This window comes from Helianthus annuus, chromosome 6 (assembly GCF_002127325.2).
Source record: "Helianthus annuus cultivar XRQ/B chromosome 6, HanXRQr2.0-SUNRISE, whole genome shotgun sequence".
In the NCBI taxonomy this organism is placed as follows: domain Eukaryota; kingdom Viridiplantae; phylum Streptophyta; class Magnoliopsida; order Asterales; family Asteraceae; genus Helianthus; species Helianthus annuus.
In genome coordinates, this window is record NC_035438.2 from 16,332,465 (window position 1) to 16,404,553 (window position 72,089).

Genomic DNA, 72,089 nt, shown 5'->3' on the forward strand with positions numbered 1-72,089 from the left:
AGTGATGGGACCCAATTTTTTTTTCTTATCGTTATGTTTTGGGTCGGACCGGGTTGGCTATTCGATTCAAGTCGGGTCAAATAATAATATTTCCAAATAAAACAAAGTGTATATTTACCAAGCTACCCATCATTTATATACAAAGTTTATAAAATTTAGGATATACAATTTAGGAAAAATAATCGGGGGGGGGGGGGGGGACCTATATAATTTTAAAATTTTCGGACGAAAAATCGAAACTTATACACTTCTAACCGAAACATTGGGGTGGGTGGGTGCACCCCCGGGCACCCACAATACTTCGCCACTGCTAAAAACAATAAGAAAGATGCATACAAACACGCCGCTTACACATATCGATAGTTATAACCCGTGACAAGGGTAAAATGCATACATGATTTTAAAGAACTCTTATGTAAAATATTAAACCGGATCGATTTGGGTGTAAAAAAAAAAAAAAAAAAAAAAAAAAAAAAAAAAAAGAAACTGTAATAGAACATGCAATCATATATAAAATCATATCATACTCACGGCTAAAAGAAATAAAAAAAATGTATAAACCCACCCAGACGCTTTGAGTAACGTACAATGTTAGGGACAACCAAAAATTCCTTCAAGAAAACTATCGTAAATTTTTCGGCTTTCATCATGACACAAAAGATGTCATAAACTGATCATATTATATCATGAATGATGTCAAAGCATCCGCGTACCTAAAATTAATCCAAATCCTCAAGAAATTTAATCTCAAATGATTTTCAATAAAATTCGACACCAACCCCTGTTAAATTTTGATATCTACTCTCAAGAAAAATATTAGAGAGGCACAAACCGAAAACCAAGTTTTTTTTAAAAACATGTTTTTAGCCTTTGGAACCGGTAATATAGCTGTTTTTTTACTAGTTTGAACCGTTTTTTTTATTTTATTATTTTTTGGTTTAACCATTTTAGCCCTCCCAATCAGGTATAATTAGGTGGTGTTAAGGTCTATTTTTTATAAAGAAAACATAACATCAATAAAACAAATAAAATTCATTATTCATTAATTGTTAATAGTTCACAAACAAATAAAAATGTTTTAACCAATACAACTTTATTTTCCACGAGCCAATGCATCGTCGACAAGTTCTTCGTCAGATACGCCTAAAGATAATCCATACTCCACCACTTCATCGTGAACTTTTTATTCAAGTGATTTGTCTTGTCTTGTATACAATCCACTGCGTCCAAATGATCTTTTAGGCAAATGCACATCTCCATTGACTCGGGAGTGAGTATTGTTCTTTGTACCGACAATACCCTCCCCCTAAGAGAAAAAGTAGACCCTAAAGCTACCGTAAAAGCTTGGCTGATTAGTAAATCACGGTCCATGACGGATAAAACCGAATTTTCAACTTCTTTCCTTTCCACCAAGCCAAAATATTTAAAGTTGTGATAATCTTCGGTAAACATAGTCCCTACATAATTCGATGCACTATACCTACCAAGTTCACTTGTTGGCGTGTCACCCGTTTGACGTCTATTTGTCTTATCCCGAACAACATTTAACATCGTCATAATTGGTCCTGTATTGAGCTACAACTAGCACTTGAGCTCGATTCTGAGACACTTTAAGGTGTGTGGTTGGCCCATATTTTTTAAAATAATGATAAAAAATTTTATTCAAAAATTTGTTGAATTTTTCTTTAGTTTTGGCTTTTAAAGTTGGGTTTGTCACACCCCGACCGCGTATAACATGCAACCGCGGCGGAAACGTCGGGGAGTGTTGGGACAGAATTATTTGTTTCACAACTATGGCATACAAAGTTATATTTTATTTATTAAACACGAGTGTTACATTGTCTTCAAACAGGAAATAAAGAGTTTTTAACATAATTAAACTAAGTCTATCTTCGTTTTATGTCTCTAAGGCACAGGTCTGCCCTAGTATCACAATCATCATCCTAAGCGATAGCTCCTGAAAACACATGTGAAAGTAGGTACGTCAGCATAAAAATGCCCGTGAGATACATAGGTTTTGTGAAAATGGGATTCATGACTTAAGTTTAAAGAAAACGTTTAATAACAGTCAGTCATGAACCTTGTAAATTGTTTTGTTTTGTAAATCATGTGAAAAACGATAAGATCAGATGATATGTATAAATAAAATGTAAGGTTAAATGAGTAACCCAGTAAAATGAGTTTGTATAAGATAAGTTGTTTGTAAAAATAATGTCTTGTGAAGAATATGTTATTTGTGTAAAACGTAATATGTCTAAACTGAAATGATTTAAATAATGCTACGATAGGTAATATTATACAAACATTTATATATAGGAAGTACCAGCGGCGTATCCACCATGTTTGTATCATATTACATACGCCACGTTACTCAAACCATTTACCCAAACCAACCACCATGTAAATTGTTCGTGTATAACTCAATTGTCAAGTGTTATTGTGTAAACCATATCAAAATTTTTCATGTCTAATGTAAACCACCAAGTGTGTATATAATTGTCAAATTGTTTATGTTTACTGTAAATCATATAATGTGTATCCAAAATATTATGTATGGCATATGAAATATATCAACTAGGCCATAGGTAAAAAAAATGCACAAAAACAGGGTATTGAATTAAACATAGTTCAAGTCAAAGTTATGTTTTATGGAACAAATGCATGCTATACTGATACAAACATTTATGCGGTATTGTGAAAATGCATACATTCAAGCCTTTGTGACTGTGGTGATAGACCTTTAAACAAATTAAAGGTCTATATGTGTTATTGTTTATCGAATTCGGTCATTCCTTTCAATCCAAACAAACCCGAGATTTCAGGAATAGGAGTTGTCAAGTCCTATGGTACCATTACCTACTAACGGGCGGCATGATCGGTGTTAATGAATGTACATTGTATAATTTAAACAAACCAAATGTCATACCAAAAAGTGAGCATGTGATGAATAAATGTACTAAGTATGCACACAATGGGCATACATAGCATAAAATGTAATGTAAAACAATGTACTAAGTACGCACACAATGGGCATACATAGCATGTAATATAATGTAAAACAATGTACTAAGTACGCACACAATGGGCATACATAGCATGTAATGTAAAACAATGTACTAAGTACGCACACATAGCATAAAATGTAGTGAAATCGTGTCCTATAAATGTACTAATGAACATAGCAAGCATATGATATGAAAGCATGAAAGTAACAAGTAGGCACATATGTTTCACCCTAAAATAGTTTAGAAAACAGTAAAAGATGGGGTTCAATGTACTCACCTGAGATTGCTTTGAAGTTCTTGTGTAATAATCACACAATGCTAGAGATCACGGAAAATCAAACGGCACCTAATAGGTAGCTATATTAATATACCGGACCAAATTCGGAAGGTTGGATAGAATGAGGGTTCGTAAACCAAACGAGTATAAAGACTCGTGTAATATGGTTTAACAAGGCCTACATTCTAAAATGAAACCTATCCTAAGTGCTTACGACCCATTACGACCCGTTTAGGTAGCTTATGCTATCTTAACGCGTCGTTCGCGTAAAATGCGTTTGGAACGCCTAACATCGTGACCATAAGATATAACCTCGGAAGGTTATTCCCTATATACTATGGTCACCTAATGTGTTTGGTCGGATCCTAAAGATCGACCAAATGGGTCGGGTTCGAAAGCATAAGCGATTGTTTAGATCGCTTACCTTACGACCCTATATAAGCACTATACTAAAAGTGACGAGCTAAGCATGTTAACACATGCTTAACTAAGTTTAGAAAACAGGTTTGGCATCAAAACAAACGATTTTGATACCTATGAGTAGTTTGGTTACAAAATACGCAAGAATGCGCATTTTGGCCGAAACTACGACTCGTCACTGAGCCTAGATAACGTGGTAATCAGTAGGTATGGTCACTAAGGACTACAACCATCGTGATCACGCTCACGTTATGAAGTTCCAACGAACTTCGTGTTGACCATAAGCTGGTCAACGCAGAAAGTCAAACAAAGTTTGACTTTAGCACTAGAAAGCGATTAAAAGAACGAAAGAACACTTACGAAGGGTCCCCGAAAGCTAATCTCGATCCAGGAGCTCAGGTATGAAGCAAAAGCCTCAACTTAGAGCTTTAGATCAGATTTTGTAGGTTTTAACACAAATGGGGGGGGGGGGTATTTATAGGAAAAGCAAGACCGTTAGGATCGTTTCTTGAATATCGTGCCTTGATCTCATTCGTACACTTGTCAAGATGTTGTGGTATCAAAATGTGACCCTAACCCCAGAGATTGTGAAGAGGCATTGCCCCTTGGATGCTTGAAAGGCCAAATTTTGCAAGAAAAAAGAGTTTCTGCATCTGTAGGGCTGACGCGGCCCGCGTGAAGATTTAGACAGGGCTTACGCGCCCCGCCTGGGAGTCCAGTTCAGAAAATAAGTTTCATAAATGACAGTTTAGGTCCCTGTTGTGGTTTAGGGTCGTTTCCGACATGTTTAAGGCCCGTTAAGCCATCTTTAAGGCCCCAAAATGATGCCTAAACATTGAGGACGTGAAACATGCTTAAAAATATGTCGGATGTTGGTTCGTTTTGTCGTACGATCGCGATGTTCGCTTAATTACGACGGAATGCGCATAAGCGCGAAAAAAGATCCAAATTGCGCGACGAATGGATTTTTCTCATGCCAAACAATAAGGCATAATATTAGGATGCTTACATAAATTTTTGGATGTCCGGATGTATTCAGAACTAAGTTATGCGCGAAAGTGCAAACTTATGCACTTTTTGACACTTTTAGTCCTTGAATGATCCAAAAGTTTATTTTAGCACACCGAACCTCTCAAAGCCTATTTCTAAGCTATGTAAAGGATATTTAAGGTGTGTTTAACTTATGGTCATGTTCCGGAATGTCTGTTTTAGTACGAATCGTCATACTTTCGCATTTAGTCCCTGTAAGCGAATTAACTTGTTTTTGCCATACCAAAGCCTTCAAAACTTATTTCTAAGTTATGTAAAGGTTATTTAAGGTATGTTGAGTACATGTTGATGTTTCGGAGTATTTGTCGCATTAAACTGAGTACGTTTACGCACCAGTTTGCGTATAATTCTCCAGAAAGCGATGTAGAGTTTAAAATTGAACAAAAGTCAAAACATGAAAAATGTAAAACATAACCAAACAAACATTGGGATCAAATAACATTGTTTTATTGATAATTGAACTGTTCACAATGATTACAAGCACAGATGTTACAGGGTTGGCCACATGCGTATTCAAGTTGTTAAATGTTTTGTTTATAAGTGCTTCAACCCCCACAACATATAAAAAAGGGTTTAAAGCAGCGGGACAAGTAAAAACGGGTGGTAGTTTCAGGAAATATTTTTGAAAATTTTCTTTCATTGATTTTATCATTAAGGAAAGATTTTGAATTTTTATTTCCAAAGTTTTTAAAGTTTAAGGTTATTAAAAACAAATCCAAAAGAAGTAAATTACTTGTGGTCGGGATCCTAAACCCTGGATATATTTGTTGATGCGGTTTTGAAAACGTCAAGAAAATTTGTGAGATGTTTAATATTATTTCAAGCCGATGGCAGAAATGATTCACAAAGCCGATGACAGAAATGATGATTCGTATTCTTCAAAAAGACTATCATGAAAAGCTTTCAAATCCCAACTTGGGCTAAAGCACTTTCAAATATATGGCAAGTTGAATCCGATGAGTACGTACGTCCCAATTAGGACCTAAATATTTGGCACCGATATCGTCAAATAGTTTTCTATAACCTTGATATCTTTCTTTTCCACTTTTAAAAACATCATGTAACACTATTCTAAAATCTTTTGTAAAATCGTTAACAAATTTATTTTCGAGCCCGGATTGCACAATTAAATTAATAATATGCACAACACAATGAGCATCGAAAAATTCGCCTCCACATATTAGTTTATATTTTAATTCAAAACTTTTAATTGCATCGGTATTGTTTGAGGCATTATCGAAAGATATGGAAAATAGTTCATTTTGTAGATTAAATGTTAGTACTGTATTATCTATAATTTTAAATAAATTATTAGCGTTATGTGGAGGCGGAAAACTTTCCAACGCAATCGTTCGTTTCATCATTTTCAATGAATTAGGATCTATCCAATGGGTGATGACACAAATGTACGATTCCGGTAAACCATGTGTAGCCGACCAAACAATTCTAGTTAAGTTCACACCAATGTTTAAGTTTTAAAAAAATACAAGAAAATCATTTTTGCTTTATTCCACACTTTTAAACAATGATGTCTAAGTTTGTTACAACTTACGTGAATGTAACGAGGTTGAAGCGTATCTCGAATCCTGGATGTCAACCGAGGGTTGTCGAAGTAATTGAACGACAAAGCTTCTTGAATCACCAACTTTGCCATTCTATGCCGAACCTCATCGGGGTCGTAGCGACATACATTACCGTCACCACTTAATTCGGGTTGTCCGATTTCTCAAATTTTTTTAAGGCCTTGCAAAATTTTCTTTCAATATGCTTGTTTAAGTTAGAGTTTAAATCACTTTTTAACAAAGTGCCACAAAACTTGCAACGAGCTTTTGTAGACCCATCACTCATCTCCACCAAATCCAAATTGCATCAATTTTCTTGTTCAGATTATGCGGAAGAACCCCAATAACAAACGGGGCGGAGGAAGAACAGACACCAATGGATGATGTTGATTTGCATGCCATATCGAGTGTAAGAGAAAGTGTAGAATGTTAGTAGACCGAGAGTATTTGTTTTACATTTTTTTCGAGTTCGTTTATGCTTTTTCGAGTTGAGTAATCAACGAATACATTCCACAACTATTTATACTAATAATGGGGGCAAAAAAAAAATCGATTCTAACGGTTAGAAATGACTATATAGCCGTTACAAACGGCTAGAATCAGTTATGTTGCTTTTTAACGGTAATAACCGGGTACGAATCGAGTATTTCGGGTCGGGGTCTGGAACAAGTTTGGGTAGGAACCAAAATTTCAAAAAATATGAAGAAGCGGGTAGGAGCTAGCGGGTCTGAACCGGGTCTTGATGCCACCTGGTAGGAATGGAATCAGTTTCAGTCGGGCCCGAAACCTGGGTATTTTGTTCACTACTACAAAAAAAAAAATACTTAAAGTTTTAAAAGTATACAAATATAATTGTATAAACTTATTAAAAAAATAATTAGCAAATATAAGATAATCAAGCCCATTTTATAAATAATCCAAATAAGTCTACTTTAGAGAGCATTTCAACCGTTAAACCCAAATACTTAATAGCCATTTTAAACACTCAAGCTCAAACACATTTAGCCCACCCATTTTTAATAATTAAAAAACAGACCTAATAAAAATTGAGAGAGTAGCATTTTTTATGAGCTGTTCCCCCACCAACAAGTCGATTTTTCAAATTAAAAACACAATCTATGATTCTATCACGACACCTACGGCCACCGGTTGCAGGGGTGTGCATGGTCATTTATGGGTTTTTTTAAAAACCGTTTGGTTTCGGTTTTCACGATGGGTTCAATTTGATTTTAGATTTGCCGCTAGAGCCGAAAAAACTTGGTTTTATCTTTTTACTATGTGACACGACTGATTCAAACCGAAAGGAAAGTATATTAAGCGATAGACAACCAACACTAAAAAAATTCAGACCCCCATGAAAAAAAAATCTTGAATCCGTCACTGTGTCAAAGCATTTATTATGTCAAATGGTATACCTATCAAAGTACTTCCAACACCGTTTTTGGCCCTTTCGAGCTTACTGGGTAGAGAGTGAGAAGATGACGAGTAATCACTGCTAGAAAACTGCTACTATTTCCACGTCAATTTCCGTGGGAAATCCGTGGGTAACTGCGTTTACCCACGGATTTCCCAGAAAATGGGCTGTGGGAATTCTCCTCGTGGGTAAATTTTTTCTGACGCAGTTCCTACGGATTTTCCTACTCATTTCCCACAAAAATGTTTCGTTAGAATTCTCCTACTTATTTCTCACGGAATTAATTTTCTTAACTTTCCGACGCATTTTCCACAGAATATTTATTTTTTAAAATTTTGTGTTTAAAACAATTAGAGTAAACTTCCGTTTTGCTCCCTGTGGTTTGGTCATTTTAACGGTTTTGCTCCAATAGTTTAAAAATAGCCATTTTCCTCCCTGATTTTTCTAACTTATCTTCATTTTGCTCCCAGCCTCTAACTCCATCAGGGAGGAAACTGGCGACAAATCGAAAGATTAGGGAGCAAACTGGCGACAAACTCGAAAGACCAGGGAGGAAAATGGCTATTTTTAAACTATTGAAGCAAAACCGTTAAAATGACCAAACCACAGGGAGCAAAACGGAAGTTTACTCAAACAATTATATTTATATTTATTATATAATATTTATTAAATTTTAATTTTCTTACACAATTCCTACGAATTTATTTTTTCTTCCTACACAATTCCAACGGAATGTATTCGTTTTCCCTACACAGTTCCTATGAATTTGTTTTTTCTTCCTACACAGTTCCTATGGATGTTAATAAATTTATTTTAAAATTAACATATATTTTTATAAATAATAAAACTTTATATTTTAATATCAGCAATTTCATTTTATTATGATGATAAATTGGATTCCTAAGCATTTCCTACCGATGATTAAAATGAAAACGGATTCCGTAGGAATCCCGTCGGGAATTGCCGACACTTTTCCTACGCATAACGATTCCTACGAATTTCCGACTAATGGTTAAAATGAAAACGGATTTCGTCGGAGATCTGTCGGAATTTTCCTACATTTTTCCTACGCAAACCAATTTGTCGTTTTTTTGTTACAAAACTAAGACCCTTTCTAATACGTCGGAATTTCGTAGGAAATGTGTCACCATTTTCGTTCGTAGGAAATGCGTAGAAAATTTTGGTAGAAATAATAGCAGTTTTCTAGTAGTGAATAGATGAGAGACATTCATGAGAATGATCACCCTCTAACGGGTTGTGTGAGATGGAGAAGAGGGGGTGTCTGAAGGCGTTTTTGGTTGTAATCGGGCTACTCCGGATAGATGTGAAGTTGATCCGTTTATATAAATATCTATAAGAGATTCACTTGGTTTTCATGTGCGGTTATGCTCGTTAATTTTTCATACTTTTGTACGCATGTGTCGATTTGGATATGAGATACTTTTTCTGTTTACCATCATCTTTTAAATAAACTAGGTTAGAACCCCGTGTATTACACGGGTTGAATAAATATCATTTTATATACTAAACTAAAACAATTATTCTTTAAAAATCTCGTTTATTACAAGGGTTGAACAAATGTAATTTTATATATTAAATAATAAAAAAATTATATTTCTAAGAACCCCATGTATTGTACTGAATAAATGTAATTTTATATACCAAATAATAAAAACCCGTGTAATGTACGGGTTTAATAAATCTAATTATATATACTACATAATAAAAAAAGTTATATTTTTTAAAAACACTGTGTATTACGCGTGTTAAATAAATGTAATTTTGTAACCTTGTATATTACACGGGTTGGATAAATGTAATTTTATAAACTAAATAATAAAAAAGTTATATCTTTATAAACCCCGTGTATTATATAGGTTCAATAAATCCAATTATATATACTAAATCATTATCATCATCATCATACTCAGTAAATCCCACCAATAGCAAAGCTAAGGTAGGGTCTGAGAATGGTAAGATGTAGACAACCTTACCTCTACTCCGTAGGAATAGAGAAGCTGCTTTCAGTGAGAGTCCCGACTCGATAGTAGTTTTTCATCAAGCCTTAGACATAAGGCACATAACACTCAACAAGTGGGACAAAGACCGATTAGTGCATGGTCCCTTTTGTCTTTCTACTATCAACGCCACTACATGATGATGCGTGATTAACCGCCCTCCGCTTATAACGTTATTTTCACGAACTTAGTAAAATAATGTTAAAATTAGTGCAATTTCACTTTTGCCCTCCGAGCGTTCACACATATATACATTATATACGCATACCGCAAGCGGGGCGAATCTTGGATTCGTTTAAAAAAGCATAAATTTGGTTCGGTTTAATTCGAATCAAGTCATAAACTTGGTTAAGTTTAATTCGAATTGATTAGAACCCCAATTTGGAAAATCTAAAACAAAATTATATTATAAGCTTCTCTTACTAATTAGTGTTTTTTAAAGTTTGATCTAATGTCTAATAAGTTATTTTGTATATTTTGTTTGTACTTTAAATATTTTATATGAGCGTATTATTGTTTTTTAAGTTTAAGATTATTGTTTTGTGCTATTATTTAAAAAATATTTAATTTATAATTTAAATTTGAAGATAATATATTATTAGATTAAATAGAATGATTCTATCCGACATTAAAAGTAAGATAAGATTTAATACTAATTGATTATTTATTATTTAATTAATTGATATAAGATAAGTATAAAAATGCAGGAAATTAAAATGTAGACGCCTTCAATGAGTGACACGTGTCCCAAAGTTGGTTTCTTTTATTATATAGTATAGATATAGATATCTTGTAAAAAAAGAATTTGTCAAAAATAAGTAAAAAAAAGAGCTAAACTGTTTTCGAAAAAAGAAAGAAAGAAAGAAAATTTGAGCTTATCTAGCCAACCGGCCCAAACAAATTCTTTGAGCCCAACTAAAACAAATAACAAGCGAAGTCTGGGTTCTAAATTTTTAAAAGTGGTTTACAAGTCTGGGTGCTAAATTTTCAAACACAAATCACCCTTCACAACTAATATTTGTCTTTGATAAATGTTTGGTGGAAATTTATACTACTACAGAATAATAATAAAAATTAATATGAAAATAAAAAAAGATGTTAAATTGGTGAAAGCACGTATTTATACTTGACTACTTGAGATAACAAACTAATAAATAAATCAATATAAATAAAGAAAATAAGAAAGGAAGATGATACATGGCGGTATCATGAATCCGTAGTCGTAAAGGGCGATTTGTGTTAAAAAAATAAAATTGTTTAACCGAAATTTGAGTTTAATGAGTAGAACATATCAATCAATCAGTCGTACCCAGTATAATCCCACTCATAGCAAAGCTATTGATAGGGTATGGGGACAGTAGGACGTAGGTAAGTGTTACCTCTATCACAAAGGATAAAGAGACTGCTTCCAATAAGACATAGCTCCAAAGACACATCCAACCTTAAGAGTCAAATGAAACTTAAAGAGGTATTATCGAGAAATAGGTGAAAACGGATAAAAGAACATATAAAATAATATATTGGTATAAACTACTTGCATGTTTTGTAATAGGGGAAAGGGAATATGAGGCTGTTATACATGTAAGTTACATGTGAAACCATCAAAACTACGTAGTTTTGATTATACCCTCATTTAATTTTTATATTTTTATAGAAGATATTTACTCTCCAAAAAAATACATACTGTTCCATTCCAAGATCCCCAATTTCTCAGCCTTATTCCTGCGATTCCAACTTCCAAATGAAGATCTGCAACAAAGGTTCGTTAATCGAATCAATTTTGCAATCCCAGTTCATCAGGTTCGTCCTATCTTCATAATTTTATTACATGTTTTCATGTATCGATCAATCTCCAATCCTTAATAATATTGAAGCTACACTTAATTTACCTAATCAATACCTGTTTTCATGTATCCGATCCTACTCTTCAAGTTTTTTTTATCTCTTGTTGAGGAGGTTTCTTGATTTTATTCTAGCAGCTCTTTCTAGAACACTAATGGACTTGGTTGTATACATTTTTCTTTTCTCGAAAATTCATCATTATCGTGCTTCATTGTATGTACATTTTTTACTCAAATTTCATGACTGAATGATATGTTTTGACTATTAAATTATCAATTTCATTTACTTGTTACTCAAATATCATCAACCGATTTCATGTTTGGTTATAAATAAATCCAACTAGGGATAAGCATTTGGGACTTGGTACCGGTACCGTATAGGTACCGAATTTCCCGTACTGATTTTTTTCGGAACCCACTATTTGGTGTTTTCGGTACCGGTATTTTCGGTTCGGTACGGTACCAGTATTTAACCGAATTCTACACACAAATACCGGTACCGGACCAAACATTTTCGGTACCTGTACCCATATTTGGCGAATTTCGGTACCCGTACTTTTGGTACCGATACCGAACTCATCCCTAAATCCAACTATTAGTTTCATTTAGGTGTTAGTGAAAGCTATTAATGTACATATGATACAAGTGTTCATTCACTGTAGGGGCTGCCTTTTACATTTGACTAGATTCGACATGTTGATTTATATACACAAATAACACATCTTAAGTGGCATGTTCATTCACTGCAGGGGCTGAAGAATTGAAGAGCTCTTGAGTAAAGAATCTCAGTAAAGAATGAACCCTTCGGACACTCGAACCAACCCGCGACGACGAATGAATTTTGACCCGTTTAATTTTAAATGTAATTAGTGACTCATGTACGTATATTCTTTGTAATTTTTTGACGTGTTCAATTGTAATCCAATGAATTTTGACCCGTTTCATTTTAAAGCAATGTATTTTTACCTTGTTTGAAGTGGTTCATTTTTATTCAACAATTATGACTTGTCCGACGTGTTTTATTTATGCGCTACATTTTGACCCGTTTCTTTAATTCCTATATTTTGACCCATTTCATATTTATACGCTACATTTTGACCCATTTCAATTTGTTATACAAAACTGTAGTATGCTATACATATGACAAAATAGGTTCATTGCAGAATGTATGACAAACGCCTGATCCATTGCAGATTTTGGTAAACAAAACAGATTGCATCTTTGCATATTGAGGCTGAAGTATGTTATATATGACAAAAAAATCCATAAACAAAGCTGCAAAGAGGTCCACTTAAAAAATATAAGTACATATAGACGTAGTATTTGAACACATAATGAGAAAAATCCAAATTATTAGTATCTACTTGAGTTATAATCAAACTATTGACTACTCAAATAAATATAAAACGTAATCTTCAAGCTGATTCACAAATCATTTTTCTCTCTCTACTCTTGACTCATCTGCCTGAAAAAAAAATTGATAATTATATTAGGCAAAAAAATTGTGGTTAATTATTCATAACTGTAGATCATACCTTCTTTTGCGGACAACTGCTGATGTAGTGACCCACTTTGTTGCAATAAGAACAACTTCTCTTTTTCGGTGCTTCTAAGGAAGATTTGATTCTAGTTGCACTCTTAGGACGACCTTTAGTATTGGTATTAACTAGTGGATCACGAACAGTAATTTGGGGCATCATGTTTACTTGCGAACTTCCTACATTAGAATCTAGTGAAGTAGTCTCATTCTGTTTTGATTTTTTTCGAATATATTTTGCTCTTCTGAAAACCTCAACAAGATGGTATTTAGTTTTTTTATCTCGGATGGAGAGTCTCTTGCTTGTTCGGTTGCTTTTCTAAAATTTGATTGAACACACCATAAAGTTAATGCACTGACTTCATTCTCACTATTCATGTCTTCGATCCCAATTGTGCAATTATCCAACTTATACCTAGCATCAAGTGTCCATCTAGGTAAAATATAATGATCAGGAAGGGTTTCTACATTTCTTTTCTTCAATATATATAAGATATGCTTACATAACATCCCAAATGTTTCAAACTTTGCACATGAACATGTAACATCTATCTTATTTGAAAGACGAAAGTTAACGTTTCTCCAATATATTTTATCAATACCCAATTGTCCAACCTTATACCTGATTTCTTCTGAACTCTTGCTTATTTTCTCATGAGTTAAATTGAATGTAGCTTCGGTCCATTCCTTCTTGAATACATCAAAGAGCTTCCTAGTGTAACGTGAACTTGCTTTTGCCTCTATCAAATTAACAGAAGAAAGAATTGGTTTGGAATTCATGGTCTTGAAGTCCTCATCTTCTTCGGCAGCCCTTCGAGTCTCAACAGCTTTATCATACTGTCTTACAAACTCATTCAACATGGTCTTTGAGTTTACATATCCATCAAAAAAAGAATGAATGCTTTCGCTTCTTCCGCTTGATGTCATGCCAGCAAAAAAACAATCTTTCAAGAAGGCTTTAGCCCAATATTTTCGTTGATTATACATCTCCGTTATCCAACTGCCAGTTTCAAAATTATATTTTCCACATAAAAATTCCCAACGAGTTTCAAATTCTTCAATCGTATTACTCTTTACCCATTGCTTGTGTAACTCTTCAAAGTCACTATAACGAACTTTAAGAGGTCGAAGATGTTCGATCTCATGTTTCTTAATATGCCATGAACAATAACGATGTCGAGTTTTTGGAAAAACAATTTTTATTGCATTGCAAATAGCTTTATCTTGATCTGTAATTATTGCGGACGGATACTTGTCAAACATGCACTTTAAGAAGTTCTGAAATAACCATTCAAAAGTATCTTGCTTCTCATTCTCTAATAATGCACCACCAAAAAGTATTGACTGGCCATGATGATTCACCCCGACAAATGGAGCAAATGGCATCTTAAATTTGTTGGTCATGTATGTGACATCAAACACAACAACATCCCCAAACTTTATATACGAGTCTCTAGATCTCCCGTCAGCCCAGAAAATATTTCTCGGAGACCCATCATCAAATAAATCCACAACAAAATAAAGGTTTTGGTCTTTTAGTAATTTATCTTGGAAATGTTTAATAAGTCCATAAAACTCCTTACCTTTGTATTGTCTTCGTTGATCGGCTAAGATGTCAGAACACTGTTTTGATGTAACATCATTTTCATATGGACCTTTCATGGTATTTACGACCTTCTTTATTTGACAAGGTTTCAACCCGGATTGATCAAGTTCCGACAATATAGCTTTGCAAGTCAATGAACGATGAAACTTTCCATGAGACCGGTGTTTCATGACTTTTGTCGGAGTAACAGTTAGCTCGTGGTTGTGTGAATCACTAAATTTATCCACCGACCATTTCCCATCTTTACTTTTAGAAATCCGAAGAAAAGCTTCACATCCCGTTCTTAAATTCCTACGACGTTTCTTCACATCTCCTATAGAACCCTTAGACTTCAAATCTTTAAAACCTTGTTTGTTGCATACATATAGTCTTCTATAAGGCTCATTTGTTGTCTTGTTTTTAAAAGCTGTATGAATCCGTATCCCAGATCCGTGTAAAAAAGCATAGCGATTGTAGAAATTGTATGCATCATTAGGAGTATCGAAAACCTTTCCCATGACATCATTGTTTTCCTCTTTCTCAAACCCAAAATCCATGTCAATATCGTTACTTTTCTTTGTTTCAACGTAATTTCTTTTCTCTATTTCATCATCGTCTTTTTTCTCTGTTTCAACATCTGAGCCGCTATTAATGACCACACGCCCAGATGCATCTATATCATTAATTAGATTTGTTTCAGAAGCATCCCCTTGAGCATCCTCTTGTAACTGAACTTCCAAATCCATCGTATTGTGTCTTGTATCAACAAAAAAGAATTTTGATATTTAATTCAAGTATTACATATCAAAAATATTAACAAAACAAAGAAAAAGTCAAAAAAAGTGGGACATAATTCTCGATGGAAACATTTTTTTCCAAAAGAAAAAGAAAAGAAAAAAACTAAAGTGATGATAAAAAAAAAACTTGAAGAGTAGGATCGATACATGAAAACAAGTATTGATTAGGTAAATTAAGTGTAGCTTCAATATTATTAACAATTGGAGATTGATCGATACATGAAAACATGTAATAAATTTATGGAGATAGGACGAACCTGATGAACTGGGATTGCAAAATTGATTCGATTAACGACCTTTGTTGCAGATCTTCGTTTGGAACTTGGAATCGCAGGAATAAGGGTGAGATATTGAGGATCTTGGAATGAAACAGTACGTATTTTTTTGTGGAGAGTAGTTAATATCTTTTATAAAAATATAAAAATTAAATGAGGGTATAATCAAAACTACGTAGTTTTGATGGTTTCGCATGTAACTTACATGTATAACAGCCTTATATTCCCTTTCCCCTTTGTAATAATAATAATAATAATAATTGATAGTAAGTAGATAGATAACCACGATAGCAAAGATTTAAAAAAACATGCATCAACTGTTTATTATTAATTCAAATCGTGCATATATTAAAACAAACATACAGAAATGCAACCACAAGGACACAGATTCATTCAACTTATTCACTCACTCACAATTTATGGTATCTTAGATTATATAACTATAAATAATATAACACAAGAAGTTGATAATCTGATCACCCTGCCTTTTCCCATCATCTTCAGAGTAACGCTCGCTTCCCAGTATCCAGATCACGATCCGGTTTTGTGGAGAGGGTGAGGTGGATTCCAGGATCATGATGGTTGATTGAGCAGTTAAAGAGAATGGAATTGTTAACACCTTGCACATTACTGTTCAGGAATGATGTCTTGAGAGGTGAGTTTGAATTTTGATTCTTGTTCTTTGCATCTGAGTCCGTTTCGCCATCGTTGTTTAATGTGTTAGGAGGATTGTTCCTATTGAAGTGTATGTTTTTGCCAAAATCTTGTTTTTTGTCGCCAGAAGGAGTTATGTTCATAATCGCCCCTTTGTTTTCACCTGCAATGGTTATGATATTCTTCCCTGCATCTTCTGAATCCATGTGTTTCTTGAGGGTTTCGGGTTTTCGTGTAGCGTTGTTGTTATGAGTATGGAAGCCACCAATGTGCCTAGCGTTAAAACCGGTAGCGGAAGTCTTGGGTTTCTCTTTGGTTTCTTGAACAAGCATGGTTTTTTGGGTGTATTCTTGTGTGCCTTCATCATAGGGTTTCTGGTTAAGTGAAGGGAGTTGTAATGGGGAAAGAGGGCGCATGGTGGATGTTGCTTCAGGCGGTGTGGTGTTTTGGTTTAAGGGAGCGCGAGGCGGTGAGGACGGCGGTGAAAGAATAAGTTGAGTTCTCTTGGGTGGAGAGAGCGATCGTGGTGGCGGTGATGATGCTCGTGGTGGGGTTTGTTCAAGTGGTTTGATGGTTTTAGGTGGAGAGGATGGTGGGGATACGGCGCGACTAGGGACAGGTGTGGTTGTTGCAGTTCTCAACAGTGGTGGAGGGGTACGTCCTATGACTGCCCCGGAAGGTGAGGATGATGGTGGTGGAGTTGGCTGTGTTGGTGGCTCCACCACACTAATAGCTCGAGCCGGGGTCGGGGTAGGTCGTGGAAGAGATGGGGCTGGGATGGGTTGTTGGGTAGGGGTAGGGGTAGGGGTAGGGGTGGGTTGTTGAGGTGGTGTTGGGGTAGGGGTAGGGGTAGGGGTGGGTTGTTGAGGTGGAGGTGGGGTAGGGGTGGGTTGGGGAGGAGGGGTTGTTTGGGTAAACGTGGGTCGAATAATGGGTGGCCTTGGTGGCGGGGGCCCTTGAATGGGTTGCGCACCCGGAGCAGGAGCAGGAGTAGGTGCAGGTGCGGGCGTAGGAGCAGGCGCGGGCGCAGGAGGTGGTGCGCGCATGGTAGCCAAGCGGAACCATGGACGGGAGGGAGGAGCTTGAGCCATTGTGTGTGATTTGTGAGGGGAAGAAATTAAGGTAGGTGGTAAAGAATGATAAAGAAAGATGGTTTAAATAGAAAAGTTTAGCATTAGAGGTGACCAAGGAATCAACGAGAAACATGTTATGGATGCTATCTGCCCCAGTGATGAAGATTGGAATAAAATCTAAGTGATGAGTAAACCAGACAATTTGTTTTTATGGAAGCTTTGCAATGACACTTGAAACATGTAGATGGCCTCTTAAGTAAAGCTAACATATTCTCTAGTTTCTTTTTTTCCTTTTCCTTTTGTGTTCGGTATCTACGAGAGCTTTGGAAAATCACAAGAATAGTCAGTCAATTGACTACATCTTATCAAACATTATGACCATTAACTTTTTATTTTTAAATTTCATGGGCTACAAAACCGACACATTTTGTTTGGGCAAGCAATTCGTCGCGTGTAAACAAAACCGTAAGTTTCTGAGTTTCTAGATGGGCAACTAATTAAAGACAAAGTGGATAGTATCTTGGCACTGTTTACTTAAGGTATTATAGTAAAACTTAATTTGTAAAAAAACATGGTATGAGTCTCCTTAGCGCCATTTTGTTAAAAAAAATTATCAAAGCCATTTTTTGTATATTAATAAATTTTGTGATTTTCCATTCTGTATGATCATCTTGTAAGTAACTTAAAGTAAATTTATAAAGCCCAATTTAATATATAGTTTGTTCCTGATCCACTTAATGGAATGTTTGAAAAGTTGGGAACGCACCAATATCAACTAGGTGTACACGGCTTCATTAGTTATATTATCTTTTTTACTTCTTTATATCAACTAGATGTAACGCCCGCCGCGTTGCGGCCGGGTTTACATTCGGATATCGCATAAGCCAAAAGAAGTGTTTGGTATTCTTTGATCCGTTACGGCATCGATGCTCGCTAGAGCAACCAAGGGAAAACTCTAAACATAAACATGGAGTTCAAGCATTGTATGATTTTCAATAGATACAAATTGCATCAACAAAAGGAGGTAATATAATGATATGTTAGTGTTAAAGGGGACACTTTTATACTTCAGTTTTAATATCTCTAGTATTGTTTTATAAATCTCACTAGGTTAGAAACCCGTGTATTACACGGGCTGAATAAATGTAATTTTATATACTAAATTAAAAAAAAAATATTCTTTAAAAAGCTCGTTTATTACACGGGTTGAACAAATATAATTTTATATATTAAAATTATATCTCTAAGAATCCTATATATTGTACTGAATAAATGTAATTTTATATATCAAATAATAAAAACTCGTCATTTGTACGGGTTGAATAAATCTAATTATATACACTAAATAATAAAAAAAGTTTTATCTTTAAAAACACTGTGTATTACACAAGTTAAATAAATGTAATTTTATAACCTTGTATATTACTGGGGTTGGATAAATGTAATTTTATAAACTAAATAATAAAAAAGTTATATCCTTATAAACCTCGTGTATTATACGGGTTGAATAAATCTAATTATATGTACTAAATCATCATCACCATCATCATACTCAGTAAATCCCATCAATAGCAAAACTAAGGTAGGGTCTGAGGAGGGTAAGATGTAGAGGCTGCTTTCAGTGAGACCCCCGCCTGGATAGTAGTTCTGCATCAAGCCTTGGATATAAGGCACATAACACTTAGCAATCGGGACAAAGACCGATTAGTGCATGTTCCCTTTTGTCTTTCTGTTATCAACGCCACCACATGATGATGATGATGCATTATTAACCGTCCGCCGCTTTTAACGTTATTTTCACGAACTTGGTAAGATAACGTTAAAATTAGTGCAATTTCACTTTTGTCATCCGAGCGTCCACACATATATATTATATACGCATACCGCAAGCAGGGCGAATATATACTAAATAATAAAAAAGTTATATCTTTAAAAACACCATGTATTATACGGGTTAAATAAATGTAATTTTGTATAGTAAATAATAAGCTATTGGATTCGTTTAAAAATCATAAATTTGGTTCGATTTAATTCGAATAAAAAATAGAATTATATTATTAGCTTCTCTTCCTAATTAGTGTTTTTTAAAGTTTGATCTGATGTCTAATAAGTTATTTTATATATTTTGTTTGTACTTTAAATTTTTTATATGAGCGTATTATTGCTTTTTGAAGTTTAAGATTATTGTTTTGTAATATAATTTAAAAAATATCTTTAATTTATAACTTAAATTTGAAATTAATATATTATTAGGAAAAAATAGAATGATTCTATCCGACATTCAAAGTAAGATAAAATTTAATATTAATTAATTATTTATTTGTATTGTAAGGGTTGAATAAATATACTTTTATATACCAAATAATAATAAAAAAAAACTATATCTTTAAAGACCCTGTGTATTACACGGGTTGAATAAATGTAATTTTGTATACCTAATAATAAAAATATATATATATATATATTTAAAAACCCCGTGTATTAAATGGGTTGAAGAAATGTAATTTGTATATTAAATAATAAAAAAGTAATATTTTAAAGAACCTCACGTATTGCACGGGTTAAATAAGTATAATTTTACATATAAATAATACAAAGGTTAAAAGTTTAGTTTGTTTTTACAAACTAAACTCAATCAAATAAAATCGTCTTTCTCAAAGTTTATATATACCATTATATTTTTGGTATAATACCATGTTTATTTAAAAACCCCGTGTATTAAATGGGTTGAAGAAATGTAATTTGTATACTAAATAATAAAAAAAAAATATTTTAAAGAACCTCACGTATTGCACGGGTTAAATCAGTATAATTTTATATATAAGTAATACAAAGGTTAAAAGTTTAGTTTGTTTTTACAAACTAAACTCAATCAAATAAAATCGTCTTTCTCAAAGTTTATATATATCATTACATTTTTGGTATAATACCATGTTTATTATATTAATATAATATCATTATCAAACTATCAATATAATGTTCATGTTATATTAAAATTAAAGCATGTGAAATACTAACTAATATCATTATCAAACTATCAATATAATGTTAATGTTATATTAAAATTAAAGCATGTGAAGTACTAACTTACATAATGTTAATATTCTTTTAATTTTGATTAAATATTAGTTACTTTGTATATATGGATAATATGTATTGTTTAATTACATTTATAAGTATTCAATATATAAGTATTGATCGTGTCATATATATTATTGATATTAAACAAACAGTTTATATAAATCAATCGGTTAATTTGGTCCTAGATATATATATGGATAATATGTATTGTTTAATTACATTTATAATTTATAAGTATTTAATATATAAGTATTGATCGTGTCATATATATTATTGATATTAAACAAACAGTTTATATAAATTAATGGTTTGTTTATTTATAAATAATTATATGAGATTAAATTAAAATAATAATTATTTATAAGAGATGGCCTAATATGATGACAAGTGTCCCTAAAGAGGTTTCTTTTATTATATAGTATATATATAGATTAATATTTTGTTTGTTATATTTTGAGGTTTGGGCTAAGAAATGATTGAGTTATGGGCTGATGGAGCTGAATAGAAGGTCGGGCTTGTAGCAGTTGTAACTGATCATGGGCTGGACTCATTAGATATTGGGCTTAAGTTATATTGTTGCTGCTTTGTTCGTGGGCTGTTCATGGGCTATCAAAGGAACGGAGCAGGCTTTGGATTTAGGGATATGAGATTCCAATATATAAGTGCATGTGTGTTTTAGGGACTAATTCAAGTTAGAAATATCTCACACACTTCACGTTTTATTCAGTCGAGGGTTCTAGAGTCTTTATTTAGAACACCCAGTTTTATATATTTTCACTTTTCTCTATCTTAGAATCTTTTGCAGTTCTTGTAGATCTAGGGTTTTCTGTAGTTGATCCGAGTAGATCTTGTTGAGTCTGAGATTAGTTTATCATGCTGGTGATCATATTCATAAAGATTGAAAAGGTGTGTTTCAAGTCTGAGATTTGTATAGGTGTTGATTAATCTTTTTGTTCAAGAAGTCAATAAAATCTGAGTTGATATCTTGTTACAAGTCTCTGTGTACCAAATTTGACAGTTAGCATAAGACCACTCGCAGACCGTTATTCATTCGATAATCCTTCTAACGATCCGTTGACCTCCAACTCCACACTAAATACTTGTAGCTAGTTTTCCACTTCACAACTACCTAGTGTCACAAAGAAAACAAAATTTATAGTCTAGGGGCTAGTGTGTAACATGGTGTCATATATAAACACCTCTCTTGTAAACCCTAAGTCAATTCCTCTTTCAATCTAATACAAGCCCCTGTTTTCTCTATACCGTGTGACATGGTATCAGAGCAGGTTTCTGATTCTTAAAACCGATTCGCTCATCTCCTACAATCGATCTTTGTCTGGAAATCAAAATCAATCTCAATTTATCCTAGCCTATTCAAACTCAAACCTGAAAAACCAAAATCAAACCTCAAGATTTACGTTCAACAGGCACAAACTAAACTTCGAGAAAATCGTTCATCGATCTTTGCAAAACTCAGCCACAAACTTACCAGACCGTGTTTTCGTTGCCTCTGGTGGTAACAATCACGTCGACCGCCGTAAAAAAACAGCGTTCCCACGAACCCTTGTTTGTTCTTCGTCAACTCGCACCACGAACCCTTCACCCCACTCTTCGTCAACTCGCGCCACGAACCCTAGTTCTTCATCCACGAACCTTAAAGGTTCTTCGTTGAGTACTCCTTCGCCACGAAACATTCCTTTCTCCGGTCGCCAGTGGCTCGACGAAAAGGAGAAGATAGACTTAGTGTTCGAGTTCGCTATCTCTCCCAGCTTGACCTCTCGCCCTAAGTCGATCTTTCGATCCTTCCATTTGCTTCCGGGATTCGGTTCTGTTCGGCCCTTTGGATCTGTTGCTAGCCGGTTCCTCTTCTCGATTGCTTAGTAGGTCTGATATTGGTCGCGGCTATCGTTATAGTGCAGCTTGACTGATTTGAATCCTATTAACCTTTCATAGAGTTGGTTCCTCGGCTAGGTGTTCCTCAATTCCTTCTTCGTCAATTCCTTCTTGCCCACCTATCAGTCTTCCGCAAACTCCACAGAAGCTTCTAACAACTCCTGTTTCAACCTTTAAGAAAAAAACAAATTTTTCGAAGATGGTTAATCAGTGGAATTATGAGTTGTTGAATTCTATCCATTAACAAGTGGAGAAGCCTATTTAACAACACAGGAAAGTAGTGATCAAGTCATTCCTTGGATCTTTAATTGTGGAGCCACTGATACGATGACGTACGAACCATCGGACTTCGTCTCTACAAAGAGACCAAACATAACCCATATCAAAACGGCAAATGGCGAAAATGTCTTAGTAAAGGGAGGAGGAACTGTTGAAATATCTCCCAATCGGAGACTGTCAAACTGTTTATATGTTCCTTCGTTAACACACAAGTTGTTATCAATAAGTCATGTTACAAAGGAACTCAATTGCACAGTTCTAATGCACCCTCATTTTTGTATCTTACAGGACATCAGAACTGGAAAGATAATTGGGCATGGTACTGAACGACAGGGCTTATACTATGTGGATGAGATGACTCAGTCAGGGACCGCAATGCTTGCTCACGGAACCAAGAGTAGAGAAGCATGGCTTTGGCATAGACGATTAGGGCATCCTTCCGCAGGATATCTGCACCTATTACTTCCCAAACTCTTCCCGTCCAACATCACATTAGACTGTGAAACCTGTGTCTTAGCCAAAAGCCATAAGAAACCATTCAAACCGAGTAACACCAGAGTCAGTGAACCATTTTCCCTAATACATTCAGATGTTTGGGGCCCAGCTGAAACTAATGGAGGTCAGAATTTCCGGTTCTTTCTACTATTTATTGATGATTGTACCCGTATGACATGGGTGTATTTTTTAAAAAACAAATCTGAATCCTGTGACAAATTCAAACTGTTTTACACCATGGTCTAAACTCAATTCAAAACCAACATTCAGATCTTACGATCTGACAATGGAGGGGGGTATGTTAATAACCCCATGAAACAATTTATTCAAGAGAAGGGAATGATCCACCAAACCACATGCCCAAAACACGCAGAACAAAATGGTGTAGTTGAGCGAAAAATGGCATTCTGGTAGAAATGGCCAGAGCCCTTATGCTTGAATCCAAAGTTCCTAAGTCTTTTTGGCCCGAAGCTATAAACACAGCTGTGTATCTCCTTAACCGTTTACCAACCAAAGCACTTGATCTAAAGACTCCCCTAGATACCTTATATACATTCACTAAACTTCCTCCACCATATACCCTACCACCTCGAGTCTTTGGGTGTACAACCTTTCCCCATATACCCAAAACTGAACGATCCAAACTTGACCCATGCGCCGAGAAATGTGTCTTTGTTGGTTATGGGGTGAATCAGAAAGGATACAGATGCTATAATCCATTACGACATCGCGTAATTACCACTGTCCACTGTGATTTTTCTTGAAACAGAATATTACTATCAGTCCCAACTCAGTGGTCAGGGGGAGATAGAGCATGATGACTCACTGAGATGGTTGAAGTGGATTCCATCCGCAAGCGAAGACGAGTCATCTCATACATCCACACATACTGAGCCTGTCGAAAGCCTCACCCAAGAATCACCCAGATTGGCGTCCGAGGTAAGTGACTCTCAAAATATTGACTCTCAAAATCTTGGAAATGTGATTGAACCAGACCCTAATAATCATGAAAGTCCTGAGGTAATGGAACAGGTGGAGATTGCTGAGCAAAACAACGTAGCCCAAAAGGAAGTCGAATCTAACGAACAACATGATCGAGGCTCTGGAACAACACCGGGAACATATGTTTTACCTCCGAGAGCCAATAGAGGGGTTCCTCCAAAACGGTACTCCCCAGAAAGGGAAACGAGAACTTCAAGGTATCTTGTAGCTAATACGGCCGACGAGAACTTATCTAACAATGCAAAAGCATTTGTTACCTCTCTATACTCTGAAAAAATACCTAGTTCAGTAAAGGAAGCCCAAAGTCAGAAGAACTGGAAAGAAGCAATGGAAACGGAGATGCATGCTCTTATAAAAAACAACACATGGGAGAAGTGCAGCCTTCCTAAAGGAAAGAAAACAGTTGGATGCTAGTGGGTGTACTCAATCAAATATAAACCAGATGGTTCCATTGGGAGATACAAAGCACGACTTGTAGCCAAGGGTTACACTCAGACATATGGGATCGATTACTCTGAGACTTTTTCTCCAGTTGCAAAAATGGACACCATCAGAGTCCTCTTCTCCGTGGCAGCCAATAAGAACTGGCCTCTCCACCAATTCGATGTTACAAACACATTTCTCCATGGAAACCTAACTTAAGAAGTCTACATGGAAGCACCCCCAGGTTTTGGAGCGGGTTTTAAAGAAGGAGAAGTCTGTCGGTTGAAAAAGTCTTTATACGGGCTGAAACAGTCTCCTCGGGCATGGTTTGGAAAGTTCACTTTGGCCATGAAAGAATATGGGTATCACCAAAGTAATGCTGATCGTACCCTGCTTCTCAAGAAAAGAAATGGTCTTGTAACATGCTTGATTATATATGTAGATGACATGATTATTATTGGAAACGATGTAGAAGAAATAACACGGTTGAAAAAGAATCTGTTCTCAAAATTTGAAATGAAAAACCTTGGGAATCTCAAGTATTTCCTCGGAATAGAAGTCCTCAGGTCTAAACGGGGAATCTTCATCTGCCAAAAGAAGTATGTCCTTGATCTCCTGGCAGAAACCGGCCTGATTGATTGTAAACCGGCGGATACTCCAATGGTGGTGAATCACAACGTTCACATGGAACTTAATGGAGAGCTTGCAGACAAAGAAAGGTATCAACGGCTTGTGGGCAAGTTAATTTATCTCTCTCACACTCGGCCTGATATAGCTTACGCTGTTAGAGTAGTAAGTCAGTTCGTGCACCAACCACAAGTTGCCCACATGGAAGCAGCTCAGAGAATTTTAAGGTATCTCAAGGGGACCGCAGGCCATGGAGTGTTGTTCAAAACAAATGGACATTTAAATGTTGAGCTCTACACTGATGCAGACTGGGCTGGAGATAAAGGAAACCGAAGGTCAACATCAGGATATTTCTCCTTAGTCGGTGGAAACCTAGTTACCTGGAGAAGTAAGAAGCAAAAGGTGATTGCTATGTCGAGTGCAGAATCAGAATTTAGAGGTATAGCTCGAGGGTTAAGCGAAGTTCTTTGGATCAAGAAGCTTCTAGAAGACATCGGCTTCTCTCAGAGGGAACCAAGCAAAATTATGTGTGACAATACGGTTGCAATTCAGATCTCAGAAAACCAAGTTCAGCATGATCGAACGAAACACGTGGAGGTAGATCGCCATTTCATCAAGGAGAAACTGGAGGAAAAGATCATAGAGCTCCCATATGTGCCATCTAAAGATCAACTCGCTGATATTCTTACAAAAGCTGTCAACGGAAACGCGTTTAACAGCTGCTTAAGCAAGTTAAGTATTGGTGATCCCACTACTCAACTTGAGGGGGAGTGTCAGAAAGAAGACAAAATTTATAGTGTAGGGGCTAGTGTGTAACATGATGTCATATATAAACACCTCTCTTGTAAACCCTAAGTCAATTCCTCTTTCAATCTAATACAAGCCCCTGTTTTCTCAATACCCTGTGACACCTAGCCACTTCTCCAACTTTCCCTAAAAACAGCAACATGATAATAATCATCAAATTATGCATGATGGAGAAAAATGTATGAAAAAAATTGTTAGATATTTTAGTGTAATCGGGATTGACTTGATGATCAAAGCGAATAATAATACACATCAAGCAAGTTAGGAGGTGCGGGAGTGCACGCTTGTTTGAGTTATTATAATTCAAAGTGTACAGGCGGAGCCCGTACTCTACCGGGGTTCCAAGGGGGCAACGCCCCCCTTGGCGGGGGTCCGGGGGCAGCGCCCCTGGGAGCATGGTCCAAGGGCGGCAGCCTTGGCAGGGTCCAAGGGGCAGAGCCCCTTGCTGGGGTCGAGCTGGAAAATACTGCCTGATGGCAGTTAATCATCCACAACCCCAAATTTGTAGATAGTTTTTTTATTACACTTTCTTCTGATTCAGACAAAATTTCGCACACGTACATACCCTGGTTCAATTTCTCGAAAATCAGAGTTGTATCCGATTAAATTATTCGGGTGAACCATCGAAATAATTTGATCTGAGAGTGATTACACGCCTCTCTAATCATCCGATTTTCTGAAAATTCCCAAACAAAAAACTCTTGTGTATGAGGTCACTTTAAAATATAGTAACATTTTTTCCGTTAAATATGTCTTCAGTACTTTAGATAGTGGGTTTCTATGTGCAATATTCACACCTCATGAGATGTGTAAGTTATATCTGAAGATCACTCAATTACAACTCTTTTGTCTTGTTGGTTTAGAAGCTATTTTACATAAAAGATTCATTACATTCATGATAACAGCAAAATTGCCGAGCAGTTAGTTGTAAACGAATACATTGAATGTGAAATCATGGTAAAAAAAACCTACTTTTTTTTTTACAAGTGATTAATGTATATTTTAATATCTTTATAATAGCTGCATGTTCATGATTGAAATATTCACTATAGCTGCCCATTATGTTTCAATATAATGCTATTTACACTGATTTTTCATTTATCAGCCGTTGGATACCTTCTGGCACTAGCTAGTAGTCACGCCGTGCCCAATGTTAAGTAAATAATTAACCGAATAATTTTTAGAACTAGCTTATGACAAACTAAGAGATGATATCAATAAACACATATCTTTGGTTGCATCACCCCTACCACCATATGAAATTACAACATGAAAACCAACACAAATTTATTATTTCTTCTAAAGAAATTAAAAGATAGGAGTCATGATGGAGAGCAACAAGTCTTCCCAAGCCTATCCAATGAAGGGTGGAGATGGTGTTTCTAGCTACACTAACAACTCCTCATATCAGGTATTTCATTTTTTTTTTTGAATGGCTCAGCGGAACACACCTAGACGAAGTACCTCCGCCCCCCGGGATCGACCCCCGGGCCCCCCCTAAGGTCCAGCCCACACCAGCTTTCGACCGGCTGGTAGTCGACCCCTTAGCTCACCCGTGCGGGAAAACCGCTCTAGCCCGGGATCGAACCCGTGACCAGAGGGTAAAACCCTCACACCTCCATATGCATATATATATATATATGCATATATATATATATATATATACATATCATCTATGTTTACTAATTATCATGTTTTTGGTCCATCTTATGTAGAAGTCACTTGCTGAAGTCGTTATGTCGCTCATAGGCGAAGCGATCGCCAATAAGCTAGACGTCCAAAGCTTCGTGGGTGGACACCCTTTCCTTATCGCGGACTTGGGTTGCTCTATAGGCCCTAACACCTTCATAGCAGTCAAAAACATAATAAACTCCGTGCAACTCAAATACCAAACCCTTAAAATCACCCCAACACCGGAATTCCAAGTCTTTTTCAATGATCATGCCTCAAACGACTTCAACACCCTTTTCAAAACCCTTCCTTCCGACAAACATTATTATGCAGCCGGCGTCCCAGGCTCATTTTATGCGCGTTTGTTCCCACGATCATCGTTTCATCTCATCTACTCTTCGTTCGCTCTCCATTGGCTTTCTAAAGTGCCTGGTGAGGTGATGGAAAGGGGCTCTCCGGCTTGGAACAAAGGGAGAGTTCATTATGGTGGTGCTGAAGAGGAGGTGGTGATGGCTTATAAACAACAATATGAGAGAGATATGCATGGGTTCTTAAATGCTCGAGCAGAAGAGGTGGTTTGCGGCGGTTTAGTGGTGGTTCTAGTGCCGGGCCGGCCAAATGAAGTTCCACATTCCAAGTGCATTGGTAATGTGTTGTTTGAGATTTTGGGTTGTTGCTTGTTGGAGATGGCTAAGGAGGTACCCCTATAACTTAACAAGTATCGTTTATTTACAAACAACTAACTATTGAATAATGAATATCTCGTAAGGTATCGTATATACTGATTAATTAATAATACAATGAGGATCATTACAGATGAAGCCTGGTCAAAATACAAGAAGGATAATCCTAAAAGAAATCTAATCAAATCATATCTCCTAATTTTTTTTTTTTTGAACGGCAAATTTGGATCACTGACGGACCACTGGAGTATCATCGTGCCACCAGAGGAACCACCCGATCATATCCATCTCCACTAGGCATAATGCCACACCAATTCAGGAGGAAACCCAATAAACATGGGAAAACCCCCCTTGTGGGAATCGAACCCAGGACCTATTGGTCCCAAGGCCTTATCCCACCACCAAGATGCCACTAGGCTATAAAGCCATGGGCAATCATATCTCCTAATTATCGTCGGGGTAAATATAATGGGGGGATAATCATAAGGGGACTAGGGGTGGTTCACTAGTGATAGAATTTATCACTCACAAGCACCAATCAAGTTTCGCCATGTCATTGACCATTTTTCCATCACTCACAACCATTTTTAGTGGGGGTGGTCATCACTCACCACCACACCCAACAATTCCCCCCAACCAACAAATACCCTCACAAAAATAAACCATAACGCGTTGTCACCATCACGGAAATGTTTAACGCGTGGAAGATTAACGCGTTGAAGAACATGCGGCGGCCGCTATAACGCGTTATAAATTGGTTGCGTTATACTATCACGCTTAAAAGAGAGACCGCCCCGGGTCCTCTAAGAATAAACATTTAAACCCACTTTTTTGGGATTAATATAATGGGGGGTAATCATAAGAATAAACATTTAAACCCACTTTGTTTTATCAGAATCTTTCAACTTACTCCAAAATAACATATCTAGAATCAACCAATTAGAAAACGCCACATAAGTATAGCGTGATGAAATCTAGCCTCCGTGTTGAAATCTAGCCGAAGGCTAGGTGGCGGTTTTTTATTGGTTTTGATTTGTTTTCGGTGGACCTCATTATACTTTTCCAAGTTATATGTGTTCGCTAAAATCTAGCTGCCTAAGCTTACGTGGCGTTTTTTTATTGATTTTGATTTGTTTTCGGTGGACCTCATTATACTTTTCCAAGTTATATGTGTTCGCTAAAATCTAGCTGCCTAAGCTTACGTGGCGTTTTTTTATTGGTTCTCTGTGGATATGTTTACTTTTGAAAAGGCGAAAATCAATGTATATTTTTACAAAAATGTTGGTCAAAATGTACATTTAGATGATTTGCCCTTACAAAAGTAACTAGAATCTCATAACACTAACTTTTTAGGAGTGTAAATACATTATTTACAAGACATTCCATATTTTTGTTTTCAATTGCAATAAACGCTTATAACATGAATACTAATTTGGTTAACAATTCACTACATTATTTAATTTATAGGGTAAGATTAATGAAGAAACGGTAGACCATCTCAACCTACCCATCTACTATGCATCGCCACAAGAACTAGAGGAAATAGTTAACAAAAACGGTTACTTTACAATAGATAGAATGGAGGGATTGCCTCACATTGCAGAACCTGAGACGAAGCATGCGGCCACACGTCTAGCATTGGGTATACGGGTTGGTGTGGAGGCCATCTTCAAGGGCCACCTCGAAGAAGAAACCATAGATGAGCTGTTCGATTCCTATAGCAAGAAACTAGAACAAGTACCCTCTGCATATTCATCCGGTGGAGCATCCATAATGTTTGCGGTATTTAGAAGAAATGATAAATGTTATTAAAGAGTGAGAGCTACTTTAAAAGTGTTATCAAATCTTTAAGTGTCATGTTTGATTAAATTTCAAGTCTTTATCAATCAAATCATTTGGTATTTGATTTTTAACTTAGCAACATTAGGGTGTACGGGGCGCAATCGGGGAGTGGCTCGGTGAATGATTTCCCCGATCGGGAACACCGCCGCAATCCCCGCGGGGTCCCGAATCGGGGTTCAATTTGGGTGTGGGGTTACCGCTTGAATTTGCACATTGATCGAGGAATATGACCGTTGAACGGTCGACTTTTTTATAAAAAAAAAAAATCACTTTTTTAAACTATATAAATACCCAACTCATTTTCACCCTTTTTTTATACACAATCCATCTCATTCTCACCCTTTTTTTATACACAACCCATCTCATTCTCACCCTTTTTTTATACACAACCCATCTCATTCTCTATATTTTTTTAAACTCTCCAACCACAACCATTTCACTTTTTATTTTTTATACTCTCCAACCAAACCTCCTCCACTTTTTATTTTTTATACACCGAGCAATGGAGAACCGATCCCGCGAGGCCAAGAAAAAAACTAAGGGACGGGTCTCGAAACCGTCTCGAGATGGTTCGAGCGGTGCAAATGCTCAACCACAACCCCCTTTCGGATACACTTCACAACCCCCGTTTTTTTTCCAACAACCTCCACACCCCTCGTTTTACAACACCCAACAACCCAATTTCGGCTATTTTCAAAATTTGCTATCAATGGACGCTCCTCCTCAATCCCCCGCCTTCGACCCATATGCTTATCGTTCTCCACAAGTTCCTTCTACACGAGGAAATGTCGAACGTCCTCTACCTATTGACGAGGACGACGAGGACGATGAGGTAGTGCCCGAAACTCAAAATTTGGGCGACGACGACGAGGAATATGAATATAATGTGGACGAAGACGCGGGCAACGAAGAAGACGAGGCTCGAGAAAAAAAAGGGAAAACGGTGAGCGAAAAATGGACAAAAGAACAAGAAGAGGCGTTGGCGAAGGCGTGGGTACATTGTTCTACCAACAAAAAAAAGGGCAATCAACAAAGTCGCGAAAGTTTTTGGGGTAAAATTTTAGAGCACTTTAACAAAACTATCGGTGGAAGTAACCGGACCGTTCATCAAGTACGGTCTAAATGGAACCCGATGCATGCGAAAATAAACTTTTTCAATGGCCTATACCAACAAGCGGTAAAAATTATATTTTTTTTAACATTGCATATTTTTTATTTTTTTTCTAAGTTCATACTTTTTTAACACTTTCTAATTTTTTTTATTTTATAACATGTAGGATCGCACACGAGCAAGTGGATGTCAAGATCTCGACGTGATGAAAGTCGCGTTAAAAGAATTTAAAGAAAGATTTCCAAGCGGTTTTCAACACATCGAGGCGTGGGAGGTCGTTCGAAAACACGAGAAATGGGCCCAAGTCCCATTGATGGGCGAGGAAGGTGAAGGTTCGGCACATAAAAGAAAGCCGGTTGACGTAGACTTTTCAATACCGGATATTAACGAAGATCCCTCGCCACAAAGAGCACAACGGCGAGACAAGCGTCAAGCTACATCGTCCGAGGGAAGCTCGGCCGAGTTGGCGGCACAATTCAAAGTGTACACCGCCATGAAAGAAGCGAAGCAAGCGGTAGAATTGGAGGCGATCGAATTGAGGAAAAAAAGAGAGTCGGAGGCTCGCGAGCTCATATCGGTACAAATCGAGACGATGAAAAACTACAATTACGATCGAGATATGAAAACCTTCCTTAAGCCGCACGACGATGTTCCGCCAAGTATGTTGCCGATCATCCTAGCCCGAAAGCGAGAAATCACTAACAAGTACGGGTGGCCATGCGATTTCTAGTTTGAATGTATTTTTTTTTTCTAGTTTGAATGTATTTTTTTTTCTAGTTTGAATGTGTTTTTTTTTCTAGTTTGAATGTGTTTTTTTTTTCTAGTTTGAATGTATTTTTTTTTAAATTTAATGAAATGTCTTTTATATAAATTTTTAAACATCCATAATTTTAACAAAAAAAAAAATAATTTTGAACTCACCTAATAGGTGAGTGCCGCCATCAAAAAGGGGAATTAGGGAGTGTATTAGGGGAGTTGACGTGGCACCATGTGATTGGTTAGGTGTAAGATGGGGGACTCACCTATTAGGTGAGCACCCCTTACACCCTTATGGATTGATTTTTAAACTTGCATGGAAACTCATCAACTTATCTAACTAGTGTTTTTAAATGGCGCGCGTTGCGCGAAAGACATTGGTGTTTTCGACCGTGGGGTATGGTGGGGCGGGGGTTTGGGGCATGGGTTGACACGTGGACTTCGAGTCCTCCGTTGGTAAGTGACGTGTTGGGTCGGTATGGCGGGGCGTGATTAGCCCGCGTGGGTTGGCCAGTTTTATAAAAATTTAAAAAAAAATCTAAAATAAAAAAATACACACAGAATTAAAAAAAAAAAGCCCAAAATTATTATTAAAAGTTCCTAAAAATTACAAAATTATAAAAAAAGAGTACAAAATTAAAAAAAAAACCTAAAGCATTAGATAGATTTCGAACAGGGCGAGCTTGTCAAACGGCTTCCGCTCCTTGCCCGGGAACTGCATGTTGGATTGTTGGCCACCGCCACCCGGTCTTCGTGACTTATATCACCGCCCGGGACGCTATCGTAGTAGGCTTTAAAACGGTCGAGCTTCGGTCGTAGCTCGCGCCACTTGTGTTGGCACACGTTTAAATTGTGCCGGTCGTTCCCCACGTTGTGCCGGTAGCTAGCGAAAGCTTCCGGCCAGTAACGGGTCTCACCGGGTTGGCGGCCCTTCATCGCGTTGTGCCGATATCAAGTGTGGGTAGCAGGTTCGGGTAGGTGGAGTGAAGGTTTGGGGTAGCGATGTGGACAGGCGGTGGGGTTGGGGGGTTTTATAGTGACTTGGGTGAACCCTTTGGCTTGGCCAAACGGTAATTTCTTAAAATTTAAACATAGCCGCTATGGCCTAGCCAACCCAGCCAATGAGAGCCGGCCACGGATGAAACTCCCGCCCAAAAGGCCACACCGAAACCCAAGCCCACCTGGGGTGGTGACTTGGGCATTTGTACCCAACTCACGCCCCAACCCTCGCCCCGTACCCCATAGTCTAATAAATGAATATAAGGTATTATTCAGCCAAACGGTTATTTTTTAAAATTTAAACCTAGCCGCTATGGCCTAGCCGCTATGGCCTAGCCAACCCAGCCAATGAGAGCCGGCCACGGATGAAACGCCCGCCCAAAAGGCCACACCGAAGCCCAAACCCACCCGGGGTGGTGACTTGGGCATTTGTACCCAACCCACACCCCAACCCTCGCCCCATACCCCATAATCTAATAAATAAATATAAGGTATTATTCAATATAAAAAAAATCATCACTCTTCATTCACTTTTAATTTTATCATAGATAAGGAAATAGATACAAACGTCTTAGGCATAAAATCTTTAACGAGTTAGGGTTCTCTTCTCACGATAACCTGAAATACATGTTTAAAAATAAAACGTAACTTTGATTCACACATACCTCATAAGAAATAAGAAAAAGTGATTTCTTTTCTTAAATAATTTCAATGCGCGCACACACTATATTTGATTGATTAATTTGGATGAACTTTATGATAAACTAGGTTTGTAGTTAGCGCGCGTTGCGCAGGGACGCGAGTGGAATTCGGCACGTATCGCACGTCATGACAACCGATGAATAATCTCGTAAAATTAAACAAAATGATATCTAAATGTGTTATGTTATTTGCGTTGTATCTCGGCTCTGAACATCAAAATAATAGGAAAATAAAACAATATGGTAAATAACAAAAGTAAAAAAAGGTAAAAAAAAAATACAATAAGAGCTTGTTCGGTTTCGGCACACTTGTTATACCAAAGAAAAAGAAAAGTAAAAAAGATGTCCAAAAGGGTATCAGTGTTCATTAAAAAAACTAAATTAAAAAAGAACTTAAACTTTTGTTGCACTCGTTATAGAAAAAAAAACTTAAAAATTATGTCCAAAGGGTATATGCGAGTTCGTTAAAAAAGTAAAAAAAAAAAAAAAGCTGAAAGTTAGCAAAGCTAAAAAACTATTAAAAACACAAAAAAGAAGGTGCAAGTTATCTAAGCTCATGGCATATGTTCACTATTAAACTTCTCTTCTTCTATATTTATATATTATATATAGATAATATATAGATAATGTCTAATTAAGAGGATAATGCTAGATAAAAAACCCTAAAATTCTTAGAAAACTCTGGAAACCCAAATGGGAAGCCATTTTTACCCAACCTCCCGACATTTTTTTTTTTTTGAAAAAAATTACACATGTAATATACATGTTTTAGAGTGTTTTGGGCCAAAAAAAAACAAAAAAGCGCCGAAGGGATTTTTTTAAAAAAAATAAACAAATTTCAGCTCCTAACACGTGTTAAGCAAAAAAGACATAATTTCGCTGAAAATTGCTGAAACTTGTTTTTTTTTTTTTTTAAATATCCCTTCGGCGCTTTTTTGATTTTTTTGGCCCAAAAGTCTTAAAAACATGTATATTACATGTGTTATTTTTTTCAAAAAAAAAAATGTCGGGAGCTTGGGTTTTCTCGGGTTTTTTATATATATAGGGTTTTCTATCTAGCCCTACCCCTAATTAAGATACCTAAATATGATTATATCTTACCAAAAAGGCATAGCTTATACGAGTTTTTTTTTTTTTTTTTTTGCCTTTTTGCTACGGTGGAATAAAAAAAAAAGTGTTTTTGATGTATGTTAGGGAACAACTAGAAATAGCACCCGCCGTGTTGCGGTCGGAGCCACATGTATTATCCGTCAAATGAGTCGAAATGTCGTATTACGAGGGACAAATTTTGTGACTCAAACCAAATAGCATTTTACAACATTGTTTAAGAAAAATGTATCTTATCTAACCCATCCTATGTCCTTATTCAAAGTCAAAATGTCGTATTGCAAAGGATAAATTTTGTGATATATCTCCATAAAACAATAAAACTTATAAAATAATCATCATGACCATAACAATCTCAAAACACCCAAACAGGCCATCTCGATTTTACTCATCACCCCTTTTTCCCCTCTAATAACTTTTGTAACTTTTAATCTCCAACAGCTCCAAAAAACTGATTTCGGTACAAAAAAAAAAAAAAAGTAAAAACATTTGCAATTAGGTTCTAGATATGGTTTATCCTATCATCATCACCACCCTATTTTGATAATCTCAGATGAAATTTGGATCATCGTCATCGATTATCAGTATGTCCGTTGGCCTTGAAACCAAATATTGCGGAACCATAGTCGCCGCCGCTAGGGTTGTGTAGCCATGGAGGCTCAGATGAGACCCAACTCATCATCATCACCTTCGGCGGCCACCATAGACGGTCGTAGCCTCCGGCAACTACGGGGTAAATGCACCGCGGCCCAACTCATCATCATCACCTTCCGCCGCCACCATAGACGGCCGTAGCCGCCGACAACGACAGGGTAAATCTGCTACCCGCCAAAGACGGCCGGAGCCGCCGGGATACAACAGGTCAACACCCGCCACATGGAGTTAAAAACCTTCAAAGGATAACAAATAGTGGATTTAACGATATACATAATGAGTTAGAAAATGCTATCTGGGTAAGTGGTAGGTTGTATGAATAAGAACTGAAAAGGCCAGAAGCTTCAAATCTAAATATTTAGCATTTCTAACTTCAGAGTTCATAGCTCACATAAAATTTCAACAACTATATTGCATTTCAATTAAGCACACTTGGCATGGCAACTTGTACTTATGTTTAACCATTAGTCACCAACTCACATCAGTATTAATTCAAGTACGTCCATATTATTCATGTAAAATTTAAGTAGCATACCCAATAAAAACATGTATTCTATAAATACATATATCATGGTCCGGTCCAGTTTTACACGGTCAATTTCTGGTATACACCGCAAACCAAACCATTCACTGCGGTTTGAAATTTTTGAAACCGATCGACCGAAAGTTAAAGAAAAAAACCGACAGTTAAACCAAACTGGTGAGGGGCTTGGGCGGTTTCACGATATTAAACCTAACCATCTCTGTCATTAGATTGATTTAAAATAACTACCTGAAAACGGGTAAACTTACATGAAGATACTTAACAGCTTGCGATCTAGTGATGTATCTAGCAGTGTTCCCTTCCTTCTTTTCCCCTGCAAATTACAGGTAAACAGGCAACAATTTAAGAACAAATTCTTCGAGGTTTGTACAGATTCAGTTCTAATTCTGAATTGAAATTACAGCAGGTCTATAGTGCTTCGGCATGGTGGATTGCCTACTGGTTGAATGTTGAAATGATGTTCCATACGAACGCTAGAACCTACATAAGTGACAACAACTAAGTGTTGACGACTTGACATGTTTTACAACCCCTTCCCCAAACGACTCAATCATACAATCCATACTTTTAAGGTCATAAAGCTACTCAATCCATTGTTATAATCAATAACCATCCTAAACAGGAGGGAATACGAAATCATATTAGATATTATGACATCAATAAACGATAATGAACACCAATACTAACTTTCTAACTAATGTAGATCCAATATATAAGTTATACAATCACAAACACATATCAAAACTTATAAATGTAGATTTGTTCCAATTTCACCTTTCGATTTCTGATTATCCAACCCCAACTCCAACGGTGCACCCAACCCCAAACCCAAACGACCTCCAACCAAAAACATTCATTTCACCTATTGGTTGCTGATTAGTTCGATAGGGACAGTAGAGATGTGTTGAACATAATTGATTTTATAAATATCCATATCAAAAACAAATAAAAAAATTGTAGCAAAGAGAGTAATAGTTGACTCTGCAACAAACTATAAGCAAAAACTGTGAAATTGACATACGAATTGATGTAAACAGACAGTGAATCGATTCCTTCATCCATTTGAGGGGTGTCGATGGAGGCAGTCAAAATCTACATGAACCCTAATACCATTACACCTAAATCTTCTTCCTTTCTTGAGTCCCCAAGCTTGATACTATCTAATTAAACCCAGAAAGCACAATACAACAGAAGCAATAACCAAAAAATGGTGAATTTGTGTCTGGGAGGGAGAGATGACATAATAAGAGTACCTGCGTGGTCGTGACGAAGCAGAGCGAAACCTTAGCTTCCGCACATGTTCCATCACCGGAGATCTTGATTCCAACGGGTCACCACCACCACCACCATCGCACACCGAAACCTCTGATTCTTACGTCACGTTGCAACTCGTCACCGATCTGGTCTTGTAACCCTCAAACCTTTATCTTTGTCGTGTTACCGGTGGAATCCCGCCGGAGAAGCTGACCGGAATCGCCGGGGGTTGTCGTTCTTGTTACTGTCGTTCTTGGTTTGGTGGCAAAGAAAAAAAATCAGGGGTGACACGTGTATAACATCCCCCTTTCCCAATAATACTGGAATAACCTTCTAATGCACAAGGTGCACAAGGTACAACTTGTATTGCCCCTTCCATGGTTTAAAGAAAACCCTTGTACAACACCAAAGACATAGGGTACAACATCTATTGTGTAGAAATGTTACAAATTAGACTTATATATAATTTGTGCCTTTAGGGTATTTGCTATCTTAGATAGCAAATCATTATGATTTGGCATGATTGACTAGGAAGGTGTAGGATGAAGTGAACTCGGTAGTGATGTGTAATGCTGAGTGGACGATGCATACATGACATGGTGAGATCTGCTATCTAAGATAGGGGATCTCATATGATATGGCAAAATTTGCTATTTAAGATAGTGAATCTTACATTACATGTCATGACAAGATTTGCTATTTGAGATGGCGGATCTCAAATGGCATGGCAAAATTTGTGATTTGAATACAAAGCTTTTAAACACCTAGGTTGGGAAGGAGAAGGTATTGTATTTAAGTTTCACAGACGATAAGAATTAAAAGAAATTAGCCATTAAAAAAGATTTGTTATTTGAGATAGTGAATCTGACAATGTATTTTTTGTTTTCCTAAAACATATTACATTCTTCTGTTATATGTATAATAACTTAATTCATTCACGTGGACATGGAAGGTGACAGATTACAATGATATGCATGTTTTAGTCACAACGTTCCTTCACATAAATTTATAATTTTGATGAATATACAGATACTAGAATTCTACACCAGGGTAACACATTATATGTGATTACTCTTTAATTATGAAGATAGCCAAAAAAAAAATTTGTTCGCTCTATTAATAATCTTTTATTTTTGTTAGGTTGTCGACACCGAACGATAATACATTGGAGAAGGTTTATTGGTATATGACCTCTTTCTAAGCTTATTTTGAGGATGCTCGATGATCGGGTTCTATGGATGGAACCCAAATTTAAGGTTGTGCACCATGGCTAGCCTCTTCCCTCGCTTTATCGGGAATCCTGCATGGTTCCTTAAATTTGTTTAAGTTTTTGGGATTTTTACATATTTCCCTCTATTAAGAGCCTTTATTACATATTTACCCAACTTATAAAATCAATTACATATTTCCCCCTTTTTTATGAAATTACCCACTTATCCTTCACCATTATTGTAATTTAAAGAATTCCATCACCACCATCAAATCCCATGGAAATAGAGATTGATATCAACTATTCTTGAAAAAGACAAATCTCATTAAACCTCGTTAAAATCATTGTAATTTCCCAACAAAAATCTGGTTCTTTCGCATACTAATATGTATACATAAACAATAGCTCATCTTTCTGTTCTAACATATCCACCATTGTTACTGCTATAGATATACATGGAACCTTGATTTACTTTATATTGATACGAAGAATATATAATAAACTTCCAACTGTAACTTAATTAAATATAGTTTAGTCTTCATCTTTAACACTCTCCTTCAAATCAAACACCATTGCAACTCTGCGAGCCATCATTGCCACCCCATGTAAGCAGCCATCACTCGCCACCGTGAACCAGAAAGGGGGCTTCGCCGCCTGTTTCTGTACACGTCACCGCTGGTTTCAACTACAAGCCGCCGCCCTTGTCTGCTAGAAGTGAAAACCCACCTAAAATCAACCGCCGTCGTCGTCGCTTTGCACCACCAATCGCCGCCCTTGTCTACATATGTTCTTTTTCCCGGTAGGTTTTCCTTTTGGGGTGTGCCGGTGTTAAAGAGATGAGAGAACCATAAGGTGTCTGCAAGTTATGTGGTTATGATATGATTTTAAGAAAAATACAATAAGAAACCATTAATTTGTACCAAGAATTATACAATTAGTTATTAACAAAAACGATTAATATTAATTTTACAATTTAATTATAAGTTCATTAAGGGTAATATAGTAATTTAATAGGAATAATTTTAATGAAATGGGTAAATATGTAATAGATATAGTTTAGAAAGGAGAAATATGTAATATATAAAGTTTAGGAAGGGGAAATATGTAATTGATTTTAAGGACTGAGTAAATGTGTAATAAACGATCTTAGCAGGGGGATATATGTAAATCATCCTAAGTTTTTTTCAAGACTATAGCTTTTTGGCCAATCGATAAATACGCATTGCGTGCTTTCTAATGTATTATAATTATAATATACTATAATTTTTTTTTTTAATATTAGTGCATTGTATTATGATAAAAAAAAAAAAAAAACTGAATGTAATGTAATGGTTGATTTTACTTTATGTTAATTTTCAGATGGTATTAAAACCTATTAAGAAATCTATGTTAAAGTTTATAATATGCTCGTAAATTAAAAACACACAAATTCATATTATTATTAATATTAATTTATTAGATAAGACATATGTACAAGAGAGAAAAATTTCGTACGAATTGTAAGTGATAATCATGACAACATATTTGGTTTTCTTAATTCAAGAAGGGAAGGATATGATGGTCTTTTTCTCTCTTTAACTAATTTGCTCCTTGATTTTAAAACGGCTATAACTTTTTCATACGTTAATATTTTTTTTAAATTACACTGTATTAACGAGCATTTTATTCTCTTTAATTCGAGTAGCCTATCGCTATAGTGTTCTTAAAAATAATTTACAGGACTTTGAATACTCATTACGTGATTACGTGATTTTGAATACCTAGTACTCATTACGTGATTTTAAATACCCGGTGCATGACTACGTGATTTTTGAATACTCATTACGTGATTACACATTCAACATAATTCATTACGTATTCAATGTAAATTCATTACGTGATTACACATTCAATAATAAGAACTTGATTGTTTATAATTTGTTACGTGGTTAAATCTCTAATATACGACATTATGTTGCTATTATAGGTTGGTTTTGCTAATGTTTTGTATAGAATTTATCCTTAATACGTGATTATACCTGAAATATTAGGTATTCCATATGAAATATTATGTATTACATGTTTTATTTATATGTAATTACGTAATCACTCAGTAGGGTTTCACATAAAGACTATAATGAAATCGCGTAATCACGAAATAAGTATTTAAAATCATGTAGTCATATAATAATACATAGTCAACTATTGTTACGTAATTACGTAATCACTTAGTGAGGTTTCACATAAAATACTATAATAAAATCAAGTAATCACGTAATGGGTATTCAAAATCACGTAATAATGTAATGGGTATTCAAAATCCTGCAAAATTTTTTAAGAAAAATATAGCAATAGGCTGCTCGAATTAAAGAGAATGAAATGCTCGTTAATACGGTTAATTTTTATAAAAAAAATATTAACGTATGTAATTTTTATAAAAAAATATTAATGTAATGGGAAAACCCCCCTTGTGGGAATCGAACCCGAACCTAATGGTACTCTAGCCTTATCCCATCCTAAAATGACACTAGACTATAATACTATGGGGCATAGGGCGGGAGTTGGGGCGTGGGTTGGCCATAAACGCCCAAGTCACCACCCCGAGTGGGCTTGGGTTTCGGCGTGACCCCATTGGCGGGGGTTTCAGCCCGGGCGTGGGGCGGGGCTACGAGACTGACATGGCGGGATATGATTGGCCAACAAAACTAGCCGTGGGTGCTAGCCGTTGGGCATTATTTAAAAGAAAAAAACCTTTTTTCCTATATAAATACCTTACCATATTTAACATTTTTCTCACACAATATCAAACACATAAAACACAATCTTGCCATGAGTTCTTCAAGATCAAGTGAATCGTCATCATCATCTGACGATGGTGCGGAAATATTTCTACAAACGATTGCGACGGTGGTGAAAGCTATCGTGGAAGACGATGAGGAAGAGACTTCGAAACCTAAACGAAGGAGGTACATCGCTCGTGAACGGCACACCGCTAACAATTTGTTGGTAAGCGATTATTTCTCAGCGGAACCTAAGTATGATGAAAAAATGTTTAGGCGTCGTTTTCGTATGAGTAGAAACTTATTTTTAAGGATATCTAGAGATCTTGAGGAGAAGTATGTTTATTTCCAACAAAAACCGGATGTAACCGGGCAATTAGGATTTAGTAGGTGGCAAAAGGTGACGGCCGCACTTAGACAGTTAGCGTACGACAATAGTTCGGACATTTTGGATGACTATTTAAAAATGTCTGCACGTGTAGGTAGAGAAAGTATTCACAACTTTTGTTCGTGTATTTTAGAACTTTATAAGAAAAAATATTTGAGAAAGCCCTCGTTCAGTGACATGCAACAAATATTGGAACATCACGCAGGTTATCATGGGCTACCCGGGATGCTAGGTAGTTTAGATTGTATGAAATGGCCTTGGGAACTTTGTCCAACCGCATGACAAGGCGCTCACACGAGTGGATTTCACGGGATGCCAGCCATCATGCTTGAAGCGGTTACGTCCCAAGATCTTTGGATATGGCATACGTTCTTCGATATGCCAGGTTCACATAACGATATCACCATCATAAACCACTCGCCCCTTTTCAATGATCGGGTAAATGGTATAGGACCCAAAGGAAGTTTCTTTGTAAACGGGGTTGAGTACGTGTATTGTCACACCCCAACCGATGGCGGAATCATCGGGGCATGGCACTGAGGGAAACAGATTGTCCAGAAGTTTCCACAACAACTATTAATACTATTCAGTTAAATGATACGTCCCATACCGTATCCCAAATAATACAATAAATTATTACAGATAACAACTAGTCAAGTAATTCTGTTCCGACAACTCAGATTTAAATAGAATTATAAATATTGTTCAATTGCTTCTAGAGACTCGATCTGCAAGATCTACAGACAACTATGCTCTAGAAGCTTATTCTAAGCTCGTCTTCCTAGCAGATAAGCATCCTAATTGCCTGTCACATACGTTAAAATAAAGTCAATACATAAAATGTAAAGGTGAGCATACAAGTTTGATATAGTATATAGAGTTCGAAATAGTTTACGCATAACCAGCACGTACACAGAGGAAAACGAAGCATGTTAATTATCGACATGGATCTATCGATACCAATGACCGCGGGTTGACTGTCCAAGACAGTTCGCAATACATGATTACCACCGTAATCCATGCAAGTAATTGTCCTTAACAACCCCCGTGTGAACGGGTGCTGAGTCCAAACTATAGTACTACGTCGTTAAGGCAGGTAGACAACATTCCACGTGTAAACATAATAACAAGCATTCATTTAGTCACGTAATACATGGGAATCGGTTAGCGTTCAAATAATTGAGTAGTGTGTTCGATTGTGATTTAGATAAGTAACGTATGTAACACCCAAAAGTGCTAAAGCAAAAAGGGTTCGAGTATACTCACAGCGATTGATTGATGGATTGATGGGAGCGCTTGAGAGTAAGGTTAGCCTGAATAGTTCGATAGTATAACGATGAATGATGCGTTAAATGGAAACAAGTGATGGTGGGTCGAACAGCCTGGTCGATCGGACGGTAGGTTCGATCGAACGGGTTGTTCGTTCGGTTGGACAGTCCGTTCGGACAGCCTGTTCGATCGGCCGGGAGGCTCGATCGGTTGGACTGTTCGAGTGGATTGTTTCTTCCTTTGTGAAGGATGTGTTTGTGTATGATGGCTTGTCCTTTTGAAGTTTTCGTTGTAGTATTTGAGAACATTGAAGTGTTCTTACCTTTCAGGTCGATCGATCGAACGACCGTTCGATCGGTCGGCTTAACTGATCGGTTAGACATTTCAGTAGTAGTTCTCAGCAGGATGTCACCTGATCGGACAGCATGTTCGACCGGGTGGCACTCCAATACGTCGAACGAGTTGCAAAATCGATTAAGGGTTGAAGCATAGTATCTCATGATACGATGAGTAATGTTATCGAACAGCTCGTTCGATCGAACATCACTTCGTTCAATACTATACATCATAAAATTGTCAAAGTGTGGGGCCATGTGCTAGCAGATCAGCTGGCCTGGTCGATCGGCTGACATGTCCGATCGGTTGGGTTGTTCGTTCGAACAGCCTGCCCAATCGGTCAGCATCCTGACCTGGTCGGCCAGTTCGTCTAACACTTGGCTGTTCTGATTTTTTGATGTTATATTGAGATATTTTGACAACGAGTTGAACCATGGTACCTTCGTTCTTACTTGTTTCCCCTGCTCAGACATGAATCACCCAAGTCCGGCCGGTGAACGGTTCGGAACTGAGTTTATAGTTTAACCCGAAATCGGTGAATCTCGTAGATAGGATCCGAATCTTGAACCACTTGACCATTAGAATGATTGGTGAGTTGGCTCAAGCTTCGTTTATACCGGTTTGAAGGTATTGAGTGTAAAAGAATTGAAAGAAAGTTGGAAATTCCATCTTTCAATCCTTCACACCATGTAAATGTTCAGATCTGTGGTAGATCTTTTTTTGTTTATGTGGAAATCGGCTAGATCCAAGTGATTCTTGGTGGATTGAGGCCAAAACATGAAGTTCTTGAAGAACACCATGATGACATCATCCTAGGATCCTTAGATCTCGATGATTTCATGGTTAGAAATCAAGATTTGAAAGATAGAAAGTTGTAGGAGTGTGTATTTGTAATGCCCCTAAATTTAAAATCATTAACCACTAAGAAAACCCTAATTAAGAACAATCAGAATCAGGATCAGGGCCCCTAAAACTCAGGGGGGGTAAAACCTAGTTGACGATTATCTTCATAAAAACGTTGTCTAAATGCTATTGGCCGAATCGTCGACTCAGCAAGCCTAGTTAGGGACGTGGCTACCTATAGAAAATAGGTGACCCCTCGCGTAGCGCGACGCCATGGGGGGGTACCCCTCGCGCTACGCGACAGGGTCAAATTTCGGGTATAAATAGAGCAGTTTGGGACTTGATTTCTGGCACAAAAACGACGAAGAAATTCGTTATAAACACTGAGTTATAGCCAAAATACTACACAAACACACACGAATCACGAAGTGCTGCCGCAATCAGGGTAATAACTCGATCGCTATTACGATTCAGTTTCCGGAATCAATATATCCAAAGAATGTCTAAGTGCCGCCCATATTGGGTTATGCTTTGTCGTTGTCGATAATTCGATAATGAGTTGAAGCATTGTACTTTGTCGTTGTCGATAATTCGATAATGAGTTGAAGTACTATACTTTGTCGTTTGTCGTTAATACGATAAATGAGTTGAAGTATTGCACTTGGTCATTCATTGGGAGAATTTGATTTCGTAAATTATCGTAACTGCTGTATTGATCACTAACCCTGTTTTGTGTACATTATTATGAAATTAGGTTAAAAGATTAATCAGTAGTCTAAACTCTGCCCATATAAATCTAAAATATTAGCACAAGGTAGCTTCACTTTGGAGTTATTAAGGTACGGATCCTTACCCCACTCTTTATTGCTTCAATTCAAATTGTTATAAAACTACTAAATTACTATATCTGTTAAAAACTCCTCACGTCTTTGATTATCGATTCATTTGACAGTCCGTTCAATTCCTATCCTAATCATTTGATTTAGCTTTCATATCATGCGATAGTATTATGTTATACTCATTATCGCATGTTCCAATATATGTTCCGTTTTATTATGAAAATAAGTTTTATAAGTTATGTGAATAAGACCATTTGTACTCTGATACCCTGAGTATCGCTTCTCGTGGAGTGTCCCACGAGCATGTTGTTGTGGCATCAACATCATGTGCTCCATCCGTGACGGAGAGATCAGTTCACGGCGTCTCTTAAGTACAAGTGTGGTACATAAGGCTATTAGGAGGCGTATGGATCGATCCTAGGATTTAAGTATAAGGAGGTGGATAACGGGTATGCCAATTCGCCATCTCATGTGATAACTATGCAGGAGTAGCTACCTGTGTATTGTCATGTTTTAAGTTTGCTCATGGGTACATCCGTAAGATATGATTATGAAATTTTGTTCTTGCATCGTATCATTTTCGCCTAAAGTTTCATCCGGATAAGATTTCATATGAAGCATTTAGTTGTTATTTGAGCCTAAAATTCCGTACTGAGCATTCGGCTCATTCCGTAAACTTTTTGTATATACAGGTCCACAGGTTACTTTGGGAGTGGAAAAGAGAGAAGAATAAAGCCTAGGAATAAATCTAAAGATGTTAGTTAATTAAGACAACTGTCTCCACTTGTATAATAATCTTAATTTTTATGGTCGTGTGGTTGTATCCTTAATAAATAAATGAATAAAATGGAATTATGACTTTTGTTTATGTTACCGTTATTGTGACACGTCAGCCTTTCCGGGTTGGGGTGTTACAGCTATGGTATCAGAGCAAAGGCTCTTTCCTGTAGAAAACTTGAAGATAGTAATTAAGACCTGTGAGGAATGGGTAGATATCTATGATAGGATTCAACTTGATCTCTTATTTGATTTAACTCCTATGTCTATTCTTATAGATGCCTCCTCGTCGTCCGCCACGTAGGAATACTCGTACTAACCGTGAACGTAACAACACTTCTTCGAATGAGACTCCAGTTGATCCAAACATAATTAATGCTATCAACCAGGCTGTTGCTGGGTTGCTTCCAAACCTGGTTGCTCAAACAGCTGAGGCCGTTATTCAACAAACTCTTCATCCAGAACGCACTAACACTAATCCAACCTCTGGTGGTGAAACTCGTGAGAATACCACTAACAATATTACTTATAGTATAGACATATGGATTAGTAAATTCCAAAAACAAAAGCCGAAATCCTTTAGTCACGCTACTAATCCAGTCGAAGCAAGAAACTGGATAGCTCATGTTGAAAAGATCTTCGGAGTTCTTGGAGTTCCGGAGCAATACAAAGTTAGACTAGCTACCTACAAATTGGAAGATGACGCACAAACTTGGTGGGAAGGATATAAGCAAGTCAAAGGAGGGGATGATTTTGACGCTAATCTTTCATGGGTCGACTTTCGTAATATCTTTTACGATAAATATTTTTCGACCGCTGATAAAGAAGCTTATATCAGGGAGTATGCAGTAATTCGACAGGGGAGTGATGAACCAGCCTCTGAGTTCATTACTCGATTTTCAAGGTTGGCTAGTATTGTAGGAGATGTTGCCGGATCAGCAGAAGTCCAGGCAGAAAAATGCAAGTGGGCAGTTAATGATCGAATTCGGAAGTCGATCATGTACATGAAATTTAAGGATATCACCGAAGTTGCGGATGCAATCAAAACTTTTGAATTCGAAAGGAAAGAATTCCTATCTCGAACTGGGGATAATAAGAAGAGAAATAGAGAAGGCCAATTTAAGCAAGAAATCGGCCAGTCATCCACTACGCCACAGCATCAAGATCGTAAAGTGCAAGGAAATCAAAACTTTGGAAATCAAGCACGTCAATGGCAACCTAGACTTCAAAACCCGAGACCTGCTCAAAACCAGATTCAGTTGTATGCAGAACCTATTAGAGCCCAACCACTGAATCAACAAGTAAACCCGAATCAGATTACATATCCTCTATGTAATACTTGTGGTAAAAGACATCAGGGCGTATGTCACCGAAGTACAGGAGCATGTTTTAAATGTGGCTAAACTGGACACATGATCAAGGAATGTCCTAAGAAAGATACTAAGAAGAATAATCAACCCAATGTTGGAGGAAGAATTTTCGCACTTTCCGCTACTGACGCTGCTAATATTCCAGGTACTGTATCTGGAACCCTTCAGATTGGTGAACGTAGTATCTATGTGTTATTCGATACAGGAGCGACTCATTCTTTAGTATCCCATTCGTTTACTAAGTATCTTCCGATAAGACCAACTCTCTTAGATCACACTTTCACCATTTCCACTCCCATGGAAAATTCATCCGTAATCACTTACGCATATAAGGATTGTCCGATCCGTATTGAATCTATTGTGTGTAAGGCAGACTTATTTCCAATACATATGTGTGACTTTGATATTATTCTAGGAATAGATTGGTTGTCTAGACATCGTGTAACTATAGATTGTCGTTCTCGCCGAGTTATTTTCGGTGATCTTCATCATCCTGATATTATATATCAGGGAACTCAAGCCCATAAATCTCTTAAAATTATCTCTGCACTTAAGGCTCGAAAATCCATATCAAACGGCTGTGCTGGATTCCTAGCATCAATTAAGGATACTTCTGCTAGTATTAAGAGTATCGATAGCCACTCCGTTGTTCGTGAATATCCTGATGTATTTCCGGATGAACTCCCGGGATTACCACCCGAACGTCAGTTGGAATTCACCATCGACTTGATCCCTGGTGCCGAACCTATTTCTAAAGCTCCATACCGTATGGCCCCAATGGAACTGAAGGAGTTGAAGGAACAATTGCAAGAATTGTTAGATTTAGGATTCATAAGACCCAGTGTTTCACCTTGGGGTGCTCCGGTCTTATTTGTGAAGAAGAAAGACGGTAGTATGCGTTTATGTATTGACTACCGAGAGCTGAACAAGATTACTATTCGTAATCAGTATCCTCTGCCTCGCATTGATGATCTCTTTGATCAACTGCAAGGGGCTCAGTTCTTCTCAAAAATCGACCTAAGGTCTGGGTACCATCAGTTAAAGGTCAAGAATGAGGATGTTCCCAAGACCGCTTTTCGTACTCGATATGGTCATTACGAATTTTTGGTTATGCCCTTTGGGCTAACTAATGCACCCGCAGTCTTCATGGATTTGATGAATCGCGTATTTCACCAATTCCTAGACAAATTCGTTATTGTCTTTATCGATGACATTCTGGTGTATTCTAAGAGTCGCGAAGAGCATGAAGCACATCTACGTATAGTACTTGGAACCTTGCGGCATGAGAAGTTGTACGCGAAGTTTTCCAAATGTGACTTTTGGCTTAGCCAAGTGTCATTTCTAGGTCATGTTATATCAGCAGAGGGAATTATGGTAGACCCAACAAAGGTTGAAGCTATTACAAAATGGCCAAGACCCACTTCTGTTACCGAAATACGAAGTTTCTTGGGTCTTGCTGGCTATTACCGAAGATTTGTTGAAAGATTCTCGGTAATTGCTTTACCACTCACAAAACTCCTAAGGAAAGGGGTGAAGTACTCATGGAATGAGGAACAAGAGAAAAGCTTTGAAGAATTAAAGAAACGACTTGTATCCTCTCCGATACTCGCTCTCCCTTCTGGATCAGGAGGTTACCAAGTTTACAGTGATGCCTCAAAGAAAGGATTAGGTTGTGTGCTAATGCAACATGGGAAGGTTATCGCTTATGCCTCCCGTCAGTTGAAGCCTTATGAAGTTAACTACCCTACACATGATTTAGAATTAGCCGCAGTCGTCTTTGCACTTAAGATTTGGCGACATTATCTGTATGGTGAAAGTTGTGACATCTTTACCGACCACAAGAGCCTCAAGTATATATTTACGCAGAAGGAGCTAAATATGAGGCAAAGAAGGTGGTTAGAACTTTTAAAAGATTATGATGCAAATATTCAATACCATCCAGGCAAAGCCAATGTTGTAGCTGATGCATTAAGCCGAAAGAATTCCGGGACTATATCTTGCCTACAAATTCAACCTCATATTAGGAGGGATCTCGAAAGGATGGACATTTGGCTTCAGGTTAGTAAATCTGATGGATATCTAGCTAGAATGCAGATTGAACCCAACCTCATATCCCGGATCAAAGATGCACAAAAGCAAGATGGAGAACTTTGGGCAATTGTGCAAAATCTCGAGGTGGGTAAGCAATCTGAATTTAGTATAGACCATCAGGGGGTGATTTGGTGCGGCAAAAGACTTTGTGTACCCGATGACTCCACCCTTCGTGAGTCATTGTTAGCCGAAGCTCACAGCTCACCATTTTCGATTCACCCAGGATCTACCAAGATGTATAGAGATTTAAGACAGAACTTCTGGTGGAATGGAATGAAGGAAGACGTTGCTCGATACGTAAGTAAATGCCTCACTTGCCAACAAGTGAAACTTGAACACAAACGAGCAAGCGGTCTGTTGCAGCCATTGGATATTCCCATATGGAAGTGGGATGAGATCACAATGGATTTTGTTACTGGCTTACCTAAGACATTCAAGAAGAATGATGTTGTATGGGTTGTTGTCGATAGATTATCAAAGTCCACACATTTTCTACCAATTCAGCAAGGATTTTCGGTTAATAAGTTATCCGAAATATTTCTTCAAGAAATTATTCGACTCCATGGCACACCATCTTCCATTGTTTCCGATAGAGACCCACGTTTCACCTCACGATTTTGGAAAGGTTTTCAGGCAGCTTGGGGGACACGACTAAAGTTTAGTACGGCTTTCCATCCACAAACAGATGGGCAGTCAGAACGTACGATTCAGACCTTGGAGGACATGCTCCGAGCATGTGCACTTGAATGGTCTGGAAACTGGGATGAATATCTATGTCTTGTTGAGTTCGCTTACAACAATAGTTGGCAAGCAAGTATTGGCATGGCACCTTTTGAACTTTTGTACGGTAGGAAATGTCGCGCACCCATATGCTGGGATGAAGTCGGAGAAAAGATTATTGAAGGGCCAGAATTAGTTCAGATTACAAATGAAAAAGTCATTATAGCCCGAGAAAAACTGAAAGAAGCTCAGAGTAGACAAAAGAGCTATGCAGATCAAGATAGACGACCCCTCGAATTTAAAATTGGTGACCACGTATTCTTAAAGGTATCACCTTGGCGTGGTGTTCGTAGATTTGGAATTAAAGGGAAACTTAGTCCCCGTTTCATCGGTCCATTTGAAATCCTTGAAAGAATTGGAGAAGTGTCATATCGACTGGCTTTACCGCCTCAACTCTCTCACGTTCATAACGTTTTTCATGTATCCTCTTTAAGAGGATATAATTATCATCCACTCCATGTCATTAGTTATCCGTTACTTACAATTCACGAAGATTTGTCCTACGAAGAGGAACCAGAAGCCATCTTAGATCGACAAGAAAAGGTTTTGCGTAGGAAAGTAATTCCGTTTGTTAAAGTCCTTTGGAAAAATCACTCTGAACACGAAGCAACATGGGAATCTGAAGAATCAATTCGTTCTCTATACCCTAATCTATTCTCGCAATAGAATTTTAGTCAAGTAACGGTAAATCTTGCTATTTGATATATGTTCATTTGTTTCTGTTTACGGTCATTTATGCTTTACCTTATGTGAAGATATTTTAGTTATGACTAAGTATATCTATGTAGGAAATGTCAGTACTAATAGTCACTCTAAGTATCTGTAAATCTCTATTAACTTTTCATACGGAAAAAATATTTTAAGAAGGACCATTAGGGCACATATATATAAGGCAATTGACAAGTATAGTCATGACCTTAGTTATGAATTTCAGATACACATGTGTGGTTAGGAGATTCTGGTTATATAAGTTAGTAACTCTGCTATAAAAGTTTCGTTTTTGTTACTTATGCGATAGGTTATATTCTTATTTGCAAAATTTCGAGGACGAAATTTCTTTTAAGGGGGTAATAGTTGTAATGCCCCTAAATTTAAAATCATTAACCACTAAGAAAACCCTAATTAAGACACCCAAGTAATTCTGCACTAACCTTAAAATTTCCAGAACAATCAGAATCAGGATCAGGGCCCCTAAAACTCAGGGGGGGTAAAACCTAGTTGACGATTATCTTCATAAAAACGTTGTCTAAATGCTATTGGCCGAATCGTCGACTCAGCAAGCCTAGTTAGGGACGTGGCTACCTATAGAAAATAGGTGACCCCTCGCGTAGCGCGACGCCATGGGGGGGGGTACCCCTCGCGCTACGCGACAGGGTCAAATTTCGGGTATAAATAGAGCAGTTTGGGACTTGATTTCTGGCACAAAAACGACGAAGAAATTCGTTATAAACACTGAGTTATAGCCAAAATACTACACAAACACACACGAATCACGAAGTGCTGCCGCAATCAGGGTAATAACTCGATCGCTATTACGATTCAGTTTCCGGAATCAATATATCCAAAGAATGTCTAAGTGCCGCCCATATTGGGTTATGCTTTGTCGTTGTCGATAATTCGATAATGAGTTGAAGCATTGTACTTTGTCGTTGTCGATAATTCGATAATGAGTTGAAGTACTATACTTTGTCGTTTGTCGTTAATACGATAAATGAGTTGAAGTATTGCACTTGGTCATTCATTGGGAGAATTTGATTTCGTAAATTATCGTAACTGCTGTATTGATCACTAACCCTGTTTTGTGTACATTATTATGAAATTAGGTTAAAAGATTAATCAGTAGTCTAAACTCTGCCCATATAAATCTAAAATATTAGCACAAGGTAGCTTCACTTTGGAGTTATTAAGGTACGGATCCTTACCCCACTCTTTATTGCTTCAATTCAAATTGTTATAAAACTACTAAATTACTATATCTGTTAAAAACTCCTCACGTCTTTGATTATCGATTCATTTGACAGTCCGTTCAATTCCTATCCTAATCATTTGATTTAGCTTTCATATCATGCGATAGTATTATGTTATACTCATTATCGCATGTTCCAATATATGTTCCGTTTTATTATGAAAATAAGTTTTATAAGTTATGTGAATAAGACCATTTGTACTCTGATACCCTGAGTATCGCTTCTCGTGGAGTGTCCCACGAGCATGTTGTTGTGGCATCAACATCATGTGCTCCATCCGTGACGGAGAGATCAGTTCACGGCGTCTCTTAAGTACAAGTGTGGTACATAAGGCTATTAGGAGGCGTATGGATCGATCCTAGGATTTAAGTATAAGGAGGTGGATAACGGGTATGCCAATTCGCCATCTCATGTGATAACTATGCAGGAGTAGCTACCTGTGTATTGTCATGTTTTAAGTTTGCTCATGGGTACATCCGTAAGATATGATTATGAAATTTTGTTCTTGCATCGTATCATTTTCGCCTAAAGTTTCATCCGGATAAGATTTCATATGAAGCATTTAGTTGTTATTTGAGCCTAAAATTCCGTACTGAGCATTCGGCTCATTCCGTAAACTTTTTGTATATACAGGTCCACAGGTTACTTTGGGAGTGGAAAAGAGAGAAGAATAAAGCCTAGGAATAAATCTAAAGATGTTAGTTAATTAAGACAACTGTCTCCACTTGTATAATAATCTTAATTTTTATGGTCGTGTGGTTGTATCCTTAATAAATAAATGAATAAAATGGAATTATGACTTTTGTTTATGTTACCGTTATTGTGACACGTCAGCCTTTCCGGGTTGGGGTGTTACAGTATTGATCAAGAAAGTACAAGATTTAGAATGAAAACTTACCGAAATCGGAAGAAATCTGAGAAAAGAAGGGGAGCACGAGCTGGTCGGTCAGAGGGTTTCCAAAGTGGAAAGAATGACAATGATAGGCCTATTTATAGGCTTCCCAAAGAGGAAAGGGCTGGCCGATCGGCCAGGCATCCTGATCGGACAGCCTGCTCGATCGGACAGTCTGTCCGATCGGCTGGGCTGTTCGATCGGCTGGGAGCCTGATCGATCCACTGCCTGTTTCGAGTGTTCGGTGCGACAATTTTTGATATTTCGATTTCGATTGAAGACGATACGAGTACGATAGAGTTTCCTATTCAAATTACTTTTAGTCCTAACCACTATATCTACATACAAGCATCTACATTCCATATTCGATTTCGATTTCGATTGAGTTCGATTGAGTTTCGAGTTTCGATTCGATTGATCACCACACATAACATAAAGTAAGCACGCACAGGTAACACATAAGGCACACACACATATTATAACACCAAATTCGCATAATTCGAGTTTCGAGTTCGATGGATGATTCGATTAGCTTGATTATTGATTGATTAACTTTATCGCGTTGTTACTTCCTACTATTCGCAGTCGTAAATCGTTCGCATCGGTTAAACATTAGATTACTTTGATTCCTTGGATTGACAACACTTACTCCACATAATACAAAGCATAAAATAGACTATTTACAGTCAAAGAAGTCAAACTTGACTTGGACTTTGACTTTGACATTCGAAAACACGGGGTGTTACATGTATGGGTACTACCTAGTTGATGGGATTTCCCGGAGTGGGGGGTTTGCGTAAAATCGTTCACAAGACACAGTACCATAGATCCAAAGAGATTAAAGTTTAACAGGGTCCAAATGGCTGCACGTAAAGACATCGAGCGAGCGTTCGGTGTTTTAAAGAAAAGGTGGCGAATATTAGCAATGCCTTGTCGACTATGGGACAAGGATCAGATTGGAAATGTGATGTACGCATGTATCATTCTTCACAACATGATTTTGGAGGATGAAGGTAGAGCGGTCGTTACCTACTATGATGACGATGACCTCCAACCAGATAACGTAACAGTTACAGACGAAGGTAAATCGTCAAATGAATTTTTGATCAAGTCAAGGGATATACATCACAACCTTCGATCTCATTTGGTGGATCATGTTTCAACGATTCCTGGGTTCGAAACCGAAGAAGACGACGAAGAATGATTGTTTTTATTTTGATACTATGTTTTTTTTGTAATTATTATGTATGTTTATGTAGTTTTTAATGGTTTATATATATATATATATATATATATATATGTATATAACCCTTGCCCCACCATACCCCACGGTCTAATGCCATGGACACAACACCTAATAGCCTAGTGTGAGAGAGTTGTTTACAATACTATAAAGTAATTTATTTGACTAAACATATACGTAAAATAAAGAAAATAAATATCTACTCTTCTTTTTGTGTCGATAGTACCAAACATTTTCAGCAATATCAAGTCTATGGGCTTCTTTTGAGGACAAGGACGTCTGGAAAAGTTGGCTCTCGTCTCTGAACCCGTGGATTGGTCAGCCCTTACCTTATGAACGTATTGCATGGATTAGTATTCTTGGTGTCCCTCCGCATTTGGTTTCGAGAGGAGTGTTCGATGCTATTGGCAATAGATAAGGTAAAGTGATTCAGCCATCACAATTCCTTAAATTGGATGGAGATCTTACGTATGATTGGCTGGGGATTTTGGTTGACACCGGAAATAGAATTAATGGAGTCATCACCCTTAGCTGGCAGGACAAGAGGTACAAGGTTTGGGTGGTGGAAGAAAACGATCAATGGGCCCCTGATTTCCTATAAGAGGAGGAGGAATCGGTGGGGGTCTCGTCGGAACTGGGTAGTTTAAGGAGTGTTCCGGTTGACGGTGCTCCGGTGATCATCGGTAGTGATATTCCGGAAGTCGAAGAGTCCGAGCAGGGTTTCGATGTAGATTTGGGTAGGAGAGAAGGTAATAAAAACTCTTTTGGTCAGTTGAATGATTTCATGCAGAGAGAGAAGGATTGGGGTGGTTTAGGTTCCAAAGTTGGCGCAGACATGCCGCCTGGGAAAGTGGGACAAGATTCTTCTTTTTTACCACAGGTAGGCCCCAACATTGTTTTGGGTGGGGAGGTGGGATCCGGTGACGTGTTCAGTTTTAAAGTTGGTAAAGCAAACAAGTCTAGGCCCAATAAAACTAGGTTGGTATCTCCTAGTGGAAAGACTAAAGCCCATGTTGGGCCTGTCAAGGATAAAGAAGATCTGAGGCCCAGGAAGCACTCTAGATCCGCTATGGATGATAGCTGTGCAGCTGGAGGGCAGATTAGTACTGACAACGATGTAGGCGGTCGTTCAGATAAGGGATTTAAAGATTTTTCTTTGATTTAAACAACCCGGTTTCATCAGGTGTCGATTCTGCCAACATCGCTATTAATTCCCCATTGGTGGAGGGTCAGTCAGCAGGGGAGGTGGTAGGAGGAGTCGGTCAAGGAGGAGAAGTTAGGGGCGGTTCACCGGAGGTTGAGAAGGAGATTGCAGAAACTGTTTATCTTGGCTCGAGGATTGGTGTCGACATTTCTGGCCATGCGGATCTGATTAGGAACGACATCTCCAAAGGTATTAATGGGATTAGATCATGAATATGTTGTCGCTTAACATCAAGGGAATCGGGGGTTCGAATAAAGCTAGATGGGTGAAAGGTATGGTCTCTGAACATGGTATCTCTTTCGTGTCTCTCCAAGAATCTAAGGTTGCTAGCGTGTTTCGTCTGGAGTTTGCTAAATTTTGGGGTAATAACCATTTCGGATTGGACTTTGTTGTGGCGGCTGGGTTGTCTGGGGGGTTAATATGTGCCTGGGATGAAAAAAATTTCAGCAGACAGGTGGTTCTAAGAACAGGCACTATTTACATATCAAAGGGACATTGGTAGGTTGCGATTCTATTGTCAATATTCTGAATGTCTATGCCCCGCAAGGGGTGTGGGCTAAAAAAACTTTGTGGGAGGAGCTGAAATTGATCATTGAAGGTAGTGAAGGTTTTTGGGTTGTCGCGGGCGATTTCAATGCGGTTCGGTTTAGAGGGGAGAGGAGAAATTGTTCCTTCAAACAAACTTGTGCCAGCAATTTTAATGAATTTATTTTTGATACGGGTTTAATTGAGTATAGCATGAGAAGCCAGGTTTTTACGTTTTGTTCGGATAATGGAAATAAATTAAGTAAGCTTGATCGGTTCTTAGTTAATGCGAACTTCTTCAACTCTTGGCCGGTTGCGTGTTGTCGGGCTCTTCCTAGGTTATGGTCGGATCACAATCCTATTATTTTGGTGTGTCATTCTAAGAATTTTGGACCATGTCCGTTTCATGTCTTCAATTCCTGGTTTGGCAAACAAGGTTTCGATGAGGTGGTGACTAAGGCTGCGACTGAGTTTCTTTCGGTAGACGGTTCTCCGGATGCTGCCTTTATTAAAAAAACTGGGCCTTATTAGGGACCGATTGAGAGATTAGAAGGAGGAGATGGTTCGTACAGAAGGAGAGGAGGTAGAAGCCGCGAAGGAAGAGAACGAGGCTTTAGAAGTTGCCTTAGAGTCTGGAGAATTATTGGAGGAAGAGGAGTGGATTTTTTCTGAGAACAAAAAGATTATTCGAGAGGCGGAAGAAGCCAAAGTTATGGATCTCAGGCAAAGATCTCGAGTCAAATGGGCAAAGGAAGGAGAAGAGAATTCAAAATTTTTCCATACCATGATTAATAATAGGAATGCGAGCAACACTATTCATAGTCTTGAAGTAAATGGTCGGTGGGTTTCTAAACCTTCTCTTGTGATAAAAGAGGTCTTCAGGTTCTTCAGAGATAAGTTCGTGGAAGAGTGTCTTAATCGGCCTCGGCTCGTTTGCTCTCGGTTAAATCAAATTTCTTCATCAGCGGCCGCTAATCTTGAGGTTAGGTTTTCCAGAGAGGAGATTAAGGCGGCGGTGTTCGAATGCGGTAAAGACCGGGCCCCCGGGCCTGACAGTTTCAACTTCAGATTTTTTACGTATTTTTGGGATCTTTTTGAGGACGATTTATATAATATCACGGCTTGTTTTTTCGAGTCCAGTAAGTTAAGTTCTGGGTGCGGATCGGCGTTTATTACTCTTATTCCTAAGACTAGAGACCCGCTTGGATTAAAGGATTATCGTCCGATCAGCCTTGTTGGAGTGATTAAAAAGGTCGTTTCTAAAGTTCTCGCCAATAGGCTCAAGACGGTCCTAGATGAGGTTATTTCTAATACCCAATCCGCTTTTCTTAAAGGTAGACATATTCTTGATGGGCCTCTCATCATCAATGAGTTGTTGTCTCGGTCCAGAAAAAACAATAAAAAGGTATTCTTTCTCAAAGTTGATTTCGAAAAAGCGTATGATAACGTTAATTGGGGCTTTGTTTTGGATATCTTTGAGCAAATGGGTTTTGGTTCAAAGTGGCAGGGTTGGATTCATGGAATTTTGTCTTCGGCCAGGGCGTCTGTTTTGGTAAACGATTCGCCAACCTTTGAGTTTGGATGTAGTAAAGGTATGAGGCAAGGGGACCCTATATCTCCTTTCCTTTTTGTGGTGGTTATAGAGGCGCTCTCTTGTTTGTTCAATAGGGCTTGTGAGGTCGGGGGTTTTCAGGGCATTTGTAACACCTCGGAAATTTACGTCCAATAACGCATTGACACGTGGCATAGGCTTTGGATATGTGAAAACATACTTTAGAGGGACTAAAGTTGACAAACGGTGAAACTATGGAAATATAAGGGTCCAAAGTGTCAACAATGGAAAGATAGGCTCTACAATAACCCTACTTGATGTTTATAATCTCAAACGGATAAATCATGGATCATACGAAGCGGAAAATGTAAGAAAGTGAGGAATTACAAACCACAGGGGCTAAACGTGTCAACATGTTGAATTTATACCTCTGAGTGATCTTTTGGCAAACCTGAAGCCTTGTAATGATAAAATATACTCACTAGAATATGTGGTAAAAATTTCATGAAGTTTCGTTATCGTATGAGAAAGTTATGATCAAAACCGTGCACGAAGGGTTAAATGCGTCAACGTTGAATTTCGTGACTTTTCGGGTGAGCACAAAGTTAACCAAGGACTTTACCATGTTTGTAAATGTCCCAAGGTCCTTAAAAATCAAGTTTGAGGGTCTAATGAGCAAGATAGATAGCCAAAACCACGTAACAAAGGACCAAGGACCAAAACACAAACATTAAAAGAGTTTTTGTGGATCAGAAGAAGCCAGGCGGCCCGCCTAGGATCCTTAAGCGGGCCGCGTGACCTGCCCAGCGACAGAAAACGGACAGGTGCCAGTTGCAGGTCTGATTTCGGTTGTTTACAGCTGTTGCTCGATACAAGGGACTCACCAATGGTATTACATGCATTTAGGGGCACTTGGACACATCTCATAACATTCCTAGACCCTTGTGGCAGCTCCTAATGAGATCAAACTTGTTATAAAGATCATTGAAGTTGTAAACATTCAACACTTGTGTTTTCATAATCCCACAAGAACCACTCCTGGAGCTTTCTGGACATCAAGGCATCTTCCTAGTGATCTCTAAGCTTATTTAGGACCATTGTAAGTGTTCATAACTCTTTCAAATTCGTTCTAGCTTAGCCTATTAACCGAAAGTCAATCCGTCGTAAATTTAGTTTGACTTTATGATTAAACGAAAATGGCTCTGTCATTTCTCGAATTGAAAGTACCTACAAGTTGGTATTTATGTGGGTAACAAACCCTCAAAAGGGTATTTTCAGTTTCCCACTCTAAGCATGATGATTGTCGAGTCAAAGCTTTTCTTAAAAAGTCAACAAAATGTGTTTTTGCAAAATTTAGCATAATTAACAATGTAGATCACATGCAACCTGTTTGATCATCAAAATAACTTTATAATTAATGAAAGAACATGTTTCATCTTGATCAACTCGACAATTTTCAGTCTAAACCCGGATCGGAACCGAAAGTCTCATAAATTGACTTTTTCTTTGACTCTCAATTCTGATCCGTGCATGCATGTTTGAGATCTGCCTTAGAGCTTATTTTGGACCATTTTTATATATGTACAACTCTCTGAGATTTCACAACTTGGTTCAATACTCATCCGATGCATATGCATGTTTCCGATTTATGTTAAAAATTGACTATTATGCCCTTTTTACTATAAAACGTGATTTTTGAAAAAGTGAAAGAGTAGAAACGTTTGTTACTGATTTATAAGCATGCACTTAAAATTTGACATCAGTTTGAGGTCTAGATTAAGAGTTATGCTCAATATCGTAATTTGAAAGCTTTATGTTAAGTAAACGGCGTAATTAGCGTATAACCTATTTAAACCCACATTTTGATATAAAACTTTTTACCCACTGATGTTATATAATATTTTGGGATTTTTGATGATTTTTATTTAATTTTTGGCTGAGCATAACATAGGTCTCTAAGTTTAATTCGGTTAATACCGATTTTGCCCTTTTTGGCCATAAAATGAATTCTACAAATCCTTTTGACCCCAAACCTTTTTCCACTGATTTTATTTGTTAAATAAAATATTTTGAGCCTTCTGGAATTATAAAAATCTCAGCTTTCTTTTAAAAACCTGGAAATGGCTCCAAATCGGCTTTTTAAGCGTTTTTAACGCATAGTATGCACTATAATCACATTAGACACATAAGGTTAATACCTACTGATGTTTTTAGTATATTTTTATATAATAACAGTAAGCACAAGTTTTTGAACTCAGGTTTCCAGTTTTGACCATTTGAGCCCTTGTGAAATTACCAAAATACCCCTAAGAGGCATAGTTTGGTTTTAAATGATAAGTTTCACATACGGGTCATAACCTACTGTTATAACATATTAAATTAAGTGTATTTGCTGTATAAATCAGACCTGTAACTCAGATTACAAATTTAACTCTTTTATAATCTTTTAAATGACCTAAATGCCCTTATGAGGCGTAAATTGAGTTTAATTTCGTATGGGGCATAATAAGAGATATCTTACTGATAGTATAACATATTTAAGGCATATTATCTCAGGAAACTTGCATATGACCCTTATGGTTACCCGTAACGCTCTTTTACCGTTCGGTTCGGTTTATGTAACTAGTTTGCATAAATTGACCGAAACGGGTCAAACATTATCATTTTTGTCTCAAAATCCAGAATGTATTTAGCATACCCATATTATACAAGTATTCAAACTTGTCGGGTCTAAATCACGTTCTATCCGGTCTTCGCTTAATCGTGCGTTTGAACCGTATCGTCCTTAAAACTAACCGGTCTAAGCTTAGGCTTAAATAAAGATCCGTTAGGAATCTAATAGGTTATTATAAACCTTTTTTCCAGAATAGAAGAACCAGTAAAAGCTACCTTCACTTGCTAGTTGTGATTTATACTTACCAAGGTAAATACTTTTAACTTATTTTCCCTATACGGGCTTGGGTTACGGTATATAGAATACCGCTTGATCGAGCATCAAATCTTACATCCTTGGGTGGTTAATTGAATAATTTGATCGGCTCGTTTAAACAGTCTTGTTTACTTTAAGCCTTTGGGGGATTAATGACCATGTCCCAGATATCCTTGGCATCATCTTACGAGATGGCCACTACCAGAGCACGAGGTGTAGGCGTACACCTGTCAGTGTATAACTCATTATTGTGGTGTGTCTATTGATCTTTAACCCGGACAAGATCCGGGCTACTGAACGCACAAGTAACATGTAATTCGTTCACAAGATTATAATAAATAATTATCCCAAGTTATAAAAATGTTTTGTGCCTTGAGCATCCAAATCAATTTTCAACCTTTTCAAAATGAGTCAGTTAAATTGTATTTACTAGTGTAAACTGACGTATTTTCCCAAAAGGTTAAGTGCAGGTACTACACGTAATAGGCTGGCTGTCTTCTAGAGCGTCCACAATAAGTCTCGCAAGCTTGGATGACAATAAATCTGTTGAAAAATATCTTATTTTTATTTTGATCCGCCTGTGGATCCGTTTCAACTATTAGTGATATTTGATATTACACTCTATTAAAGTTGAAATGAATCTATCTTTGCTTCCGCTGTGCATTTATGTATTGTGTTGTTTGTCTATGATGATGCCAACTACGTCACTATACTCCCCCCGGGCCCACCGGTGGCACGTGGAAATTAGGGGTGTGACAGGTTGGTATCAGAGCCAACTCTGAGTGAATTAAACACTAGCCTTTTGTGTTTAATCTCAGTTACACAATTGCACATTCCTCGATTCTCGAGTCTAGACAAAGAACTTAGGAAATATCCAAAATTATTTTAATTTCTAACTTTGTCTTATATATATTTTGTTGTGTCACTTGTTTGATTTTTGACAGGTTCACAAAATCCCGCCACGTATGAGAGGAAGAGGAAGGGGACAAGGAGCATATGCAGCCCCAAACGACCATGAAGCCGGACCTTCGCACAGGCGAACACCTTCAGGCTCCCATAACACGGATGCTCAAAATCTGTGGAGGTCTTTTACTGAACCCGCAAGGCATTCGGTTTCACTGAGTACCTCACCTTCTATCCCACATTCCTTTGGGCCTCAATCAGAAAATGAGCCCCACAACTCTCACCAGTCCTATATTCCTCTCCAAGGACACCAATCACCCTTTGACCACCCATCACCTGTTTTCCAAGGCCTGTACAACCCTGCTGACTACCTTGATGTGCCTATGGGTTTTAACCCACTTGGACCAGAAGACCATTTTCCTGGTGACAATGCGATGGACGTCGATGAAGATACCGATCCCTCAATGCCACCATCTGGAACTCCGAACCACCCTATCGAGATTTCTGATGGGTCACCTTTTGTGGGATCACCATACAATGGTCCCGACAGCTTTGAGGAGAGATTCAGGCAGCATGACTGGGTATTTACCCCTAGTTACCATAATTCTCCTCTGCACCAGCCACAACACAGCTCTCCCTTGTACCCCCAGCAACAGCAGCCACAGCAGCAGCAGAATCCTTCTGAGGATTCCCGACTTGTCGCGGTCACTCCACCGCCGCCACCACCTCCGGTTTTGCCTCCTCCGCCTCCGAGGCGAAGACGAACGAACGCACGAATTTCCGCACGAGGGGGAATACGCATCGGCACCCCTCCACATTCAGGTAGCAGCCGATACTCGCCACTTCACGAAGAACCAGAGATGGGAGAATCTTCACACCCCGTCTCAGAAGTAACTTCTGCACCAATCACGCCACCACCACCACAGGATTTCGGAAACCCAATCCCTGCTTATACTAGCGCGGCAGCATACAATCCCTTCGAGCAGACGTACCCCACAGGTTATAACTTTACAGAGGATCCCTACTGGGTAGCTGCGAACTACAACTCTCTCAATCCGGAAGGTACCTTTGGAGGTCCCTGGGCTACGGGACAATCGACATATGGATACCCATCATATGGATATCAGCAGCCGCAGCCTCCTCAACCACCGCATTATCCGCTACCACCGCCGGCACCGATGATGTCGCCGCCACAAGTTCAAGAAATCCTTCAAGGGATAAATGATGTGCGACGAGAGATGCGGCATGAATTACGGGAAGATCGTCGGCATAATCGTGGGATGTTTAAGAAGATGGTGGATTTAATCAAGGGAAAAAGCAAGAAGGACTACTAAATCCTTTGTTTGCTAGTTTATTTAATCATGTCCCTGCGAGGACATTTATTTCTGTACTCTGCCCCTGCGTGGGCATATTTTATTTTCTTTCTGTTCTACCCCTGCGTGGGTTTGTTTGTTTCTGTTTGACCCCTGCATGGGTTTGTTTGTTAGTTTAGCCCCTGCATGGGTATGTTATTTGTGTAAAAGTCCTGTTTAGGGCAAACTCGTGTTAGTTAATTTTATTTGAAATGGTTAATTTAAGATTTTCATTTTTAAATTATATGCATGAATATAATATACGAATAAATGAAAAATAGCAATTATTATTTTAATTTACCATTTTAATAATAAGAATCTTAAAAAGGTAAAACCTAGCTTGAATGTCATATTAAAGACCTGGCCAATATGGTAGAACCTGTTTAAAAAGATTCAAATCTCTGTTAACATCTGTAAACATGTTAACGTTCTTGGCTAGTGTGATCCGCAAAATCACACATGTCACCCTTTTAATAAATTATCCAAATTTATATTTTATATATATATCTGATTGTGACATAATGCATACCGGTTATAACTAATGTCATATAAAACAAAAAGGCAGCCGCGGTTTATAGACCCCCTACCAAGAAAAAGGATTGATTTGTTTTAATTATTCAAATTTTAATCCCATAGAATCTAAAATTCAAATTTAGAAATTTGTCCATGTGACTAGGCCTATTGTGCCAATATATATTTCATTCTCAGGTAAGTAGCTAATAAAAAGTCCTGAATGAAACTAATTAACTAATATGGCTCTTATTTACCATGGTTAATAAATCGTCAAGAACGATAATACTGTTTAGGCTTCTAAATATACCTTGTCCTTACTTTTATGTAGCACCAAAAGCTACATGGCTAAGTCTGAGGAAATAAACAGTCATCCAGAGGAAGGCCCAGATAACACTAAAATACATATAATTGGTGCGGAGCTGCAAGCATTAGTGGAGAATGCTGTTACCAAAGCCATTGAAAGGCGATATAGCGAATCAAATAGGACCCGAAGTAGGACCCGGTCCGCGCCACATTCCAAGACCAAGGTTCATTCGGAGGCTCATAGCAAACCGCCCTCTAAGAAAGATGCATCTAAGAAAGATGAGCTCAAGAAGGATGATGAGCAACATTCATCCAACCAAAATAGTATCCCGTCAAAGAAGGTCGAGCATAAGCCAGAACCGCGTGATAAGTCATGTACATACAAATACTTCGTCTCATGTAAACCCCGGGACTTTACTGGGGAGAAGGGAGCGGTTGACTGCATGACCTGGTTGGACGAAATGGATACAGTGGTAGATATCAGCGGGTGTGCTGATCAGGATGTAGTGAAGTACGTATCCCAATCGTTCAAAGGGGACGCGCTAGCGTGGTGGAAATCTCTCTTACAAGCTGCCGGAAAGGCCACACTTTACAGTATGTCATGGGATCAGTTCGTAACCCTTATTAAAGAGAATTTTTGCCCACAACATGAAGTTGAAAGGATCGAGTCAGACTTCGTATCTTTGGTGATGAAAAATCTAGACTGCCAGGCATACCTCACCACTTTCAATACCCTATCTAGGTTGGTTCCATACTTGGTAACCCAGAGCCGAGAAGGATTGCCCGTTTCATTGGGGGTTTGGCCCCTGAGATTAAAGCAAGTGTTAAGGCATCGAGGCCTACAACTTTCAGATCAGTAGCTGATCTATCCCTCTCTCTCACCCAGGACGTAGTCAGATTGAGAGCTCTTAGGAACTCAGAAGAAAGTAAGAGAAAGCGTGAGGATGACACCTCACGAAGATCAGATAAGAGACACCGAGGAAATGACGACCACAAGAAAGGGTCGGGATCTAAGAAGGATAGGCAACAATCAGGGGATAAGCCCAAATGTAAAACTTGCAAGAAGAACCATTTTGGGAAGTGTCGATTTGAGTCGAAATCCCAGTCTCACGCGAGACCCTGTGGAATCTGCAAATCCACAGATCATAAGACCTTGGAATGTAAGAAGCTGAAGGATGCAACATGTTATGGTTGCAATGAGAAGGGGCACATTAAGTCTAATTGCCCAAAGAACACCAAGAAAACCGAAGAAGGGAAAAAGACCAACGCAAGGGTCTTCAAGATGGACGCTAAGGAAGCTGTTCAAGATGACAACGTGATTACAGGTACCTTTCTTGTAAACGATATTTTTGCTAGAGTATTGTTTGATTCTGGAGCAGACAAGTCTTTTGTAGATAATAAGTTCTGTGAGCTGTTAAAATTACCTGTAAAAGCCTTAAGTGTGAAGTATGAGGTGGAATTAGCTGATGGGACCATAGAAACCGCCTCAACTGTTTTAGATGGATGTGTTATATCCATTAGGAATCACTCTTTTCCATTATCCTTACTTCCCTTTAAGCTAGCCGATTTTGATATAGTGATAGGTATGGATTGGTTATCACATAACCAAGCCCAGATTCTATGCAACAGAAAGCAAGTGGTAGTTAAAACTCCATCTGGTGAGTCACTCACTATCCAAGGAGATACTCAGCATGGATTGCCTGAGCAAGTGTCCATGCTCAAGGCATCCAGATGTCTGCAGAAGGGTTGTGTCATTTATATGGCACAAGTTACTATTGATGAGCCAAAGCCAAAGATTGAAGATATCCCTATCATTTCGGAATACCCTGAAGTGTTTCCGGAAGAACTACCTGGGTTACCACCGGATAGGCAAGTGGAGTTTCGAATTGACATCATTCCGGGTGCGGCGCCAGTAGCGAGAGCACCATATAGGTTGGCACCAACGGAGATGAAGGAATTAAGGACGCAGTTAGATGATCTGTTAGCTAAAGGTTTTATTAGACCTAGCTCATCTCCTTGGGGAGCACCGATTTTGTTTGTCAAAAAGAAGGATGGATCGATGCGTCTGTGCATCGATTACCGCGAGCTTAATAAAGTCACTATCAAGAATAGGTATCCTTTGCCTAGGATCGACGATCTGTTCGATCAGTTACAAGGGGCAAGCTACTTTTCAAAGATCGACTTGAGGTCAGGCTATCACCAGTTGAAGGTCAAGGATGAAGATGTACACAAGACAGCGTTTAGGACTCGTTATGGACATTACGAGTTCCTAGTGATGCCTTTTGGGCTCACTAACGCACCAGCCGCATTCATGGATCTCATGAATCGCGTCTGCAAGCCTTATCTGGATAAATTCGTCATCGTCTTTATTGACGACATCCTAATCTACTCAAAGAACCAGGCTGACCATGAGAAACACCTTCGTTGTATTCTCAAACTTCTACATCATGAGAAACTCTATGCCAAATTCTCAAAGTGCGAATTTTGGCTTCGAGAAGTCCAATTCCTTGGACATGTGGTAAGTGAGCGTGGTATCCAAGTAGATCCCGCTAAGGTAGAAGCAGTTATGAATTGGCAAGAGCCAAAGACACCTACCGAGATTCGCAGTTTTCTAGGATTAGCAGGATACTATAGGCGATTCATCGAAAATTTTTCAAGGATTGCTGCGCCCCTAACTTCGTTGACGCGTAAGAAGATCAAGTTTGATTGGGGCCCTAAGCAGCAGGAATCCTTTGATGTTCTGAAGAAGAAGTTGAGCAATGCACCAGTGTTAACATTGCCCGATGGTATAGAAGAATTCGTGGTGTATTGCGATGCGTCACACACGGGCATGGGCTGTGTACTCATGCAAAGAGGCAAGGTCATTGCCTACGCTTCACGACAACTAAAGGTGCACGAGAAAAACTACACCACCCACGACTTGGAACTGGGTGCCGTTGTATTTGCACTGAAACTTTGGAGACACTACTTGTATGGAACAAAGTGTGTGATCTATTCGGATCACAAGAGCCTTCAACATTTGTTCAATCAGAAGGAATTGAACATGCGACAAAGACGATGGATGGAAACTTTAAATGATTACGACTGTGAGATAAGATACCATCCAGGCAAGGCAAATGTAGTTGCTGACGCCTTAAGCAGAAAAGAAAGGGTAAAGCCGATAAGAATCAATGCCAAGCGCATAGAAATAAGGAATAGTTTGAACGAAAGGGTGTTAGCTGCACAGAAAGAAGCTGTGTTGGAAGCTAACTATCCTGAAGAAAAGCTAGGAGTAACTGAGGAGCAGTTATCCTATGACAAGGATGGAATGCTAAGACTGAATGGGCGAATATGGGTTCCAGTTTATGGAGGACTTCGAGATGTTATCCTCCAGGAAGCCCACAGCTCCAAATATTCCGTTCATCCTGGTGCTGATAAGATGTACCAGGATCTAAAGGCAAACTACTGGTGGATCGGTTTGAAAAAGTCTGTAGCTGCGTATGTAGCTAAATGTCTGACTTGTGCACAAGTCAAAGCTGAGCACCAGAAGCCGTCAGGTTTGCTTCAACAACCTGAAATTCCCACGTGGAAGTGGGAGATGGTGACAATGGATTTCATCACCAAATTGCCCAAGACAAGGAAGGGAAACGATACTATATGGGTTATAGTAGATAGGCTAACCAAGTCAGCACACTTTCTTCCCATTAAGGAAACTTACAGCTCTGACATGTTAGCTCAATTGTATGTGGATAAGATCGTAGCTCTACATGGTGTACCTGTGTCGATTATCTCTGACCGAGATACGAGATACACCTCTCATTTTTGGAAGAGTTTCCAACAGTTTTTGGGTACGCGCTTAAACTTTACTCTTATTCCTAAAACTAGAGACCCGCTTGGATTAAAGGATTATCGTCCGATCAGCCTTGTTGGAGTGATTAAAAAGGTCGTTTCTAAAGTTCTCGCCAATAGGCTCAAGACGGTCCTAGATGAGGTTATTTCTAATACCCAATCCGCTTTTCTTAAAGGTAGACATATTCTTGATGGGCCTCTCATCATCAATGAGTTGTTGTCTCGGTCCAGAAAAAACAATAAAAAGGTATTCTTTCTCAAAGTTGATTTCGAAAAAGCGTATGATAACGTTAATTGGGGCTTTGTTTTGGATATCTTTGAGCAAATGGGTTTTGGTTCAAAGTGGCAGGGTTGGATTCATGGAATTTTGTCTTCGGCCAGGGCGTCTGTTTTGGTAAACGATTCGCCAACCTTTGAGTTTGGATGTAGTAAAGGTATGAGGCAAGGGGACCCTATATCTCCTTTCCTTTTTGTGGTGGTTATAGAGGCGCTCTCTTGTTTGTTCAATAGGGCTCGTGAGGTCGGGGGTTTTCAGGGCATTTGTAACACCTCGGAAATTTACGTCCAATAACGCATTGACACGTGGCATAGGCTTTGGATATGTGAAAACATACTTTAGAGGGACTAAAGTTGACAAACGGTGAAACTATGGAAATATAAGGGTCCAAAGTGTCAACAATGGAAAGATAGGCTCTACAATAACCCTACTTGATGTTTATAATCTCAAACGGATAAATCATGGATCATACGAAGCGGAAAATGTAAGAAAGTGAGGAATTACAAACCACAGGGGCTAAACGTGTCAACATGTTGAATTTATACCTCTGAATGATCTTTTGGCAAACCTGAAGCCTTGTAATGATAAAATATACTCACTAGAATATGTGGTAAAAATTTCATGAAGTTTCGTTATCGTATGAGAAAGTTATGATCAAAACCGTGCACGAAGGGTTAAATGCGTCAACGTTGAATTTCGTGACTTTTCGGGTGAGCACAAAGTTAACCAAGGACTTTACCATGTTTGTAAATGTCCCAAGGTCCTTAAAAATCAAGTTTGAGGGTCTAATGAGCAAGATAGATAGCCAAAACCACGTAACAAAGGACCAAGGACCAAAACGCAAACATTAAAAGAGTTTTTGTGGATCAGAAGAAGCCAGGCGGCCCGCCTGGGATCCTTAAGCGGGCCGCGTGACCTGCCCAGCGACAGAAAACGGACAGGTGCCAGTTGCAGGTCTGATTTCGGTTGTTTACAGCTGTTGCTCGATACAAGGGACTCACCAATGGTATTACATGCATTTAGGGGCACTTGGACACATCTCATAACATTCCTAGACCCTTGTGGCAGCTCCTAATGAGATCAAACTTGTTATAAAGATCATTGAAGTTGTAAACATTCAACACTTGTGTTTTCATAATCCCACAAGAACCACTCCTGGAGCTTTCTGGACATCAAGGCATCTTCCTAGTGATCTCTAAGCTTATTTAGGACCATTGTAAGTGTTCATAACTCTTTCAAATTCGTTCTAGCTTAGCCTATTAACCGAAAGTCAATCCGTCGTAAATTTAGTTTGACTTTATGATTAAACGAAAATGGCTCTGTCATTTCTCGAATTGAAAGTACCTACAAGTTGGTATTTATGTGGGTAACAAACCCTCAAAAGGGTATTTTCAGTTTCCCACTCTAAGCATGATGATTGTCGAGTCAAAGCTTTTCTTAAAAAGTCAACAAAATGTGTTTTTGCAAAATTTAGCATAATTAACAATGTAGATCACATGCAACCTGTTTGATCATCAAAATAACTTTATAATTAATGAAAGAACATGTTTCATCTTGATCAACTCGACAATTTTCAGTCTAAACCCGGATCGGAACCGAAAGTCTCATAAATTGACTTTTTCTTTGACTCTCAATTCTGATCCGTGCATGCATGTTTGAGATCTGCCTTAGAGCTTATTTTGGACCATTTTTATATATGTACAACTCTCTGAGATTTCACAACTTGGTTCAATACTCATCCGATGCATATGCATGTTTCCGATTTATGTTAAAAATTGACTATTATGCCCTTTTTACTATAAAACGTGATTTTTGAAAAAGTGAAAGAGTAGAAACGTTTGTTACTGATTTATAAGCATGCACTTAAAATTTGACATCAGTTTGAGGTCTAGATTAAGAGTTATGCTCAATATCGTAATTTGAAAGCTTTATGTTAAGTAAACGGCGTAATTAGCGTATAACCTATTTAAACCCACATTTTGATATAAAACTTTTTACCCACTGATGTTATATAATATTTTGGGATTTTTGATGATTTTTATTTAATTTTTGGCTGAGCATAACATAGGTCTCTAAGTTTAATTCGGTTAATACCGATTTTGCCCTTTTTGGCCATAAAATGAATTCTACAAATCCTTTTGACCCCAAACCTTTTTCCACTGATTTTATTTGTTAAATAAAATATTTTGAGCCTTCTGGAATTATAAAAATCTCAGCTTTCTTTTAAAAACCTGGAAATGGCTCCAAATCGGCTTTTTAAGCGTTTTTAACGCATAGTATGCACTATAATCACATTAGACACATAAGGTTAATACCTACTGATGTTTTTAGTATATTTTTATATAATAACAGTAAGCACAAGTTTTTGAACTCAGGTTTCCAGTTTTGACCATTTGAGCCCTTGTGAAATTACCAAAATACCCCTAAGAGGCATAGTTTGGTTTTAAATGATAAGTTTCACATACGGGTCATAACCTACTGTTATAACATATTAAATTAAGTGTATTTGCTGTATAAATCAGACCTGTAACTCAGATTACAAATTTAACTCTTTTATAATCTTTTAAATGACCTAAATGCCCTTATGAGGCGTAAATTGAGTTTAATTTCGTATGGGGCATAATAAGAGATATCTTACTGATAGTATAACATATTTAAGGCATATTATCTCAGGAAACTTGCATATGACCCTTATGGTTACCCGTAACGCTCTTTTACCGTTCGGTTCGGTTTATGTAACTAGTTTGCATAAATTGACCGAAACGGGTCAAACATTATCATTTTTGTCTCAAAATCCAGAATGTATTTAGCATACCCATATTATACAAGTATTCAAACTTGTCGGGTCTAAATCACGTTCTATCCGGTCTTCGCTTAATCGTGCGTTTGAACCGTATCGTCCTTAAAACTAACCGGTCTAAGCTTAGGCTTAAATAAAGATCCGTTAGGAATCTAATAGGTTATTATAAACCTTTGTTCCAGAATAGAAGAACCAGTAAAAGCTACCTTCACTTGCTAGTTGTGATTTATACTTACCAAGGTAAATACTTTTAACTTGTTTTCCCTATACGGGCTTGGGTTACGGTATATAGAATACCGCTTGATCGAGCATCAAATCTTACATCCTTGGGTGGTTAATTGAATAATTTGATCGGCTCGTTTAAACAGTCTTGTTTACTTTAAGCCTTTGGGGGATTAATGACCATGTCCCAGATATCCTTGGCATCATCTTACGAGATGGCCACTACCAGAGCACGAGGTGTAGGCGTACACCTGTCAGTGTATAACTCATTATTGTGGTGTGTCTATTGATCTTTAACCCGGACAAGATCCGGGCTACTGAACGCACAAGTAACATGTAATTCGTTCACAAGATTATAATAAATAATTATCCCAAGTTATAAAAATGTTTTGTGCCTTGAGCATCCAAATCAATTTTCAACCTTTTCAAAATGAGTCAGTTAAATTGTATTTACCAGTGTAAACTGACGTATTTTCCCAAAAGGTTAAGTGCAGGTACTACACGTAATAGGCTGGCTGTCTTCTAGAGCGTCCACAATAAGTCTCGCAAGCTTGGATGACAATAAATCTGTTGAACAATATGTTATTTTTATTTTGATCCGCCTGTGGATCCGTTTCAACTATTAGTGATATTTGATATTACACTCTATTAAAGTTGAAATGAATCTATCTTTGCTTCCGCTGTGCATTTATGTATTGTGTTGTTTGTCTATGATGATGCCAACTACGTCACTATACTCCCCACCGGGCCCAACGGTGACACGTGGAAATTAGGGGTGTGACAGCATTAGACTCTCTGATGACGATATTTGTGTTTCGCACTTATTTTATGCTGACGACGCCATGATTATGGGGGAGTGGAATAAAGATAATATGGTGAATGTTATTAGGATCCTACGGTGTTTCCACGCTTGTTCGGGTCTCAAAATTAATCTCAGCAAGTCTAGTGTTTTCGTTATTGGAATCAATAGCGAGGAGGTTGAGGAGATGGCGAGTTGGATTGGATGTAAGGCTGATTCAATCCCGTTTAAATATTTGGGCTTGACGGTCGGCGCTAACATGAATCGTGTCAACAGTTGGAGACCGGTATATGATATTTTCGAGAAAAGGCTCCCTCTTTGGAAGGCTTCTATGCTATCTATCGGGGGGAGAGTTACTCTAATTCGGTCGGTTCTCAAAAGTTTAGCTACATATTTTATGTCCTTGTATAAAGCGCCCGTGAAGGTTGTTAAAGACTTGGAGAGCATGGTTAAAAAGTTTCTTTGGGGAGGCTCTATTGAGGTTAGGAAGACACATTGGGTAGCGTGGGACAGGGTCGCTTTACCTAAAAAAGCTGGTGGTTTGGGGCTGTGCAAATTGATGAACGCAAATTTGGCTCTGATTAGTAAATGGGGTTGGAGATTTAAAAACAATGCTGGGAACCTTTGGGTTAATGTTATCAAAGCCATTCATTCGGGAAGGTTGGGGTGGGCTTTTATTCC

At 37.9% G+C, this 72,089-nt stretch overlaps 2 protein-coding genes and 2 long non-coding RNA genes across 5 annotated transcripts; 2 read left to right on the top strand and 2 right to left on the bottom strand.

The window, feature by feature from the left end:
• The first annotated feature begins 11,294 nt into the window (after positions 1–11,294).
• On the top strand, positions 11,295–12,582 carry LOC110864877. Its single transcript, XR_002550146.2, has 2 exons — positions 11,295–11,546; positions 12,337–12,582. It is a non-coding gene; the product is annotated as an uncharacterized LOC110864877 (long non-coding RNA).
• A 3,699-nt stretch (positions 12,583–16,281) lies between these two features.
• On the bottom strand, positions 16,282–17,481 carry LOC110944464 (putative uncharacterized protein DDB_G0290521). Its single transcript, XM_022186129.2, has one exon. The coding sequence runs from the start codon at positions 17,479–17,481 to the stop codon at positions 16,282–16,284; it is 1,200 nt and encodes a 399-aa protein (XP_022041821.2).
• Positions 17,482–27,379: 9,898 nt separating this feature from the next.
• Positions 27,380–30,382, top strand: LOC110944463 (loganic acid O-methyltransferase). The gene is made up of 3 exons (XM_022186127.2): positions 27,380–27,526; positions 27,831–28,484; positions 29,937–30,382. Exons 1-3 carry the CDS (start codon positions 27,440–27,442, stop codon positions 30,279–30,281), a joined length of 1,086 nt encoding a protein of 361 aa, XP_022041819.1. The 5' UTR covers positions 27,380–27,439; the 3' UTR covers positions 30,282–30,382.
• Positions 30,383–35,295: 4,913 nt separating this feature from the next.
• Positions 35,296–37,800, bottom strand: LOC110864876. 2 transcript variants are annotated; one of them, XR_002550145.2, is made up of 3 exons: positions 37,437–37,800; positions 36,432–36,496; positions 35,296–35,875 (listed from the first exon to the last, which is right to left on the bottom strand). It is a non-coding gene; the product is annotated as an uncharacterized LOC110864876 (long non-coding RNA). The 2 variants fall into 2 exon arrangements; XR_002550143.2 differs by having other exon boundaries at positions 35,296–36,496; positions 37,437–37,798.
• Positions 37,801–72,089: the final 34,289 nt, after the last annotated feature.

Bases quoted from the DNA above. Each gene is read 5' to 3' on its own strand.
- LOC110944464 (XM_022186129.2), bottom strand. From the start codon at position 17,481: ATGCGCGCACCACCTCCTGCGCCCGCGCCTGCTCCTACGCCCGCACCT.
- LOC110944463 (XM_022186127.2), top strand. From the start codon at position 27,440: ATGATGGAGAGCAACAAGTCTTCCCAAGCCTATCCAATGAAGGGTGGA. The intron at 27,527-27,830 runs GTATTTCATTTT...CATCTTATGTAG, and splicing joins CTAACAACTCCTCATATCAG to AAGTCACTTGCTGAAGTCGT. The intron at 28,485-29,936 runs GTACCCCTATAA...TTTAATTTATAG, and splicing joins TGTTGGAGATGGCTAAGGAG to GGTAAGATTAATGAAGAAAC.